Source organism: Rutidosis leptorrhynchoides, chromosome 2 (genome assembly GCF_046630445.1).
Source record: "Rutidosis leptorrhynchoides isolate AG116_Rl617_1_P2 chromosome 2, CSIRO_AGI_Rlap_v1, whole genome shotgun sequence".
NCBI lineage: Eukaryota > Viridiplantae > Streptophyta > Magnoliopsida > Asterales > Asteraceae > Rutidosis > Rutidosis leptorrhynchoides.
This window is the reverse complement of record NC_092334.1, coordinates 558,279,376-558,351,464: the sequence shown is the minus strand read 5'-3', so window position 1 is coordinate 558,351,464 and position 72,089 is coordinate 558,279,376. Positions and strand designations below refer to the sequence as shown.

Genomic DNA, 72,089 nt, shown 5'->3' with positions numbered 1-72,089 from the left:
GGAGGTATTATAAACTTAGCGGGTGTGGATTTTGAGATTGATTTGATACCCATTAAGTTGGGGAGTTTTGATGTGATAGTCGGTATGGACTGGCTGTCCAAAGTGAGAGCAGAAGTTATTTGTGGAGAGAAGATTCTTCGTATTCCTCGCGAAGATCGTGAACCGCTAATTGTTTACGGAGATAGATGTAGCCTGAAGCTGAACCTTATTAGTTGCTTGAAGGCACAAAAGGTTATGAAAAAGGGGCGTTTTGCTGTTTTGGCGCACGTGAAGAAGTTAGAAACTGAGGAGAAAAGTGTGGACGATGTACGAATTATGAACGAATTTCACGACGTCTTTCCAGAGGAATTGCTGAGATTACCGCCGCCGAGATCAGTGGAGTTTCAGATCGATCTAGTGCTAGGAGTTGCACCTGTAGCTCGCGCACCTTATCGACTTACACCTTCCGAACAGCAAGATTTGTAGAGTCAACTGCAGGAACTGCTAGACCGTGGATTTATCCGACCGGGTTCATCACCTTGGGGCGCACCTATTTTGTTCGTGAAGAAGAAGGACGGATCTTTCCGCATGTGTATCGATTATCGTGAACTGAACAAGTTGACGATCAAGAATCGGTATCCCCTTCCCAGGATTGACGATCTTTTCGATCAGCTGCAAGGATCCAGCGTTTAATCCAAGATTGATTTACGATCAGGTTATCACCAGTTGAGGGTGAAAGAGAGCGATGTGCTGAAGACTGCGTTCCGAACTCGTTATGGTCACTATGAGTTTTTGGTGATGCCATTCGGTTTAACCAACGCACCTGCCGTGTTTATGGATCTCATGAATCGCGTATGCAAGCCGTACCTGGACAAATTCGTTATCGTCTTCATAGATGATATCCTAATCAATTCCAAAAGCGAAGAAGAACATGAGTAACATCTTCGACTCATGCTTGAACTCTTGAGACAAGAGCAACTCTATGCCAAATTATCCAAGTGTGAATTTTGGTTGAAGGAAGTCCAATTTCTTGGTCATATTGTGAGCGATCAGGGTATCAAAGTCGATCCCGCAAAGATCGAACCCATCAGCAAGTGGGAAACTCCCACTACTCCTACTCATATCCGTCAATTTTTAGGCCTCACCGGTTATTACCGTAGATTCATCGAAGGTTTCTCTTTGATTACGCGTTCTTTGACCGCATTAACTCATAAAGGGAAGAAGTTTGTTTGGGCAACCGAGCAAGAGTCGGCATTCCAAATCCTGAAGCAGAAGTTGACCACTGCTCCTATTTTGTCCCTTCCCGAAGGCAGTGATAATTTCGTTGTGTATTGCGATGCCTCCCGACAAGGTTTTGGGTGTGTATTGATGCAACGGAAGAAGGTTATTGCTTACGCCTCCCGAAAAGTGAAGATTCACGAGCGAAACTACACTAATCACGATCTTGAGCTTGGAGTCGTTGTCTTTGCACTCAAACTGTGGAGACACTATCTGTATAGAACCAAGAGTACTATCTTCACCGACCACAAAAGCTTCCAACGCATATTCGATCAGAAGCAACTGAATATGAGACAGCGTCGATGGATCAAGACGTTGAACGACTATGATTGTGAACTTCGCTACCACCCTGGCAAGGCAAATGTTGTAGCTGATGCCTTGAACCGAAAGGAAAGAATGGTACCTCTTCATGTTCGAGCCTTGAACATCACCATTCACATAAATCTTAATAGCCAAATCCGTGTAGCCCAAGAGGAAGCTCTCAAGGAGGAGAATATTGCTCAAGAGCACTTGAACATTCTCGTTTCTCGATTCGAGGTCAAAGAGACTGGACTCCGATACTTTGCCGGAAGAATCTGGGTGCCTAGTTATGGGGATTTACGAAGCCTTATTCTAGATGAAGCCCATAAGTCAAGGTATTCGATTCATCCAGGAACTGGTAAGATGTACCACGACCTCAAGGTTCAATATTGGTGGCCGAACCTCAAGAAGGATGTTGCGACTTACGTCGAAAAGTGTTTAACTTTTTCTAAGATCAAATCCGAACATCAGAGGCCATCCGGATTACTTCAGCAACCAGAAATCCCGTAATGGAAGTGGGAAGGAATAACAATGGACTTCATCACGAAGCTACCTAAGACGGTAGGCGGTTATGACACCATCTGGGTTATCGTTGACCGTCTTACCAAATCTGCACACTTTCTAGCCATGAAGGAAACTGATACGATGGAGAGACTGACGTAACTATACATAAAGGAAGTTGTATCTCGACACGGTGTACCCTTATCGATTATTTCAGACCGAGACGCCCATTTCGCTTCTAGATTTTGGCATTCTTTGCAAGAAGCTTTGGGAACACGTTTAGATATGAGTATTGCGTATCACCCGCAAACCGACGGACAGAGCGAACGCCCGATTCAAACCCTGGAGGACATGTTGCGCGCTTGTGTAATTGATTTCGGAAAGGCTTGGGAGAAGCATTTACCGCTAGCCGAATTCTCTTACAACAATAGTTATCACGCGAGCATTAAGGCCGCAACTTTCGAAGCTTTGTATGGCCGCAGATGTCGTTCCCCTATTTGTTGGGCCGAAGTAGGTGAAAAGTAACTCACCGGACCCAAACTCGTCCATGAAACAACCGAGAAGATTGTCCAAATTCAAGCGAGGCTCAAGACGGCCCGTGATCATCAAAAGAGCTATGTCGATATTAAGCGTAAAGATCGCGAATTCCAAGTAGGTGACTGAGTGATGTTGAAAGTCGCACCTTGGAAAGGTGTAATCCGTTTCGGAAAGCGTGGGAAGCTAAATCCGCGATATATTGGTCCTTTCAAAATCTTGGAGCGTATTGGACCCGTCGCTTACCGTTTGGATCTTCCGACTCAGTTGAGTGCTATTCATCCCACTTTTCACGTGTCAAATCTGAAGAAACGTCTTGCTGAAATAGAACTTGTCATACCACTTGATGAGCTTACGATGGATGACAAACTCCACTTCGTAGAAGAACCTGTTGAAAGTATGGACCGAGAGGTCAAGACCTTGAAACGTAACAAGATTCCAATCGTTCGAGTTCGTTGGAATGCTAAATGAGGACCCGAGTTTACTTGGGAACGAGAGGATCAGATGATGCAGAAGTATCCTCACCTCTTCACAACTCTACCGTCTACCTCAGCTTAAAATTTTAGGACGAAATTTTCATTAACAGGTGGGTAATGTAACGACCCGACTTTTTTGACTTACTTTTGCGCTTGTTACTTTCTACGAAACTGCGTATTTGTGCGTACTGTGTTGGTTTATAATCTGGAATCTTATTTCATGATTAATTACCTTCGTTAATACCATACTACGTTCCATTAAGTACTTAGTTACTTAACTTGATCCCCGAATGCTTTTACGACCGTTAGTGTCACTTGACGTTGAGAACGAGCTATATGTTTTGGTACACGTTTAACTTTTCTCGTAATTGGAATATTACGACTACGAAATACTAATTTTTATTTTCTAATAACAATTACTTGGGCTTTTGGTTGCTTAATTACGCTTAGTAATTTACTTATGCTCACTAGTTAGTCTTGTTGGACTTTCTACCTTGTTGGACTTTATCCCACCCTACTCTAGTTAATTGACTATTTAATTAGCCCAATTTTAATAAGTTTATGACCCATATAAATGTAAGACAAATACCCATTTGTTAGAGGGAACATACTAGCATTTTTGTTAACCATAATCACAATTGTTGCATGGGATCCCAACATAAGCACCAACTTTAGATCACCATTAACCAAAAAGCAAAAGTTGTCCCCTCTTGTCTCCCCCCAAACCTACGGCCTCCCCACCTCACCACCACCCCATCTCTCTATAAATACCAAGCAAATCTCACCCATTTCACACTTAATCTCATTCACATTTTACACACACTTACTCTCTAATTCTCTCTGTAGTCTTTCTCACTCTAAAAAGTGTAAGTTTTAAATTTCCTCTTCTTCTTCTTCTCTTCTCATTGTCGACATCATCATCATCATGCAAGGATCTAGCTTTTTAGCTTTTTGATTTTGTTATATCTTGTAGATTCAAACTTTGGTTTGAATCCTTCAAGAACATGAAAGATTCAAGCTTTCTAGCTTTGTATCTCCATTACTTTGTTGGATCTAGGTTTTCTAGCTTACAATTCTTTTATTTTGTTAAAAAGATCAAAACTTGTGTTTATGATCTTCATGTAGCTTGAAGATCTAGCCTTTTGCTTTAAGGATCTTCAAGAACATTAAAGATTCAAGCTTTTTAGCTTAGGGTTTCATTATTTTGTTAAGGATCTTAGCTTTTTAGCTTATGATCTCATTACTTTCATTAGATCTTAGCTCTTTAGCTTATGGTCTCATTAATCTTGTAAAGATCCAAGCTTTCTAGCTTAGGGTTTTCTTAATACTTGAGATCTAAGTTATCATTGTAGATCTCACTTACTTGGAACTTTTTTGTGATTGTTGTGATGATAAAGATCAAGTCTTCATCATCTCATATGATGAAGATGCATAAAACTTGTGTAAAAAGGACAAAGGTTGAAGCTTTATTGTATCTATGCGATAAAGAGGCAACCTTGATGTTCAAAACTTGTAGAATGATAGCTTTTACTCTTAGTTGTATGTTGATGGTTGAAACTTGGTCAAAGTAATGCTAAAACATCAAAGAGTTGTACACTTGAAGCTTACACGCATCAAGGATGAGAACCGTGATGAGCATCAAGCACCAAGAAACCCACTGGAGCAATTGTTTGCTGTTTTTCGGGATCTGATCAGGTTCCTAGGACTTATGAAAAATTGATTTTCAGATATTTCGTTTCGATTATATGACTTTTCGTTTAGGCCTCGCCTAAATCCGATATACGGTTTAGGATTTATATCCTTCCGAAAGTCACTACGCCATTATAACGACGTGCTGAAAATTCTGACCTACTCGCACTTGAACTGTCGCCACGGTCAAACGACATCGAGTTAGGATCTGAAAATTGGATATCAGTTAGAGGACTCACATACGGAGCCTTGGCCACTGACCATGCGTCTTTTCGTTTTGTAAAGAGGTCGTAGCATCTGTCTGAAGTCAACCTTTTATTTCGATCTCTATTCTTGTTGAAAACTTACTTTATCTTTTACGTATGATGATAATGATGATGATGATGATGACGACGACGATACTTAAGACTTAATTTATTCACTCTTAAACTTTTGGGGATAATATACTGACTTAGTGACCTTTGACTTAGGTTGACGACCTTTCGGACCGACTTACTACTTGCATACTTTTTATATCGACTTTGCCGCACATTCACTGTGAGTTATAGCTTCCCTTTTTACTTTACTATTTTTGGGACTGAGAATACATGCGCTTTTTACTTAAACCCTAAATCTAAACCCAAAATCCTACACCCTAGAATCTAAACCTTAAACCATAACCTAAACACTAAATCTAAACCCAAAACCCCAAAACCCTAAACCTAAACTCTAAACCCTAAAATCTAAGCCCAAAATCCTAAATCTAAACCTAAACCCAAACCTAAACCTTAACCTAAACTCTAAAATCTAAACCATATACCTTAAACCTAAACTTTAAACCCTAAATCTAAACCCTAACTCTAAACCCTAAGTGTAAACCCTAAACCCTAACCTAAACCCTAAACCCTAAATGTAAACTCAAAACCCTAAACCTAAACTCTAAACCCTAAAATCTAAACCTTAAACCTTAAACCTAAACTCTAAACTCTAAACTATAAATCTAAACACTAGGCCTAAATAAAACGATAATCAATTATATCTTAAATAAATATATCTTAGATTTTAAATTACACCATAAACAATTATATCATAAATACATTATAAACACTAAAAAAAAATCATAAACACTTAATAGCATAAATACATCATAATATATAATACTGATACATATTTTAAATAAAAACATAAATAATTATATCATAACTACATCATACATCATAATATAGTATAAACAAAAAAGGTAACCTGCGACCAAAAAAAAAATGGATATCACATTATGCTCAAGAACTGGAAAAATAAGCACCTTGGATGTGTTGGAAATCAAAAAAGGTTTGGTTAGGTTGGCTTGGTCCAACCACAAAAGACTTCTTTTGTTGCGATTTTAAAATTTTAGAATCATTAATGTTCAAATTATCACTTTAAAACTATACCTTTAACATAATAGAAGAAACTAACTTTAAACTAAAACCCTAAACCCTAACTCTAAACCATATACACTAAATCCTAAACTCTAAACCTTAAACCTTATATGTAAACCTTAAATCCTAAATCAACCATAAACCTTAAAACCCTAAACCCTAAGCCTTAAACTCTATACCATAAATTCTAAAAACTAAACTCGAAACTCTAAAGCTTAAACCCTTAACCCTAAACACTAAATCCTAAACCCTAAAACATAAATTCTAAAATTTTAACCCTAAGCTCTAAACCCTAAACTGTAAACCATAATGTGATTTACAAGTTGTTATCCGTGGAGTAATTTATTACCACATAAATATGTACTTATTTATTTATATATAACTTGTAAATCTATATATTTTAATTTTTATTATATATATATACTCAAATGCTTATACTGTATTAGGTGATAGTAAAAATCATTTAGAAACGAAACGGGTAGAGAAAGTTTGACGGGTATTTCCACCTAACTCATTTGGACACCCACATGGATAATACCCGTAACCGCCCCACACACGTTCCGCCACATATTTTGTAAGGTGATGTTTGTTTTTTAAGATGTTTTTGTCTGAAGATCTGCGAACCACGAGAAGATGTGGTCTGAAGATCTGTAAGCTAAAAATAGAACACTGTTTGTTTTTTTATCTGCAAAATCTTATTCTGAATTAATGTTATTTTGATGTTTAATCAATAGTTATCTACTAACTATTCAAAATTTCAAAATTAACTATAATCACCTCCATGTAATATACAGTATAAATTTAGGTGATCCACATTATTTATTTTTACTATACATAAATAAAGAGAAAAGCAAAGCAAAGCAACTTTTATATGGTTATTAATGTGACACGTATTACATTCACTTCTATGTCTATTGTGTTTGTATTTCATCGGAGTACTCCATATCAAGTTCTCATCTACCATTTTTGCATCTATCTCGTTATGTATCATCTCAATCTCAATCCTTCATTATGTATCAATATTTCTTCGTATTCTTCATATCTAAAATCATAATCACAAATTCTTTAATTTCTATGAAACACTTTATTCAGTAGTTTCATGCCATGTATCACATAAAATAAATCAGAAAGGAACTGCGCAAAAGAAATATATCAAATTTAGTGCGTCCGGAGGTCATGCCGTCGGAGGTGGTGCCGCCGTCGGAGGTGGTGCCGCCGTCGGAGGTGGTGACACCGCTGGAGGTGGCTGGGTTTGGAAGAGATAAGAATAAGGTTGGAAGAGTACTGGTTACAAAAGAATAATGGAACATGATAAATATGTCTTAACTTAAAAAGTTAGAAGCTGTGTATTAAAGCTTCAAAATTGAAGATGTTTGAAGACTTTATTTTGTGTTATGTCTTCAAGATACCACACCGTCTTCAACAGAAACATCTGCCCGTCCGCAGACATAATAAGGTCTTCAATGTGAAAAACAAACAACACCTTTAGTCAAGTGTAATGGAATACCCGTGGTGGCCTTCTATAACTTTGAACATTTTCGCATCAAAAGTTGAGACAAAATATCATACCTTGCCTTGCATCGATCTCACAGTCGATGATGAAAAGTATTCTCTTTCGATACTACCACACTCTATTGTTGTGCATCTGGTATAGTCGATGTTCACAGTTGAATTTAAGTGACTATCAGCAGCTGTTTTCATATATATAGCAATACATATATAGATTTTCTAATTTTGACCAACTTTGTTAATTTAAACACAAACGGAATCTGCTAGGACTTCAATTATATACTAAAGATCATGAAAATTAATAGTAAGATTGAGAACTTACACTTAAAGTGTCTCTCAATAGGGACAGTTTGTGGGCATCAGGTATTAATAGAATAAGATATTAAGACGATCTAAACAAATCCAATAACTTCAATCAATAGATTCGCACTCGTTCCCCCCATAATCAACAATATTTGTGTCTCAATTTTCAGTGAAAAATAGGCATTACCAATCAAGATGGTATTAATGTACTGCTTAAATGATTGAAAACCAAATTTCAGACGAATCGAACATATAACTTGTAGGATACCTAATTAAACCCTTAATTAAAAACTATAAGAAAACTTACACCAATATAATCGATTAGCAAGAACATAACACATATAGATTCTATAGGCTTCAGAGGTCTCAACGTTTTATTTTCGAGCCCCACCTGAGAGGGTTTTACATTTATGGACGGAGTTCGATAGTATAGAGATTTTTTGAAGCTCGTGCGTTGCACGGCTACTCAAATACAGTTTTAAAGTATTCACATATAGATATAGATTCTATATTTTATAAAGAGTTGCATTTTAGTGAAAGAGTAAAAAAAAAGTATTACAAAAGAAACAAATCTAGGGGTGTGCACCATTTGGTTTTTAACCCGAATAAATCGAATATCGAATCCAAACAAAAAAAAAAACAGAATTATTTAAACGGTTTTCGGATCGATCAAAACCGAAACCGAATTTTTAAATCGGTTTTTGGGTTTTGAAAATTTTAAATTTGGTTAACCGAAAACCGAATTAAAAATCGAATTCAAATTAAGAAAATATTAAAACATATTTATATTTATAATATTTATATTTTTATATTATATTTGATGTATTATTACATTTTTATTAAACAATACACATGTTATATACCCTGTATATTTATTTAAATTAATTTCACAACCATTATTCCTAATTTATATGTAAGTTTATGCTCGTTAGAATTTTTATTTAGACAAAATCGCTGAAATGGTCCCTGTGATTTGTATCAAAATGCTGGTTTCATCCCTGTGCTTTTTTTTGACTGATTTGATCCCGGTGATTTGTCAATGTTGCTGATTTAGTCCCTATTTCTGACGGACGTTAAATATCTACGTTAAAACTGATCATGTGCAATGCATGTGAGGGCATATCTGTCATTTTCTGACCCTTTCTTCTTTAACCAGTTCTTCGTCATTTTCTTCAATTTTCTTCTTCAATTTTTTATTCTTCCTTCATGAACCAAAGCCATTTCTTAATTTCTTCACCCCCAAATTCCTTCATCAAACAGCTAAATTATTTTCATTCTATTAATTCCCACAATTTTCCAAACACCACTAAAAAAACCCTTAAGAACTGAACTTACAAACCACAACGTTAACAAATTATCATATCTGCAAAACCCAAAACAAAAATTCATCAAGCAAGCAAAAAAAAAAAAAATCCAGATCTAAAAATATCCAAAACTTGATTGATTTAGCCACGGCGTAACAATCATCCCCGTCACGTCCTCCGGCACAACGCCTCCGTCTGCATCAAAACCTTCGCCACCATGTACAACCTCCGTCGGCATCGTCAACCTTCCCCACCATGAAGTTTGAACCAAGTTTTTGGGGTATACTGTTCGAGCTTCGATTGACTCCTGATTCATGTACAGGTGTTTATCCAACCAAAATGGGAAATTAATCTTGCTCATCGTCAAATGCAATTAGATCTAGCTTATAAGTAGGTGCCTTTTGTTTATATATTATGGAGTAGGTTAATAATTTAATAGGTTCAATTTTTTTTTATTATCGTCAAATGAAATTAATCTTGTATCTAAGTAGGTTCAATTTTTATTGGTTAAATATTTATGAACGATGGATGTATGTAACCTATTTTTATTTCTCGTTTCAAATCTAGGTTTATTATTTTGTGATTATAATTTAATTATGATATTGAAATTGATGGTTAAATTTATAGTTTTTGGTGGTAATAAAGATAGTGAGTTTGATTTGAGTTTAATTTAGGTTTGATTTCTGGAAATATAGAGGATTTGGGGAACAAGATTTTGATTTTGATTTAGATGTATTTGTTTGTATGAACTAAAGGGACCATTTCAGCAATTTTTGTACAAATCACAGGGACCATTTTAATAATTTTGTCAATAATGGAAACAAATAGACTAAAGTACCCTCACATGCATTGCACATGATGAGATTTAACGGAGATATTTAACGTTCGTCAGAAATAGAGACTAAATCAGCAACATTGACAAACCACCGGGATCAATCAGTCAAAAAAAAGCACAGGGATGAAACCAGCATTTTGGTACAAACCACAGAGACCATTTCAACAATTTTATCTTTTATTTATAATGATTTTCGATTTTAACCGAAACCAAACCGAAATCAAATTCGGTTTTTGGTTCGGTTTTTGGTTATGATTTTGATATTTAAATTTGGTTTTTGTTTGGTTTTCGTTTTGATTTTATAAGTTTCAAAACCGAAAAAATCGAACCGAAAAAACCGAAAAACCGAACCGATGACACCCCTACATCAATCGCATCATATATTATATTTGTTGGGAGTGCCTGTACATGAATCTACATATGCAAAAGACTTTCACTTGATCAAATTCAAATATAGCTTCATCAAATACACAGTGTTATTTTCACTTGATCAAATTCAAATATAGCTTCATCAAATACACGGTGTTATTTTAAACATCTCATAATAACACATCTGAGTTACATCTCTCGCATATGTCAGCAAAAATTCTCGAATAACAACGATATGAGTGATGATCAGGTAACCCGAGTTGTTCCATTTATTTTACTTTGTTACCAAGTTCACGTAATACTTTAGCAGCAAGTAGATGTGACAATAATATAAGTTATAAGGTTGTTCCTTGTCCGAGTTACCAGCGAGGGTGAGTACTATTCATTTGGGACAACCTAACATAAAGAACCATATATAGCAGAAAAGACGATTTACCAGAACATTTTCCTGTCTTGTTGATTCCAAAGCCAATCTGTAGCCACTATAAAGGGGTTCTTTCATAAGCTTGGTAAGTAAGATGATCTCTACAACCATGTCAAAGTCAAACGGACATGAAATTATAAATGTTAACTGATAAAGCTAAGGAATATCGAATCCCATGAGACACAAAATATTATTGGTAAAACATTCCAGACTATAATAGGCAAACTTTGAATCATATGTGTCAATGAATTGTAATAACAAACAAAATTTTACTTAAAAGCAACAACTAAAGACGAACCAAATGATCATTTCTGAAGCAAAACATGAACTAATACATTCAAGTAAAGATCAGAGGTACCGTGATCATTGTAGTGAGTATCAACTCGTGTGTATATGGTCCCATTAGGAACGACTTTAACTTGCTGCCTTGTTAATTCAGCACGTCACTACTTTCGACTCCTCTATTCCTTGCAAATTTAATAAAACATCCTCAATTCCAAAAGAGGTTTTAGGGAAAACCTATAAACCATTACAATTTATTAATATTACAATTAGAGTTGGTAATTTATATACAAATATACAAAATAGACCAGTTTAGTGGTGTTTTAATTCTAATAACCTCAGATTGTTGAAACTTTATTTCTTAAGTCGAAATAATTTTTGAGAGTTGGCCAGTATGTAGTAAGTAGGTAGCCATTGTTACCCAACCATCCATTTTGCCACTTCTTACATAATAAAATAATAATTATTATTATTTGTTAAAATAGGGACATATGATGGTTTGGGTCGCCCCAACCCAAAATCAATATATCATCAAGACCATCTGGCTTCTTTTTGAATCAAAAGATGTTCAAAGCCTAAAAACCCCAATTGCTAATAATATATAGTTATTGTTATAAAATATAGGACAATAGACTGTTTGAGTTGACTCAACCCGGTCCATGTCCATCCTACACGAAAGAATACCCATTTCAACCTATTTTTCAACGCTATATGAGCCACCCGGTTGTCTATTTATTAAATCTCATCCAATAATATTGATAAAGTTCAGGGCATGGGTAGTGTTTCAGGTGTTACATATTTGTAGTTCACAGTAGGCTTATAGTCACTTGCTATTAAAATTGGATAATTTTGTGATCATATTAGAAAATTACATTATATAATAAGTTTTAGAGAAACTGGCAAGTGATTATAGGTCAACCCAACGTAGCTTGACCACATTCAAGCTACACAAAAGTTTTAATCAAACAGATTTTCACCCGTTTTCTAACCCACTATGCTTCGACCTATAGATGTCAAAAACATACCTTACTTGAGGAATGAGCATGAAATCACTTTAAAGAGAGTTTATTTTTATATTTATGGTTTATTTCTATATTTACACATATAATTTTTAAAATTTAATATTTAGATGTATAAAGTACAATCCGATTAATCCTCAATTAATCCCCGAATTACCGATTAATCTTTTTAAAGTCCCGACCGATTAATCCCCGAATAGCGAATTTTGCAACCTTGCTTGTTGCTACTAAAGGCAATTGAGGGACTTCTTGGCCAAATATACAAAAGAATTGACACCAATTGAGCTGTAAATATAATTTAATGAAGTACTCAAGCACCTACTTATGTTTCTTGATTATAGATGAAGTAAAATCTTAATAAATTCTTTTAAACCCGATGGCTTCTATCCCGATCTGAAAACAAAAAATTCAAACATAAGTACCATAAAAATGACATTAGTTATTGTTGAATTGTTAATTCCAACTCATCATGATTTCAATGACAATAAGAATACATGTATAATAGGAATAATCTATAACCTATATGACAATATTATAAGAAACACACATTATATCGGTTCGTAAAATTATTAAGAAACAACAAATGAAACAAAACAAAACGACACGACACGATTCCAAGTTTCTAATGGTAGAGGGAAGGACACCTTCAATTTCGAGGGGAAAAAAGGCAAAAAAGCCAATCTAGATTCTAGATGCCTAGTAAAATATGAACATGAAAGATAACAAAACAAAAAATCGACATCAAGCAGTTATGATCGAAGTCAGACTAATTCATACACTAACAAAGCATGATGGGAAGAAAGGTTCAACGTGAGTCAAACTACAGAAAGCAAAGCAAAAGAAGTAGTAAAGATGAAAGATACCCTTATTTCAGAATATAATTATCTTGATATACCTAAAAATGCTACAACCCGTAAAAAGAGCTACTAACATAATAAAAACTCTCAAGGATATTGCTAAGAACAGAAGATGCATACCTGTTCCAGTAATGTCCAGAGGTCACACAGGCTATTTCAAAAGGAGAGGAACTTTAGTTATAAAATTACAATTTCAATTTCAATTCCGTGGTGTATAGATTATCGAAGACGATAAAATATAATCACTACACAACATTGTAATATGCAACAGGCAAAAGGTCATTATTATGTAAGCATAGTCAAAAGTCTTAATACAACAGTTTAGTATGCAGCAGCTAAACAAAATGCATATGCAACATGACTGCATTTAGAAGTGTACAATATAGAACCTGGACAAAACACTTATGAATGCCTAAATTAAATAAAGTTGTATACCTTCAGGTTGAAGTCAAGCAGGAAGGTCAATGCCTAGAAAAATTCGTCCGCTGAAGAGCCAAGAATATCATCCTATGTTACAAATATTAGCATATGCATTAGCAAACAATAATAAAATGTAAACGAAGGAGAGTTTTATTTAGTTCAGTTAGATGTGGAGCAGTTTTTTTCGTCTCGAATGGGTGTAGCAACCTAAGTAAAATCTATAGTAAACCACAAAATAGAAATCATTATTAGCCCAAGCAACAATGAATTACAACACAATAAGTCATAGTAAAATAAGGAGCAACTGCAACTCTGATAATAAAAAAAAACTTTGATAAGCTCATATAACAAATCAATACCGATACGATATTCATGAGTTGATATTATGCCAAACTAACCCATATTGTCACCTCCAATTGTGATCACAAATTTGACTAATTGTTGCTTAGAATCTGTTGATTCTACACATAAGATACATAACAGATGGCATATCTTTTATGGGTCAAAGTATAAAATATTACTCCCTCTGTCCCATATTAATATTCCAATATTCCAATTTGGGATATCCCAATTTAATAGTCAACTAACATAAATAGAAAAGAATAAGAAGCTTAAGTTCTATTATGCCCTTAATGTATGTGGACTATTAATATGGGACGGAGAGAGTATACTAAAATAGGTACCAGGCAAATGGATCAAAAAGGTCAAAGTCATATGGGTTGAAAGTTTGCCTTTGTTTTTGCCTGATATTTAGTACCCATTATTCCATATGACAACAACAGTTTAACTTTGACCCATTTGATCCATATGACTCCAACAGTCTGTGAATCCAGCAAAATGGGTACCTTTACCCTTATTTTTACCTAAGATTTAGAACTCATTATTCCACCGCCTCACTTCATATATTCTTCATATTTGTCGTTGAAGTTCGCCTAAAACACCATAAAAATATACATAAATATACAAACTAACCATTGGGTATTCGCCTCTTTATGGCTTCTATCGTGGCCTTCAAACTAATAACTTCATCAACTATTTGATTGTTGTTTATACTCTCGCTTTCGAAACCATATACTTAAGGCTATCCAAACTTGTATTCGTGGCTAATAATTTACTATTAGTCAGACATAGTTTCATCCTCTATCACTTTCTTGAATAATAACATCAATACCAACAACTCCATTTCCCATTAATCCGGTGCAGTTTTCTTAAAAAACGGTTTCGGTGAAAAAGGCATTCGAGTAAAATCAACATGACTTTCAAGAATAGAGCTTTCGGAAATCGGATTTGTTAAACTAAAAAGTAACAGAAACAATAGGCGGGCATATCTTCCATCTAAACTTTTTTTTTTTTTTAGTAAAATATTACTAAACCCTCTTTTCTAATACAAATATTACTTAATCACATCAATATTCAATATACAACTAAAAAGGAGTGAACAAAAGATAAAGAAATATTAGAATCCTTAATTTTACCTCTTAAGAAAGGATGAAACATTAGATCTTCTGAAATGGCACACACTGTAGAGACAAAAAAAAACAACAATTAAGAACATGATTTTCTTAAATTGCAGCCTCTACTCAACACTAAATAGTAACTATGACAAAATTCACTTTTTAAACGGTTATATACAAATCAAATAAGGAATTGAATCAAATAAGCAACACATTGAATCTTACATTTGATAAGGAATTGACTGCAATTAGCGTGCTATTCCCCAATTTCTAGGGTTCAATCCGAATGTGACCTTTGATTCCTCAGTTACCCGATTGTACGATCTGCCCATTACTTTTAAAACTAACATTCATCACCATGATCGACAATCACTAACTGATATAAAATCTTTATATTGATTACTTCGAAATCCAATTTGTCGATGCGATCACTAATTTAGCCAAACCCTAGAATTACACATTAATTGCTCGATTCCATTCACGTTGCAATCGACTGCAGGTGGATTAGAGCAATTGAATGAATCGAGATGTTGTTATACTGGTAACCTATTAGTCTAATAGAGATCATAGATATCTAGCACCGGGAGTCAGGATCCCTAATTTTGAAGCTACCGTGTTTTTTTTATTAGAAGGTGCTTTAGGCATGGAGTGTAAAATTGATTTATTAGCGTTGATGATTAACGACCGTTGGATCGAGTATTATTATAATATAATTTTTTAATCTAATAATAATTAAGGGGTTTTTTGAAAACATTTATTAGCTAATCGAGACTCTCTTTTAATGTATATATATAGTGGTAGGATCAAGAAGGAAGTAACCAATCGGGGGAAGTGGTGGGAAGCAAAAACTTTTTTTTTCGTTTTTTGAAAAAACTTTGTTCACGAACATTATAGATGGGATGCAAATATGAACATTTAGTAGAGACACTTTGTGATAAATGTTTTTATTTTGGCGGAAAAACGCTCGAAGAAGTAATATATAACAATTATCGTGTTTTTCGAGCGTATGTTGAGGTTTTAGCTATTGATGTTTAGATATTAGGGTTTACATGGTTTAGATATTAGGGTTTAGAAATTTAGGGTTTAGGGTTTAGATTTAGGGTTTAGATTTAGAATTTAGATTGAGTTTTTAACACGAACGGTTTAGGGTTTAGGGTTTAGGGTTTGGTGTTTTGGGTTTATGGAATAAACCCAAAACACCAAACCCTAAACCCTAAACTCTAAATCGGGCTATATTTTACTTCACAAAATATGAAGAAGAAAAAACGTTCATATTCTTCACGAACAATATTATCTTGAATGTTATTTTTGTCGATCGTTTTCCCGCCTAAATAATAACATTCATCACGAAGTGTCTCTTCTAAATGTTCATATTTTCGTGTGATCTTGATGCCGGGAAAAAAAAAATCCAAAAAAGCGGAAAAAAAAAATTGCTTCCCCTCGCTTCCCCCGATTGGTTATGTAACATCCGTGTTACATCCGTCCCACATCGGTTGGAGAGGGGAACGAAGCATGCCTTATAAGGGTGTGGAGACCTTTCCTAGCATGACGCATTTTGGGACCACAAGCGCAGCAGATCCCATGAGAACTCTGCAGTTAAGCGTGCTCAGGCGAGAGCACTACCAGGATGGGTGACCTCCTGGGAAAGTGCTCGTCGTGTTTGGTCGCCAAGAAAAATCCGTGAGCAACCTACGGGGGAGACAAGGGTACGTCCCTATCTCTGCAAAGCGGACAATATCATGCTACGGGGAACATTTTACCTGGGGTGTTACAAACGCCGGGGGTAATTGTGACCAATCATATCATAACACAGTTGTATAAGCGAGAACGACTCTAAATGAGACGTTTTATTTATTAAATAAACAGCGGAAGCATTATTCAAAGTTTTACATCATAAGAGTACAGTAAATGAAAAATGTCTTAAAAAAATGATAAATATGAATGATGGACTCCATGCAAGCAGCAAAGCATACATCAATCATCTAGTAGCAAGTAGCAGGTAGCTCAATCATCACCTGAGACAAAACACGCTTAAAGTGTCAACCAAAAAGGTTGAGTGAAATTCATAGGTTTATAAATAATATCCAAAGTTTTAGACCGCAAGATTTAGTTTAAAGTTGATCAATATAGATATATCAATCTAAAAGTGTTGCTGCAGTTTGTAATATCGCTACTAAACAATTTACCCTATGACACCTTGTACTGTCAGTGTCGTGGAATCATTATTATGTAACCAAAGACCAACGGTCGAATGGTTAGAGACGTTACTCTCAATAGGCCTACTCACAATAATTAAGTTTGCATTTAAACGTAGCAATTGACGATATTACGGTGGGGATTTAGCATGAATCAAAGCATGACAGCATAGTTAACAATTTAGTACTTGTGTCTAAGCGTAAAACAGTTATAAAGCAAGCATGTGTCTCACCCCAAAAGTTATAAAACAGTTATGAAACAGTAAAAAGTGGGGCTATGAAGTTCACCTTAGTAGCTCAAAAGAGTATTCCACGAAAGAATTGAACGGAAGGACGTGACCGAGATCTCAACCTAGAGATAGAACGTATGATCAGACATTGCCTAACATACAATAGTATATAGTACTATATTGATAGTAATGGTTCACTAAAGAATTTCCATTCTCGGAAGGTTACTATTTATGGAAAGTTTCCACTTATAGTAATTTTCCAATTTTAGAAAGTTCGGGTTAATCTTTAGCAAGACGTTGTACAACTTTACTCAAACTTCGTTGCTATAAAATAAGTCAGGAATGACCAGATGTAACCGGGGGCACAGGACTCTTGACCAGAATCTAAGTCATGGCATTCGAGATCCACAAGCTTACCCATAAATGGCAACCTAGACATCATTCACTTACGACCGTGAGTAGCGATGAAGTTTACATGAATTATACATTATCTTTGATTAACCTTCACTTTAGGTGTATACACACAACGAATTATTAATGTACTTAATAATTATATATGTGATAATATAACCTAAGTATTATTTAATATTTAGTTATTATACCTTAGTATGTCTTATATATATTAAATATAATTACCTTTAAATAAATACCTAAATTACTTCAAAAATAATATTGTTTTATTAATCGAACATTATTCAAAAATGTCTAAATAATAAATTAAATATCTAAAAATTACATACATAATTTTTATAGTCTTAGTTAATCATATAGATTAGTAGAAAAATTTAAGAAAACGTTTTTATTATATTTTTGTATTTATTTTTGTTTTTACCCTTAATGTATTCACAAAAAAAATTTAATTCTACATAATTACTAAATAAACCCAAATAATTATTTTTATAATTTTTATAAGTTTCTATCAGTCTAATAACCTGTAGAAAAATATTTAAAAAAATATTTTTTATTATTTTATATTTATTCTTAATTTACCTTTGAATTACATAATAATAGAGTTTAATTATATAATAAATACCAATTCGACCCAAGTAATTATTTTTATAATTTTTTCAGATCTATATAAGTTTTAAAAACTCAGAAAAAATTATATATATTTTATTTTTGGTTAAAAGTATTTATTACGAATTTTACATTCTTTTTACGTTTAAACACTACATAATTCGTATTTAATTATAAATAATATTCCATAAATTATCAAAATTATTTTTATGCATCATAACACTTATAATACTAATTATAACATATAAACATAATTAATTTCGAATTTTACAAAGAATATACAATAAATATAAATATAAATGACAATATTGAAAAAATTTAATAAAAATAGAAAGTACCTCAAATTTTCTTCAAGATTTTGAGAGAATAACTTAAGTTTTTGTGTTTGGCAAGAAAAAATGAATGAGGAGCCATGTATTTATAGGTAAAAAATGGTTGGTGAAAATAAAAAAAATAATAAAATAAAGGTGCCAATTTTGACAAAATAATAAAAACATGTTAAAAATGTTTTTAATAAGTTTTTGTTTTTGAAATATTTAGTCAAAATTCATGGGCTCATTATTTAATTTATAAAAAAAAATCTTATTTCTTTTTATTTTTATTTTTTTATAAGCTAAAAATATATATAATGATTAAAATAACTTATCATTTAATTAATAATTATGTTACATATAGTTTTAAATATAATACGCATTAATATTAACTAAAGTTATTTTATATAATTAGTGTAAACTTTAGTTAACAGAACGTGTCGACTAAAAATAAATATTTGATCAACGTCGAATTTAATTATATATTACGTATGGATAACAACCCTATAGGCAAATTAGTCAATTCAAGTATGAAAATGTGAGGGTTGTTATAGTACCTCCCCGTTAAAGAAAACTTCGTCCCGAAGTTTCAAGTAGACTTCTCGGATGCATCGGCGGTTGAGAAGAGGTGGGGATATTTCCGTTTCATTTGGTCTTCACGTTCCCAGGTATACTCGGGGCCACGTCGTGAATTCCAACGGATCTTAACAATGGGAATGTTGCTTTGTCTCAAGCGTTTAATCTCACGATCCATAACTTCAATAGGTTCTTCGATGAAGTGCATTTTATCATCAATGCGGAGATCATCCAAAGGAATAACAAGTGGGTCATCAGCAAGACACTTTTTCAGGTTCGAGATGTGAAATACGTCGTGTACTCTACTAAGCTCAGCAGGTAGTTCTAATCGATACGTCACGGGACCAATTCTCTCAGTAATCTTGAAAGGTCCAACAAAACGCGGACTTAGTTTACTTCGTTTACCAAAACGAATGACGCCTTTCCAAGGGGATACTTTCAACATGACTTTATCACCAACTTGGAATTCCAAATCCTTTCGACGTTTATCAGCATAGCTCTTCTGTCGACTGCGGGAAGTTTCCAATCGTTTCTTAATCTGTACGATCTTTTCGGTAGTTTCATGTATGATTTCAGGACCAGTCAATTGTCTGTCCTCTAGTTCATCCCAACATAGGGGTGATCTACATTTTCGTCCGTATAAGGCTTCAAAAGGTGCAACCTTAATACTTGAGTGGTAACTGTTGTTGTAAGAAAATTCAGCCAAGGGCAGATGTCTGTCCCAACCTTTGTCGAAGTCGATAACACAAGCACGAAGCATATCTTCAAATGTTTGAATGGTTCGTTCAGTTTAGCCATCAGTTTGCGGATGATAAGCGGTACTCATGTCGAGTTTAGTTCCAAGAGCAGATTGTAAAGTTTTCCAGAATCTAGAAGTGAATCGACTATCGTGATCAGAAATGATAGAAATAGGGACTCCATGTCGTGAGACAATCTCTTTGATGTAAAGTTGTGACAATTTCTCCATCTTATCAGTTTCCTTGATCGGTAAAAAGTGTGCAGATTTAGTAAGGCGATCCACTATGACCCAAATAGTATCATTGCCTCTAGAAGTCTTGGGCAATTTAGTAATAAAGTCCATAGTGATACATTCCCACTTCCACTGCGGAATATCTGGCTGTTGAAGTAAACCTGACGGCTTTTGATGCTCGGCCTTAACTTTCAAACACCCCCAAAATGGACCAGGGGTAATTGTGACCAATCATATCATAACACAGTTGTATAAGCGAGAACGACTCTAAATGAGACGTTTTATTTATTAAATAAACAGCGGAAGCATTATTCAAAGTTTTACATCATAAGAGTACAGTAAATGGAAAATGTCGTTACAACGATATTCGTTACATATATGTCTCGTTTCAAAATCATTAAGTTAGTAGTCTTGTTTTTACATATGTAGTTCATTGTTAATATACTTAATGATATGTTTACTTATCATAATATCATGTTAACTATATATATATATATATATATATATATATATATATATATATATATATATATATATATATATATATATATATATATCCATATATATGTCATCATATAGTTTTCACAAGTTTTAACGTTCGTGAATCACCGGTCAACTTGGGTGGTCAATTGTCTATATGAAACCTATTTCAATTAATCAAGTCCTAACAAGTTTGATTGCTTAACATGTTGGAAACACTTAATCATGTAAAATAACAATCTCAATTAATATATATAAACATGGAAAAGTTCCATTTTTAAATAATTATATATATATTAATAATGATAATAATAATAATAATAATACTAACAATAATAATAATAATAATTGGATAATAATAATAATACTAATTATAACTTTAACGATAATAACGATAGTAATAATAAAAAAAATAACAATTTTTAATGATAAATCCCTTTTATTGATAAAGATAATAATAATCATAATAATAAGATAAAACTAGAACGACGATAAAAACGACGATAATAATAATCATTTTTAATAAAAATATCGAAAATTCAATTGATTATAACTTCTAATCCGTTCATCGAAACCATTCGATATCTAAAAGAAAAGTTCTTAATTTTTCGCTAGCTTTCCAAGTACATGCATATCTTATACCTTATCTCAACCGCAAGTGTAACTAATTCAATATTCAACCTAACCTGTCTAAGGGCAATATCAAAAGTACAAGCATGCATAATCCTAAATACTCGAGCACTAGTCAGGGATACACTATTAGTATGTAAAAGTTAAATTATGAGTACTCACGTATCAATATTGAGATTCAATATTGCAGGAAAGGTACGTAGACGCAACGGAAATGATAAACACTATATTGACCTCACGAGCATACCCATGAACCATACTCAATCACCTCCATAGCTATAACCCATAATTTCCTTAATCCTATCCTACTCGAAAAACAATTTCGAAACCACTCGGACAGCACTCCGTCGTAATATTTTATGTATACTAATAATATCTTGAAATAATACGGAGTAAATATATATATGTAAATCGATTGAGAGAGTTTAGAGAAAAATATTTTCAAGTTTCTATGAAATAATGAAACCTATTGAATTTTATTTATAATAGATTTTTGAATTATTAAAGTGAATTATTAAAGTATGAATTATTAAAGTGAATTATTAAAGTATGAATTATTAAAGTAAATTATTAAAGTATGAATTATTAAAGTGAATTATTAAAGTATGAATTATTAAAGTGAATTATTAAAGTTAAAGTAAAGTAAAAATAAAGTAAAGGTAAAGTTTAAGTATAGTAAAAGTATAAAACTATGTACGTATAATACGCGTATAAATATTTATAATACTAATTTAAATCGTTATATATATTTAATAAAATAAAATATAAATATCGTTATCTTTATCATACTATTTAAGTAATGAGTTGTCAAAAGTGGTTCTAGATATTTATAAAAGTTATATACGTTTTAATAATAAAGTTCTTTTTAAACTGAAAACGTTTTTGTACGTTTGAAACTAAATAGATCAATCGAGTCTTTATGAGATTCAATCTTCTACTATCCTTTGTCTAGTTCTCAATGATTGATAATTTGTTCTTATTTATAAATCACTTTACCATTTTCCGAATATTGTTAAAATGGAAAGATTTCTCAAATCAACGTGGGCCTTTCAACAGAGACTTGTAATCATAATTCAATATATCTGATAATTCAATCATTTGATCTTATCTTCTAATTCCATTGATAAACATTTTGAAGCAGATACAATCATATAAAGTATTTAATCTAATATTTTGTTTACGTTTCAAGTTATAATATATATACACATATACATATATAATCATATTCGTTTAATGGTTCGTGAATTTTTGGAACTTGGTCGAGGTTGAATGAATGTATGAACATAGTTTAAAATTCTTGAAATTTAACTTAACAAATATTACTTATCGTGTCGAAAACATATAAAGATTAAAGTTTAAATTTGGTTGGAAATTTCCGGGTTGTCACAGTACCTACCCGTTAAAGAAATTTCGTCCCGAAATTTGAGTGAAAAGGTCGTGAATGATAATAAGTATGTTTTCATGATGCATACGGGCTGAAAATTAGAGTTTTATCATCGGCGAATAATTTGGATAAACAATCCATTTATATGAAGAGTACGAATGAAGCTAACATAGAAGAGTGAAATGAGTAAGTGTAGATTCATCTTATCATTTGACGTAGATATGATTGATTCCCAGATTTCAAGGGATTTGAAGAAAATCTTCTTAATAAGATTTGACTCTCCGGTAATCAAGGGAATTAGGATCCGCTTTAAATGCGATCGTCCATTTTAATTGTTCTGTCGGAGATTTTCTTATAAATTCACCTCCTTCGTTTCCTTACAACTCACACCTTCTGTTGATGCATTTTATGCAAGTCCCTAGACATCTACCCACGTCCATTGCAGGTACATCAATTTACAGGCCACCATGATTGCTCGTTATTATCCTATCCGTGTTTGTATGTGGTTACAGGAACTGCAGAAACGAGATTTAGATGTTTGACTATGTTAGACTTAGTCAGACGTACGAGTGAAGCCTCACTAGTACGGCTGACAGGATCATACGCACGGTTGATGCTGAGCTAAGTCACAATTACAACCTAAATGAAAAGACACGAGTGAGTGATCACCCGTACGGCTGATGAAGCCAACTCATACTTGTGATGAATGAATTGTATGGGTGAGTCAACAGTAGGGGTATATAAAGTCTTATGTTCTTCATTTTAGGTTAAGCCTCTCATTTGTTACACACACTCAGATCTAGTGAGCTCCTCCGATTCTCTCAGTCCAAATCACCCAAGTGGTGAATAATAGCTCTAAGTGTTGATCTAATCACACTTGATTTAGTTGTGGTTTGACTAAATTAATAAATAAAAAACTTAATCTATTCACTAGAGGGTTTGATTCACTTATTCCGCCATTGTGTGAGTTAAATCTGTTGATTTCTAAGTTCCTAGTCATGTTTCATCACCTTCTATTCTTTCCCCCTCAACTCATATTTTAAAGTATTCATCAATATGCTCCATCCAGTTCTGATTCTTGATATACTTCTAACTTTCATATCGGTCATTCTTCGTTTTCATCTACCGCCTGAAGAATCTATTTACTTCTACTATACTCTTTTGGTTTATAGTGTTTCTAGTTCTCCCGCGTCTTTATATTGCTATATGCATCGATATATATGGTTTATAATTTCTGGTTTGTCGTTGGGCTTTATATGTTCCCTTATATTTCAAAGTCTCTGCTTCTGTCTTCTATAATCATTATCATTCACAGTTAATGCTCTCTTTTATTTGCTGCAATTTATACCCCAATTTCTATTTCGGAGTTTTGTCCTTTTGTTTCTTCTTCTTGCGATTAAGCACCGCTTGTAATGGTCCAGAATTCACAGATATGAATTTCGGAATGAACATTGTTAATGTTCTAGGAAGAAAATTGTGATGGCACGATCTTAACTTGTCAAATTACTAGAATACCTTGGAAAAGGCCAAATCATCAAGAAATATTTTCTTGATATTTTAGAGGTTAAATAGAATACAAGAGTCGTATAACATGGCACATGATGATGTTATGATCTGTGAATCATTATGTTCCATTTAGAAACTCAGCATGACTTACTGTATTATTTAAACTTGTATATATATATATATATATATATATATATATATATATATATATATATATATATATATATATGATTTGAAACAATAATAAATCTTTTCATACTAAGCTATTACGTGTGAGTCTTAACTAGTAGTTACTACTTGGTTAATTCATATCACTAATATGCTATGATGTATATCTTTCGTTAATGACTTAACAATCGTTAATCACTGCTTCAGCACAATAAAATTTCATAATAAATCAAGTGTATTATTCAAATACATATTTGATTTTACACTTCCATTTTCGATGTATTCGAAACTTTCTAGAAAACATTATTCGTGTCTTGTGAATTTCACAAGGATTCCACGAGCATCAACATCATATACCGAGGTATATCAATAACAATAAACGATGAAGTATTGATTCATAACTTCATTAGCGAAATATATCGCAACAATTATGAAATCTCTAAGGTTTCGGAGATTATTTATTCTCGTTTCAACCATAAATCAAATGAGCTTAATATTATATAAACTCATTAAATCCATGATTACATCTGAAGAATAAATATATGAACGTATATCTTCATAAAGATGGTAATAAAAAATCCTTTTGTACAAACAGTTAATTGTGAAAATATTTTAACGGGTAGGTAATACCCGAGAAATATTTATATCTCACATTAATATGTTACATTGTACATTCTTCAATTCTAATTCAATAAGTTAGTAACTATACTACTTACATTCACAAGAGATATATATCCGTTCACTAAAGAACAACCATTTGGATACAAATTCAATTACATATTCTGATTTTGACACATCGGAATTCAAGTAAAGCTTTAGCAGATGTTATCTTCCTAAAGATTACTTCATTCATGAATTATATTCATTCGTATTCTATGATGAATTATCACATCAAATCACCGAAATTATCATTCATTACTTTTGAAATCAACAACGCCTATTCGTTAACCATTAGATCCATTGACGATTACAATCAGTATTTAATCATCTAAAAATAAAATTTCTTGAAACCATCTAGAATTGATAATCAATGATTCAGATTCGTTAACCTTGAGAATGCTGACGAAGCAGCAAAAGCTATAGATGGTCTTAATGGCCAAAAGTTTGATGATAAAGAATGACGCATTGAAAAAGCTCAGATTTGAAACTGGAAAACGGATTGAGCAAACCATGAAGGAAGCTGTGGACAAATCACAAGCACTAAACCTGTAATTAAAGAATCTAGATGATTCGATTTCTGATGAAAACCACAGGAGATCTTTTTACGCATTCTAAATCTTTACGGAAGAATTTTCCTCATTATCTTCGATCTTAGAAATTCTAAGATATCATCGTATCCTTCGTTATAAATATACTCTATATTTATGAAGATATCTTCATAACGATTCTTGGCCGCAATTAATTATCTCTTTGCGATATCTTTATCACATCATAAAGGAAATTGTTTTAGTTTCTATATTACGTAAAATTCAAGTTTAAATTATAAATGTTTTGAAAAAGTGTTGGGAATTGAAGCATGAGTTAGTATAATATAATGACGTCAGGCCAACGTGATTATATTACAGTAAGTCATGCTAAATTTTAATGGAAGATGATGATTCATAGACTTTATAATCATCATTTGCCATGTTACACGACTCTTACATTCTACATAACCTCTGAACATATCAAGAAAATATATTCTTGATAGTTCTATCCTCGGTAATTCTGGTAATTTACCAAATCAAATCATGATATTACATTCCTTTCTGCTTAGAACATTAGGTATTCGAAGCTTCATACCTATGAATTCTGGACCATTATTCGCTTGACTTGAAGTCGGGAAGAAGAAACAAAAGCATGGAACTCCGAAATAGAAGAAAATATATATATATATATATATATATATATATATATATATATATATATATATATATATATATATATATATATATATATATATATATATATATATATATATATATAAAACCCAATAACAACACAGAAATTACAAACCATGTATATCTATGCGAATAGCAAGATAAAGACACGGGAGAACTAAAAACACTATAAAACCAAGAGTATAGTAGAAATGAATAGATTCCTCTTGGCGGCAGATGAAAAAGAAGAATGACAGATATGAAAGTTAAGAGTATATCCAGAATCAGAACTGGATGGAGCATATTGACGAGTGCTTTAAAGTATAAATTAAGGAAGAAAGTATTGGAGTGATGAAAATAATGAAACGGAAAAGGTTAATTTATAGTGGAAATATCAGACATAGTAATCGATGCAGATTACGAATTTAATCAAAGAAAATCACAAATTCCTTAATTACCGGAGAATCAAATCTTATAGATTACGAAAATTTCCTTTAAATTCCTTAAATTCCGGAAATCAATCGTGACTACGTCAAAAGTTAAGGTGAACATTTAATTTTCTCATTTCACTCTTTTGTGATAGCTTCGTTTATACTCTTCCTATAATCGAATCGTTTTATCCATATTACCCAATGTTGATAAAACTCTATTTTCAACTCATATTCATCATTCTTGTTGTAAAGAATGACAATCTCTATCAAATTTCACGACTATGATTTTCATGAACTCCTCTCTATTTTGTCTACCCTAGCTTGGTGGCATAAACGTTCAAGGTTTAAATGAGCTCAATATTATTCATAACACATTTTATGTATCCAATTTACTTAAATGACTTGTATAACATCATCATTTTGAATTATCTCCGCATTAATAATAAAATGCACTTCGTAGAAGAACTGGTAGAAATTATGGTTTGTATGATTTTAATTCTTGAAACGGAACAATATTCTATCTGTTGGAATTCACGCAAGGCCCCGAGCATACCTGGGAACGTGAAAACCAAATAAAACGTAAATATCCTCGTCTATGTACGAACAACGGCGATTGATGGCAACAACTAAATTTCGGGATGAAATTTCTTTTAACGGGTAGGTACTATAACAACCCTCATATTTCCATACTTGAATTGACTAATTTGCCTATAGGGTTGTTATCCATACGTAATATATAATTAAATTCGACGTTGATCAAATATTTATTTTTAGTCGACACTTTTTGTTAACTAAAGTTTACACTAATTATATAAAATAACTTTAGTTAATATTAACATTAATACGTATTATATTTAAAACTATATGTAACATAATTATTAATTAAATGATAAGTTATTTTAATCATTATTTACATTTTTAGCTTATAAAAAAAAAAGAAATAAGATTTTTTTTATAAATTAAATAATGAGCCCATGAATTTTGACTAAATATTTTCAAAAACAAAAACTTATTAAAAATATTTTTAACATATTTTTATTATTTTGTCAAAATTGGCACCTTTATTTTATTTTTATTTTTTTCTTTTCACCAATCATTTTTTTTCTCTATAAATACTCACTTCCATTTTATAAAAACTTGTATCAAATCTTTGGAAAAACTCTCTCACAAACTTGAGAAACTACTTGAGGTTGAGATCTCCGTTACTTACTTCCGTCATTTTCTTTTCTTTGTGGATTATCTTCAACTGCTATTTAAGGTGAGTTTTCATAGCTCCCTTTTTATAATATTTTTGGGCTGAGAATACATGCACTATTTTTATAACTGTTTTACGTTTAGACACAAGTACTCAAACTTTTATGCTATATACATGCTTTGTCATGCTAAATCCCTACCGTAATATCGTTAATTGCTGAGGTATAAGATGCAAGCTTAGTTATTGTGAGTAGCGCTACTGAGAGTGACGTCTCTAGTCAGTTGACCGTTGGTCTTTGACTACATAATAATGATTTAACGACACGAATAACAAGTGTCACGGGGTAACTGTTGTTTAGTCACGATATTACAAACTCAGCATTACTTTTAGATTGGTATTTCTATATCAATCAACACTTTATATTGATATTTCTATATCAACTTTATTAAATCTTGTGGTCTAACACTATTATTGAAATCATTATTTATGATAAACCTATGAACTCACCAACCTTTTGGTTGACACTATTTAGCATGTTTATTCTCAGGTATTACATAATGCTTCCGCTGTGTATTTGCTAATTGAAAGCAACATTTCAACGAGTCATTCATGGATAATTTGAAAGGCTTGCATTTGCTAATTTGATGATGATTGCTTGCTATGCTTGGAGTCTTCATTACATATCATATCAATTAAAGACATTTAATGTTCTAAATACAATGTAATTTATTTATCTTCCGCTGCAAAACTCAATAAAACGTCTCATATAGAGTCGTTCTCGTTTATACAACTGTGATTTGATATAATTAGTCACAAATACCCCAGGTCCTATTTGGGGGTGTGACAGGTTACTTACTCATTGATCCTGCCCCTATATATACAAAACAAATGCTACCGAACTACAAACTAAAAGCTAAAGTAATTTCATTTTTCTTGTTTTGCTTTATACGTGTTTGAGTTTTGTTTCTAAATCGTTCTTAGACCTTAACAAGCGTAGTATAGTATTTTTTGCCTTATCACACATAGGTTGATCGTACCAACCTATGAAACTCCTCCTGCACAATTGTAAATATAAAGACGAAGTCAATTATTCAAATTATCGGGCCACTAAACAGAAGTATTAAGCAAGAAGATTCTACTTTACCATTACTGGGCAAAATTATAATCTTCAACTAGGATTAAGATCGGTCCAGGACGTTAGAACAACTCCACGTTGACCACATGATTAACAGCTCATCATGATGATCGAATCACAGTGTTGTAAAAGAATTAGTAAGAAATTTTACTTGCTGAATTTAACAGATGTATGAAATAAAGTGAAGTGTGATTGAGACGAAGTAAATAGATGAAATTGGCGCTAATAATTCCCTTTAAAAAGTTCTGTAAAAAATTATCTCCAAAAACTCACTCTAAAAATTCTCGCTTATATTGTCGGTGAAATTTGATAGTGTATTATAATTGAGAAATAAAATGACAATGGAATGTGATGGTGCATTGACTTATTAAATTTCTTAAACCTTAATCTTCAAAATTCAAATTATTTTAACAATTTTATTAACATGAAATAACTTAACGATAACTACAAACAAACTTAATAACATATATATATATATATATATATATATATCAAAGATTGAAATATTAAAATTGGTCACTATAGTGACCATTTGTTTGGTCACTAATATCATATAGTGACCAAAATTTAATGAAACCTTTTTTAATGGTAACTAAATAGCGGTATTAGTGATCAAATAATAAGTCGTTAGTAAATGGTAGTCACAAATGGCTATTTTTCTTGTAGTGTCAGTTCACCCGGAGAAACGCCTTTTTGGAGAGGCGGACCTACTTTCTTAGCACCGATAGCACGTGCTATCAATAAAATAAGTCATGGTAAAGGGAGGGGGGTTTTACTTGGCCGTGCCCTTGGATCGGTTTCAAGGTTTCCTCCCGGGCAGCGATGGGGGCGGGGTTATTATCGGTGCATCGGCATAGTCGAAACGGGAGATGGTCGCAATGGGTGGTTTAGTCCCCATCGGGTGATCCCAATCGCTGTTCAAAAAAAAAAAAGTTATAACTAATAACATTGGTGGATAATGTATATTTTATGAGTGACACCATTAAAATATGCTATTGGTAGAAATTTTTTTGAACTTTTAACAAGCTGAGTGATATTAGTGACTACCATTCATTGATCTGCCACTGCCTTTTTGTGAATCGAGACTCGTTGAGAGCTGTGAAACCACCACATACATCACCGCCGCTATAGGTGATTACATGTTACATGCGTGATATTGTATTTTCACTAAATCGGACCACTACAACACATTTGAACATGTGACAAATCACATGGACTATTCGTGCAATTAAGTCTTACCTTTATTTATAATTTTTTTTTTAATGACAAATTTTATTAGGCTTCTAGCAAGAAATTAGAAACAACAAACAAAACACATATACAAATTTTTTTTAACGGCGATATCAACATCAAATGCTCTCATTTGTCACCCACACACGGGTTAGAAGTAACCCAATTCGCGACGATGTTGGCAGTACCATCGAAGGTCGAGAAATCCCCAGAGATATTAAAACGGATATTATATTTACATCTACTGGAAAACCTCAAGCCTAGTGTTCCACGAGATATTGTCTTTTACATATACTAGTCAACCATGAAAATGAAAACATTTTAATATAATCAAAGATATCCTCCTTTTTACCCTTTTATCCGAAAATGTCACATCGTTTCCAAATCGCCATGAGACCCAAACCACTGATGCCATAACCACTTGGACCCTATTCTTCACTTGGGCACTGATTTAGCTAGGATAACCAAGCAGCCCAATTGTCAAAATTAGGGAAATCAACTCCAATTCATAACTTCATTTTTCTCCACACTTCCTTTGTAATAGAGCAAGAAAATGATACGTGATTGATATCCTCCATACCACAATTGTCAAAATTACAATACGTGATTTTTCTCCACATTTTCTCTAATTGTCAAAAATTACATAAAGGACATGTGAAACTTTCAACCTGTACATCTCGAAGCCACGAATTCATTATCGTTGGAAGTCTATCAATAGCCAAACTCTAAATAAAAATATTTACTTTCTTTGGAATTGATTTACACAAATACGACAAGGATGTAAAGATGGGAGTAAGACATTATCAATACTCCTTCGAGTACCAGCTACTGAAAAATCACCATTAACACACGTTGCCCAGAGATGAGAATCGTTTTCCAGTTACTTGATTGACTGCAACATTCAGATCAGTAACCAATGCTTCGTTTCTACTGCTCAAATTGATACGGATCCATTGCCACCTCCAGTCAAAATTACCTCTTCTATCAGAAAAAACTACAGCTAGGATTCAAATCCAAATGAAACGACATGTTGAATCTCTCACATAGTAGAACGAATCGATCCATGTATCTGTCCAAAACCCGATACTATCACCACGTTTATTCTTAATCTCGAAGAGAAATAAAAAAATATATAAAAAATATTAGTTATGGATTCCTCATTCCAACCTGCAACAAGAATGCATCATTTGCATAGAATAAATGAGAAGTTTTATAAATTGAATCACTGATGCACGCACCTTTAATAAAACTATTATCTTTCGTCGTTTACTTTTATTTAATATTTAACTTAAAGTTCTTTTAAAAATTTCCCTTTTCAATTCGTATTAAAGTTTATAGCATATTTAAGGCTTACGTTAATGAAGAATTTAGCCATCATCACGCCACCATAGCACTACAACGTGGCGTGATGGAAACCAAAATTGTAGGTGTAAGTGAAGCCGCCCCATGAAGAGGAAGTGGTGTGAGAGATGAGTTCAACCAATCAAGAAACTCCAACACACATTACCAGTTTGATTTTGAGTTAATTTTTTATAAGTGTGATTTTGACCCTAAATCGATGGTGTTGTTTCACGATGAAGAAGAAGTAGATGAAATAAATGAACTTACAGTTTAAGTCCCTAACTTTTATAAGTGTTTATAAAATAGATTAAATAAAATATTAAAATATAGGAATCCTAAAAACATAAATAAAATTAAAATTATATATAAACTATAATAATTTTAATTTTATTTATGTTTTTAGGATATATAAACTATAATAATCAACTCATATAGTAAAATATAATGAGAGAAAGAGTGGGTGAGAGAGAGAGAATTTCGAGAGCAGCGAATAACGGCAACAAGAGGAGCACGGCGGCGGCGAGAGGCGACTACAACGGCGACGGCTACTTCAGACGGAATCATAGATCAGGCGGCAGACAGATAACATCTTTTTTGTTTTACAATTATCCACCCTCATGGGATGTCCCAGAATTATGGCGATTCTTCAAACAACATGGGAAAATCAATGACATTTACATGGCCAAACGAACACTACCCAGTGGCCAGAAGTTTGGATTCGTACGATATGAAGACGTCAGCAATCCAGAAAAATTCGCTGAAAGATTAAGATCTTTTAAACTGAAAGATTTATATCTTAAAGTCTATAAATCAAGAAATGAAACAGAAGCAAAGCACAGAGAAGACAAAAAGTCACGTGGTGACTATGCCAATACCACCATGAATACTTCACCCAATCTGCAACCGAACCGCTACCTTCAAGACTTTCCTCCACTAAACACCCCTCACAACCCTCCTCACCATAACCAACCTCTACCACCATGGCACCCCAATCCCATTCCCAAAACACCTCACAACCTCTCTCGGCGCCGGGCACCACCACCACCTTCCTACACTAACACACGTCATCCTCCTCCACCTCACCACACAAACCAACGAACCCACAACCACCTTCACCCACAACAATACACCTATCGACCAAAACATACCTCCAATAATCACAACCACACCCACAAACCCTACATCTCCACTACCACACCCCAATCCAAACCAAACAAGGAGAGACTTGTCCTACTTGATGATGAGAACATAACCAATTTCGATTCAAAAACCCTAATTGGTGAGGTTCCCAACATAGACATATTAGAACACATCCAGGATCTATGTCATGAAGAAGGTTTAACTGATTTCACCCTCAAGTACCTAGGCGGACTTGAGGTCATGATCATGCTTGAGAATCATGAAACAGCACAAAACATCCTTTCTAATGATATACATGGGATAAAAAGATGGATACCAAACCTTTGTACATGGAAACCTAATCGACCATGCCCTGGTAGACTAACGTGGTTAAGCATATTTGGAGTTCCACCCACCCACTGGAATGAATCCACATTCAAAAAAATTGCAGCATGGTGGGGTAGAATTTTAAAGTTAGAAAATTGTTCAATCAATGATAAAAATCAAAATCTAACTTCAGGCAGAGTTTTGGTAAATGTGCGTGGACACGTCCCAATTCAGGAAACGGCTATGGTCAAAACAAACAGTGGTATTTTTTATGTGAACATCACGGAACTAATTCGAGATATATCTGAACTAGATATTAATGGCGAAGAATTCTCCGAAGATTGGCAATCCGACAATAACTCGCGTGTAGATATTAGTTCTGATGATGAGGATGCCGATTCTATACCGGAGACAGAGTTTCCGGTGAAGATTGATCGGAATATGGAAGAAGACAAATCATCAAAGTGCATGGGGACTGCTGCAAACTTCAGTGTCCACAATAATGATGATGAGATCCCCAAGAAGGATGTTGCCCTAGAAAAAGATGAAAGCAAATCTGCAACATCTTTACCGAAGTCGAAAGGCTGCATCGGGCCACACACCTACACATCCCCAGGTAACGATTCATTTCACGCTGATCCTCTTAACCCTAGTAACCCAACCCACGTTTCACCTACCCAAAAGCCCAATACAGGAGAACCTTCAAGTCCATTAAACCCAACTCAACCCAGCCCAATCTTTAATGAAAATGCACAACCCAATTCAAGAATGCATTCAAGCCCAATTCACCCAATCAACCCAATCAATTCAACACTTCTTAGTCCAATTTTAAACTCTGATGTCCCCAAAGACGATAACCGTACCACCCCAACTAGACAAACCTTAACCGCCAATCGAAAACAAACCCCAAAACAAAAGACATCGCAACCAAAACGAAAAACGACACAACCAAAAAACGCCACACCAAAATCCCCAAACCCTACTAACAAGTGTCATAAACCAAATATTCCAACCAACACCTCAAAATCCCGTCTCATAAACCCAAAATCTAATCCAAACCCTAAGACGATACCCCCCACCACATCACCCCTACTCAATAGCCCAACCATTGGTAAACCTGATAACCCCATGGATAACTTGATCAGTCCAATTAGAACATTAAATTTGCAAGAAAAATTTTCTCATATTCCCATTACACAAACTCAAGTGCCATCAACCCAGGCTCCCATGACTGATCCCACTACCAACCAAAACCGATTAAAGCCCAATAGGCCCAATCATGAGGATGTATTCAATTGCTCCAAGCCCATCAAACCTCCCAAACCAACCTGTGTTCGTGATCCCATTACCCCCATTCCCCCACTTACGCACAACTCCACTTCCAGTCAACATCTACCTACTCCCAAAAAATGTTCAACCTCAAAACCCAAACCACGTATCGATCCTTTGTGTTCTAAATTCATTCAATTTAGAAACCGCACAAAAATCACCCCTAAATCCCTTTCCAAGCAAACTTCCAAATCTAACCAATCCAACCAAACCTCCAAACCTTCAAAAAGTTCTAAACACCAGATAAGCATCTCACATGAATCTTCGGCCAGTGTGGGTCTCAATGAATTTGGTAACAAATTGGGACTGAGATGGGAGGAAAGTACCCATTGATGACTTCAGGTCACTTCTCGCTTCCTTATGTTGTTTAATGAAGATCATGACTCTTAACATTCGAGGCTTCGGGAAAGATAAATCGGGTAAAAGTAAGGTAGACTGGTTTAGAAAGTTGAGACTCAAGGAGAACCCTGACATAGTTGCAATCCAGGAAAGTAAACGTAATCTTGTTGATGATAGTTGGATCGAAAAGATTTGGGGTTCATCAAATTTCCAGTACATCCAAAAACCAAAAATAGGAAAGGCAGGGGGTATGCTGCTAATCTGGGACCCTCTTATCTTTGAAGTCAACGAAGCAGTGGAGAAACAATTCTTCTTGGCAATTAAGGGTAGATGGAAAGGAAAGTCTATGGACTCGATTATTGTAAATGTTTATGGTCCGCACAAAGACGATGACAAGAAGAAATTCTGGGATAGTCTTGAGGATCTACTTTCCTTTTCGAATGCCGAGTGGGTTATCGGTGGTGACTTCAATGAGGTACGATCGGAGGACGAGAGACTTAACTGTGATTTCAACGCTCGGAGAGCAAGTTTTTTCAACAACTTCATAAGCAACAACAACTTGATCGATGTCCCAATAGTAGGCAAACGTTTTACTAGAATTAGCGACGATGGAACTAAATTTAGCAAGATTGATCGATTTCTTGTATCGGAATGTTTTATGAATAATTGGGGAGACGTTTCCACGCTATGCCTAGATAGACACAAATCAGATCACTGCCCCTTAATTCTTCGCGACAAATACATTGATTTCGGACCCAAGCCATTTAAAATCTTCAACGCATGGCTGGAAACGAAAGATGTCGAACCAATCATTACTGATGCGTGGAACAAAAATGTCACCTCGTCAAGACCAGATTGTAGATTTCGAGACAAGTTGAAAAACGTTAAGATTGAATTAAGAAAATGGAGCAACTACCGATACGGTGGCCTTGACATGGAGATTGAGAAATGGAAGAAAATGGCTACTGAGTTCGAGATAAAAGCAGATACAGGTTCCATAACTGATGAAGAAAGAACTTGTTGGTTGAATGCGAGGTCTACCTGGTTCCAAAAAGAAAGCGAAAAGGCAGAGATGTTGAAACAAAAGGCCCGATTAAAATGGGCCGTTGAGGGGGACGAAAACACTGCCTTTTTTCACTCCTCCATTCGAAGACGAAATAACAGCTCCAATATCAGAGGACTTTTCATCAACGGTATGTGGCAGGAGGACCCTAATATCATCAAATCGACTATTTTTGATTACTACAGGAAACTGTTTGAAAGAAACCCGAATTGCCAACCTGATTTCAACAGTCTAGTTGGTATCCCCTTAAGTCGAATCAATGATGAGGACAATGCTTTACTGGAAAAACCGTTCACTGAAGAAGAATTATGGGAGGCAATAAAAAGCTGTGATTCTTCAAAGGCACCGGGGCCGGACGGATTTAACATGTTTTTTTACAAGAAGTTTTTTTGGTTGGTAAAAGACGACCTCATAAGGGCAGTCGAATGGTTTTGGCTTAATGGAACCATATCCAATGGATGTAACGCTTCCTTCTTTACGCTTATACCCAAGAAAAGAGATCCTCTAAATCTTGGAGACTATAGGCCGATAAGTCTAATCGGAAGCTACTACAAGATCATATCGAAGATGCTCACACTTAGATTGCAACGTGTCGTCCATAAATTAATTGGTGTGGAGCAAAGCGCGTTTTTAAAAGGTCGATATATACTTGATGGTATTCTCATAGCCAATGAAACTATTTGGAATCTGAAATCACAAAAGAATAAGGGTCTCTTATTCAAAGCCGACTTCGAGAAAGCTTTTGATAGTCTTAATTGGGAATTCCTATCCATGATAATGAAGCTGATGGGTTTTGGTAATAAGTGGTGTTCATGGATCGAAGCATGTTTAAGCTCGGCATCGATTTCTATACTCGTCAACGGATCTCCTACCAAAGAATTTGCTCTTCATAGAGGCGTACGCCAAGGCGACCCGTTATCTCCCTACTTGTTCATCATTGCGGTTGAGGCACTGAATGCACTAACTAAGAAAGCAATCTCACTAAACATGTTCAATGGCTTGAAAATCGGTTCGGATTCCATTATCTTGTCTCACCTCCAATATGCCGACGATACCGTTTTTTTCGGAGAATGGAATAAAAGAAACATTGGTAATCTATTCAAGATACTAAAGTGCTTCGAAATCTTTGCAGGCTTGAAAGTCAATTTCTCAAAAAGCTTTCTTTATGGTATTGGAGTACAACCACGTCAAGTTGAATATATGGCTGAGTACATCGGATGCCAAGTCGGGTCACTACCATTCACATACCTTGGCCTCCCAATTGGTAACAAAATGACCAAAGCGAGTGAATGGGCTGCTATAATCGAAAGGATGCAAAATAAACTTGCGGATTGGAAATCGAAATTGATGTCTTTCGGTGGTCGTCTCACTTTGATTAAGTCGGTTTTAAGTAGCCTCCCGTTGTATGCATTCTCCCTCTTCCGTGCACCATCTAATGTCCTCAATTCGCTTGAAGGTATGAGACGCAATTTTTTCTGGGGCGGGACGAGTGATAAGTCTAAAATACCCTGGGTTAAATGGGAAAAGACCCTATTAACCTACGAAAAGGGCGGGTTAAATATAGGGTCCCTCAAAGCAAAAAATCTATCACTACTCGGGAAGTGGTGGTGGCGTTTCAAGAAAGAACCCAATTCATATTGGGTTAAAATTATCAAAAGTCTGTATGGGCGGGAAGGGGGGTTAAGCTCTCACGATTTACTTAATTTTCGAAGCAGGCATACTACCTGGGATGGCATACGAAAAGCTGGAATCACCATAGAAGGCCTGGGAATCAACTTTTTAAATTCTTTCAGCAGAGTTATTCATAACGGAGACAACACTAGATTTTGGGATGACGTATGGATTAACAACGCCCCGCTAGCGGTTCAGTTTCGTAGATTATATCGGTTAGATACGAAGCAAACATGTTCGATCAGTGAGCGGGTAACCAAAAATCCAAACGGCTGGGAATTCGTTTGGAGTTGGAGTAGAACACCAACTAGGAGAACAAGCTGTGAACTCGATGATCTTGTCCAATTACTCCAACAGTTCCCGTTTCCAATTGAAGATGGTGAACAAGAAGATGGCTGGATGTGGAATTTAAATAGCAAAGGAGTTTTCTGTACTTCGGATCTTACAAAATTAATCAATGAGAAGGTGCTATCGGGAGGAGCAAACGCAAGTGCTACAATGACAAACAATCTCGTGCCAAAGAAAATAGAAGTGTTTATCTGGAGGGCTGTACAACGACGATTACCGACTTTAATCGAGCTAGATAAACGGGGTATAGACCTACATACGGTCCTATGTCCAATTTGTAGCAATACAATAGAAACGATCGACCATATTTTATTCAACTGCTCATTCGCGGAGGACATTTGGAACAGATTGTTCCGTTGGTGCAATGTCGTGACTCCAACCACTCTAAATTTCGACACCATGCTGAAGGGCAACACGCGCATCTCCAATACAAACACCGAATCAAAAATCTGGCAAGGAATCGAATGGATAGCGGCTTTTACAATTTGGAGAAACCGTAACCTCACAGTTTTTAAAAAGGAAAAAGGAAACGGAGCTGTAACACTAAACGAAATCCAAGTCAAATCGTTCGAATGGTTGTCCAAACGCTCGAGAGGAAAGTCTATAATATGGTCGCAATGGCTCATCAACCCGAACGTGTTCTTTTAGGAACTATGGATCCTAATTGTGCTAGTTTTTTGTGATTTTGTGTTTGTTTTCTAATGTAGCTGATATTAGAGGCACTCTCTCATGCCTCCCTTGTAATGTATAATTTTTCTTATCAATAAAATTTTTCTTCTGCCTTTCAAAAAAAAAAAAAAAATAAACTATAATAATCTTTTACTATTTTTTATAAAATATTTAAATTAATTAATTAATAGAAACAAAATAATATAATTATAATGACTTAATAAATTAAATGAAAAATAATATAAAAATAGTGGAACATACTATCTATCAAACTCTATCACCTCATCACTATTACAAACTCTATCACGCTACCACATCATCACAATTGTCGCATCAGCATTATACCTCACAAAAAACCCTTCACAACATATCTCGCCATCACCATTAATAATGGTCTTGTAGTTGTTGACTTTAAGTTGGACTCCTTTAATTGGACTCATAAAAAGTCCACTAAATAAAATGATATACTTGTTCTCGAAGGAAAATTTGTACGTTAATTAATTCCATACAAAATTTTTTTTTTTTTAGTAAGCGAGAAAACCCTAATAAACAAGCACATTGGCTCCTACATAGAAGGTAAAACTTCGGGTAATCAAGCCCCTCGAACGCGAAACCTGGTACTAGGTGAATTGCGCATTATGCGCGCTCTCTAGTCACATTGCCTTTTTAAACAATCTATACAAATTTAATAGATGGACGACTATCAAAATTTCACCTCACCATACCTGGCTTGCTTGGCTGATGAAGGATTTTGTATTGTTGTTTGTTGTTGTATTATATTCGTGTAACTAAATGTTGTAAACAAAATCATATTATATATATATTATATTAATATTAAATGTTTCATTTCTATCACAATCAATCAGATAAAATGTTGGAAAAAATACTCCTTAATAAAAGATATGCATACATTAACTTGACAAAAACGATTTATTGAAATCTTTTACGGAGTATTAGAATTGAAAAGAATTACTTAATGGAGAAATTTACTGAACCAAACCGTATGCAAGACAAAATAATGTAGATAAATTTTTTTACATTTTAACTAAATCATGTAGATATAAAAGTTGCATCAATAAGATTAATCAAGCTCTAAGGTATTGCATCTTTAAGGTTATCATCATCATCAGTAGTATAATAAGAAAATAGTTCTAGTTAGCACAATCCAAAACATCAATTTTCCCAGAACTGGTGGTGGCAAAATCGGCCATAAATATCTAAACTGAAACCACTTGGCAATGAAGAAATTCATAAGCTTGATTAGAGTTGTGATGCAACCATCGTGTAAGTACCTTGACGCTAAAGTTAGTATTTGAACGACGTGTTCATAACTGAAATAGACATATTTATATCTGAAAAAGACAACTAGAACAACGGCGAATAACAAGTAACGAACCATCATGAACCAAATGCTTTTGTGGACAAGGTACTTAATTAAACTTATGATCAGAATAATAGTTTTTTGCTTTGATAAAGAATGTTCAATTACGTGTATTTATAAGGGTTATAAGGTTTATGATTGTGACTCACGGTTAGAAAAAGTTAAACGAATTGGTCCTGACCAAATTCCACGGTCAGATTTATTATTTCTTTGATTTGAAATAATCGTGTATTTTGCAATTTCCATCTGATTACTTATGTAGGCCCATGCATAGCACAAATATACATAACTTGTTATGACTAAAAATTATTCGGATTTAGTTTTGGGGATAACCTATTACAGTAATATATCAATTCCTGTGAATCTATCTATCTATCTATCTATCTATCTATCTATCTATAGTTTCTATTATATTGCTAAAATGATATGCCATTATTAGGCTAATTCTTTTATTAAGAAAAAATCAAAAAGAAAAAGAAAAAAATCTAAGCATGGTGGATAATGTCATTAATCTAAATAATTTTTAATTAAAATTTAATCTTATTAATTAATTATTATTATTAAATCTTATTAATAATTTGTTTAATTATTAAAATTAAATTATTTTAAATTAATTTAATTAATTATTTATAAAAGTTAGGCAGAAGGAAACTAATTATATATTTATATTTTAATTTACACTCTTAAAATAATATGACACCCAATATTATCTCTTATGATTGGATGTGGATTGTTAAATATGCATTTTAGGTGTTTGATGAAATGTTCAGCTGACGAGTTTTTTAGTCGAACTATGTGGTTCTACGGGTCATTAAACTAAATAACTTTAGCATTTACGTTCACTTAATATCTATCATTAAACTGTTTCGTTTACGTTCACTTAATATCTATCATTAAACTGTTTCGTTTAAACAAACCCGTAATTTCACGGGTGATTTCACTAGTTTGTAGTAATAATGCAATACGGAGTACTTTATTTATATATAAAAAAAATTGCAGTTCGTACATTGAAATGAAATGAACATGTAAGTACAACCGTCTCTTCTTGTTGAAAGTCATGTTTATTTTTTCAATCTCATTTGTAACTTGTTTTAGTTTGTGCAGATTTGTAGATGAAAGTGTAGAATTATTGATATTGGACTTAAAGCTTTGGGCTTCTGTTTTGGATTAAAGCTTATTGGATTGAAGGCCTTTTGGGCTTAAAGCTATGGTTTATCAAGGGAAAAGCCCAAGATTGGTGCCCAAGTAATTCAAGAAGTATAAAAGCCCTTATTAAGAGCAGATGAATTAATTCAGTCATTCTTTATACATTCAAAACACACACACATACATCTGCTGTTCGTGATCTTATAATTAGGGTTTTCATATTATCTTTGTATTGTGAAGATTCAATCATCTTGAATCTATTCTGCTATCAAGCTATTCATTCTTGTGTGTAATCTCAACAATTGTTCAACATAATTTGAACAATTGATTATTGTGTATTCGACTGATTCATAGTTTTAATATAATTTGTTGAAGTGTTTGTTCTTAGATCTGGTGATCAGATTGCTATTTTGTACATGGTATCAGAGCGGAATCAAATCTACAGCTTGTTCTTCTCAATCGATTGGCGATTTTGTTGAAATCTGAAATTAGGGTTTCGACAAATTGGGGTTTCTACTTTTCTGTAATCGTCTCATTGAGTGGGTGGTATTCTTGTGGAATCGAAGGTGTTTCTGGATAGAATAGATTGCTAAATCTATTCTTGGTGTTCTTTGAAACCCTAATTGACAATTAGGGTTTGAATTCACTGCTGCTTCTTCTTTTCTTTTCTTGTGCACTTTCTTCAGGATTCTTCGGTTACTTCTTTCCCTTCTTTATCTATTGAATTGAACTAACTTGTTTTCTATGTAGAAGAGACATAAACTGTGCCCAACTCTTGATCCCAGTTCTTGAAACTGGTGAATACCTGATCAAGCACAGTTGTGTATTAGAATTCTCTTTATCTTTTCATATAATTTCTGTTTGTTTGATTATTCAATGGGTGATTCAGGGGGTACATCAGATAATCCTATTTCAAAATTGGATTTCAATGATCCATTATTTTTACATCCTAGTGATATAACTAGTACACCTATTATTACTTTCAAATTACTTGGAACTGAAAATTTTAGAGTCTGGAAATGTGCTATGACTCTTGCTTTAAAAACTAAAAATAAGTTTAGTTTTGTTGATGGTTCTGTTAAAAAGGATGAATCAAATGAAGTTTTGATTAAACAATGGGAAAGGTGTAATTCTGTTGTACTCTCATGGATTCTTGGTTCAATCTCAGAAGAACTTTATTTGGGTCAAATACTTTCAACAGTTGCTTCTGAGATTTGGCTTGAGTTAAAAGAGACTTATGATAGGGTTGATGGGGCTACAGTTTTTAATCTTCATCAGAAAATTAACTCATTAACACAAAATGGGAGTTCTCTGTCTGAATATTATCATACACTTAATTCACTCTGGAAATAATTTGATGCAATGGTTGAAATACCTGATAATTCAGATGAATTAAAAGCACATCATCAAATGATTAAACTTATGCAGTTTTTAATGGGCTTGGATGATTCCTATCATTCATTAAGAAGTAACATTTTAACCACTGAACCATTACCATCTGTTAAAACAGCGTATTCTCTTATCTCTAGAGAAGAATCTCACAGAATTACATCTCAAAACACCTCCAAGAAGCCTCATGCTTCTTCTTTCAATTCTAAAATGGTGACAAATCAATCTAATGTTTCAAATACTCCTATTAAAGGCAGGGGTCCAAATCCAAACCTAAAATGTTCTAAATGTCAAAAGATTGGACACACAATTGATAGGTGTTATGAAGTGGTTGGTTATCCACCTAATTACAGAGGAAAAATGGTTAATAATAAAATTAATCATAACTACACACCATCTTGGAATAATAATAATATTAACAATAATAAAAATTTTGCTAGTAATTCTGCAGCTGCAGATACCTCTTCTCAAGGCAATATGCCTTTCTCTAATGAATAACTTTCTGTTCTTATGTCTCTCCTCAATTCAAGGAGTTCTTCAAATGATCCTAAAGCCAATATGGCAGGTATAAGATCTTGTTATTCTTGTTTTTCTAATTTTTTCTAAATCTAATATGGCCAATCTCAGTTAAGGTTTTCCTAAACCTAGCTGGATTATTGACTCTGGAGCTAATGAACATTACACAACTAGTGAACATGGTCTTAAAAATGTTATTGATATTTCTGATTTAAATCTTGCTGTTGAACATCCAAATGGATCTTTGGCAAAAATTTTAAAAATTGGAGACTATTCTGTGTCTTCAGATATTACTTTGTTTAATGTGTTGGTTGTTCCAGACTATCTTGTCAACCTAATGTCTGTTTACAAATTAGCTAAAGACAGTAAGAAGTTTATTTATTTTGATGAATTCAATTGCTACATTCAGGACTTACCCCACAAGGGTGTAATGGGAAAAACATTGGGGACTGGTAGTGTTCATGGCGGTATATATGTGTTTGACAACTTGTCTGTGTTAGGTAAATCTGCTAATTCCACTATTAATACATGTTTTTTAACTAAACACACATGGCATAATAGATTAGGTCATCCTACAGAACCTATTATGCAGGTTCTAAAGGATACTCTAGAGTTTGATAATGATGTTATCTCTCCTTGTGATGTATGCCATAAGGCAAAACAAACAAGGGATCCTTTTCCTTTAAGTGATCATATTTCAACAGAAATAGGTGAACTTGTTCATCTTGATGTATAGGGACCATACAAAGTCACTACTAGAGAAGGATTTAGATATTTCTTGACTGTTGTTGATGACTTTTCTAGAGCAGTTTGGGTGTTTCTTTTATCAAATAAGAGTGATACTTCTGAAAACATTATAAATTTTGTTCACATGTTCAAAAATCAATTTAATAAGTCAATTAAAGTCTTTAGGAGTGATAATGGTACTGAATTTCTTAATCATACTCTCTCTAATTTTTTTAAAACAAAATGGTATTATACATCAAACTTCATGTGTTTACACACCATAACAAAATGGAATTGTAGAAAGAAAACATAGACATCTTCTTAATATTGCAAGATCTCTACTGTTTCAAGGGGGAGTACCCTTGAATATGTGGGGTGATTGTGTTCTTACTGCCACCTATTTGATAAATAGGACTCCTTCATCTGTTCTTAAAGGAATGTCACCATATGAACTCATCTACAATAAACCACCTTCACTTAATCATTTAAGGGTTCTTGGTTGTCTTTGTTTTGCTACAAATCTAAATAATCATGATAAGTTTGGTTCTAAATCTGAAAAGTGTGTCTTTATTGGGTATTCAAATACTCAGAAGGGATACAAATTGTTTGCTCTTAATACAAAATCAATTTTGATATCAAGAGATGTTAAATTCTATGAAAATATTTTTCCTTTTAAAATGAAAACTACTTCTGGAAAAATGGATTTCATTGAATCTGATTATGTTAAGTTTTTTGATACAGAGTTTGAAATCAATCAAGGTGCTCCTTCTCAAGATCCCTATGATGATAATCATTCTGATCATGGTGAAGGTTGTGACACATCTATATTGAGAGGTCAAGAATCTGTGCATATCAGTTCTTGTGAATCCTCTGGTACTGATCACACCATTGATGATTATCAAGATCAAACTGGTCCAGATCATGGTACTCATATAGATGATGACACAGCAACACCAATGATGGACCCTCATGACAACAATCCCAGTACTTCTACTCAGAGTACTAATAATGAACATACTGAGGGAAATGATGTTTAAGTTCCACTTGACACTAACTTGAGAAGGTCCACTAGAGAATCTCTTTTACCAAAACACTTGGGTGATTATCATTTAACTGGCAAAGTTAAATATGGCATTGAAAGGTATCTTAATTGTGGAAAATTAAGTAATAAAAATCTTGCTTTTACTGTTTCATTAAATAAAAACATTGAACCTAAATCCTATCATGAAGCTTGTGTCAATCAAGTCTGGAATGATGCAGTGAATGCTGAAATGGAAGCTTTGCATATAAATCAAACATGGATTTTAACTGATCTTCCTCCTAATAGAAAGCCTATAGGCTGCAAATGGATTTATAGAATAAAATACAAATCTAATGGAGAGATAGAGAGATATAAAGCTAGATTAGTAGCTAAAGGATTTAGTCAAACTGAAGGTGTTGACTATGATGAGACTTTCTCACCTGTTGTGAAGATGGTCACTGTTAGATGTGTTCTTACACTTGCTGTTAACAATGGGTGGTTATTACATCAATTAGATATTAATAATGCCTTTCTTTATGGTGACCTTGATGAAGAGGTTTATATGTATTTACCTCTGGGTATTTTGACAAAAATGATAAAAGGGTTTGCAAATTAACTAAGTCTTTATATGGGTTAAAACAGGCCCCCAGAAAATGGAATGAAAAGCTTTCAAATTGTTTAAGTGAAAATGGTTTTGTTCAGTCTAAGTCTGATACATCTATGTATATTAAAACTAAAGATGACATCTTTGTTGTGTTGTTAGTATATGTAGATGATATTGTGTTAACTGGTAACAATATAAAAGAAATCAAATCTGTTAAAGCTTTTCTAAGCTCCAAATTTATGATTAAAGACTTAGGCTTACTGAAATATTTTCTTGGAATTGAAGTCACTAATACAGATGAAGGTTTGAATCTATCTCAAAGAAAATATTGTCTTGAGTTAATTAATGAGTTTGGTTTATTGGCTGCAAAACCTGTTAACACTCCTATTGATGTTAATGTGTCATCTTATAAAGGGGAAAATGAAGATATCATTAAAAACATGTCTGTATATCAAAAATTAGTTGGTAAATTAATTTATATGACTGTGACAAGGCCTGATATTAGTTATGTTGTCCATGTGTTGAGTCAATTTATGCATGCTCCTGCTGTTTCACATTTAAAAATAGCTTTTAGAGTATTGAAGTACTTGAAGGGCTGCCCAGGTAAGGGTATTTCTATCAACAAAGGTATGAAAAATTTTGATATTACTGCATTTGTTGACTCTGATTGGGGCAAAAACTTATTGGCTAGAAAATCAATTATTGGCTTTTGCATTTTTTTAGGAGATTCTTTAATCTCTTGGAAAATCAAAAGACAACCAATTGTTTCAAGGTCCTCTGCAGAAGCAGAGTATAGAGCAATGGGTGCAGCCACTTGTGAATTAATCTGGATTTTAAAACTTCTAACTGAACTGAAACTTAAAAATTTAATTCCAATAAAAATGTTTTGAGATAATTCTCCAATCCTGTTTTACATGAGAAGACAAAACATTTTGATATTGATTGGCATTATGTTAGAGAAAAGGCTTCAAGCGGTGTTATTAAAATTGGAAAAATTAACTCTAATCTAAATACTGCAGACTTGTTTACGAAGGGGTTAACTTCAGCTCAACATAATCTTTTTTGTAATAATCTTAATTTGAAAGATGTATTTACAAATTAGATTGAGGGGGAGTGTTGAAAGTCATGTTTATTTTTTCAATCTCATTTGTAACTTGTTTTAGTTTGTGCAGATTTGTAGATGAAAGTGTAGAATTATTGATATTGGACTTAAAGCTTTGGGCTTCCGTTTTAGATTAAAGCTTATTGGAATTAAGGCCTTTTGGGCTTAAAGCTATGGTTTATCAAGGGAAAAGTCCAAGATTGGTGCCCAAGTAATTCAAGAAGTATAAAAGCCCTTATCAAGAGCAGATGACTTAATTCAGTCATTCTTTATACATTCAAAACACACACACATGCATCTGCTGTTCGTGATCTTACAATTAGGGTTTTCATATTATCTTTGTATTGTGAAGATTCAATCATCTTGAATCTATTCTGCAATCAAGCTATTCATTTTTGTGTGTAATCTCAACAATTGTTCAACATAATTTGAACAATTGGTTATTGTGTATTTGACAGATTCATAGTTTTAATATAATTTGTTGAAGTGTTTGTTCTTAGATCTGGTGATCAGATTGCTATTTTGTACACTTCTTTCAATGTGGCTCCGCCCCTCAATTGGTTTAAAAAAGTTAAGAGCTATTGTCATGAGATTGCAACTAACACTGTATTCTCTAGTTATTTTTAGTACAAACAGGATATGAAAAGAAACAAAACTAATGTGTACTAAATTAAATCTATATCTATATCTATACTAAAAAGAGTGGGAACTCACGTCGTTTTTGGCTCCACCAGTTTCTCAAACGACAATATCCAACAAACTTACAAAAACACCCCCAAACAATATTAAACATGTCAACTTCTCAGGGGTACAAAATGTAAAGTTAATATTTTACTTAAAAAACTTGAAAAAATTACGCCGTTGGTCACTCATGTTTGTCATATATTTCACATTAGCCACTAATGTTAACTTTGGACGCGGTTGGTCACCCAACTATGCACATGTTTTGTGGTTAGTTACTCGTTTTGACCAACGTTAAACTAATCCGTTAAAGTTGATCATGTGCCTTGCACGTGAGGGTATTTGTCATTTTATCCAATCCATCCCTTCATTTCATCATCTTCATTAACATCTTCAAGAACACCCCCTTAAAAACACCTTTATCACTAATAATTTCAAAAACACCTTCATCACTACAAAATCAAACACCTAAATTAATAAACACCTAAATAAACAAGCGCGTTTGCTGCTAATCACATGTTACCCCCACTATCATCAAATTTTTTTATTCCTCAACTCAAAGTAACATACACATCTAACCCAACCTTTCATCATTTGCATTTCATCTTCACTTCATTTTCATCACCATCAAAATCAAGCAGCAGAAACAAAAATCCATACATATAGATCCAAACAAAATTCATATTCATACCTTCAATGGACAAAATTCATACATCAAAATCAAGCAGCGTCTCAACAATATTCACACCTTCAAATTTTTTATTCACAAAATACAAGTAATACATATAGATCCAAACACATATACAAACTCATGATTTCAATCATCTATGTAAAGAAATTAACAAAGCTAAAGATAAAACTGAAATGTCCCATTCATATTGATTATAAACGTTCCATATTAATTGATTTCGTTGCGAGGTTTTGACTTCTATATGAGACGTTTTTCAAATACTGCATTCGTTTTTAAAACACATCATAACCTTTATTTTATCAACAAGGTTAAAAGGACACCACTTAGATTATCCAGAAATGATAATCTAAAAATATCACACTTACACACTACCAATACATATTGGTTTACAATATTAATATGTTACAACAAAGTAAATCTCGAATGCAGTTTTAAACCATATTATACAAGCATGCTGACACCAAATCTTGTCCATATTTTAGCATGCAACAGCTGAAGCTCTTAATAATCACCTGAGAATAAACATGCTTTAAACGTCAACAAAAAATGTTGGTGAGTTATAGGTTTAACCTATATATTTATCAAATCGTAATAATAGACCACAAGATTTCATATTTCACTATACATCCCATACATAGAGATAAAAATCATTCATATGATGAACACCTGATAATCGACATTAACAAGATGCATATAAGAATATCCCCTATCATTTCGGGAAATTCTTCGGACATGATAAAAACGAATTCGAAGTACTAAAGCATCCGGTACTTTGGATGGGGTTCGTTAGGCCCAATAGATCTATCTTTAGGATTCGCGTCAATTAGTACATCGGTTTACTAATTCTTAGGCTACCAAGCAAAAGGGGCATATTCGGCTTCGATCATTCACCCATATAATGTACTTTCATTTACGTGTGTCTATTTCGTAAAACATTTATAAAACTGCATGTATTCTCATCCCAAAATATTAGATTTTAAAAGTGAGACTATAACTCACTTTCACAGATTTTTACTTCGTCGGGAAGTAAGACTTGGCCACAGGTCGATTCACGAACCTATAACAAATATGTACATATATATCAAAGTATGTTCAAAATATATATTTACAACATTTTTATTACGTTTTAATGATTTGAGTTTATTAAGTCAGCTGTCCTCGTTAGTAACCTACAACTAGTTGTCCACGGTTAGATGTACAGAAATAAATTGATATATATTATCTTGAATCAATCCATGACCCAGTGTATACACGTCTCAGGCTAGATCACAACTCAAAGTATATATATTTTTGGAATCAACCTCAACCCTGTATAGCTAACTCAAACATTACTGCATATAGAGTGTCTATGGTTGTTCCAAATAATATATATACATGGGTCGATATGATATGTCAAAACATTTGTATACGTGTCTATGGTATCCCAAGATTACATAATATATTAGAATATATGTATTATATAATATAAGTTAGCTAGGATATGAGTAATATAGATTTGTTACCAATTTTCACGTAGCTACAACAAGTAAAATTATCCAATCTTGCTTTACCCATAACTTCTTCGTTTTAAATCCGTTTTGAGTGATTCAAGTTGCTATGGTTTCATATTGAACTTAAGTTTATGAATCTAAACAGAAAAACTATAAGTTTATAGTCATATGTATAGATTACAAGTCATTTTTGTAAAGGTAGTCATTTTAGTCGAAATAGCGACGTCTAGATGACCATTTTGGAAAACATACTTCCACTTTGAGTTTAACCATGATTTTTGGATATAGTTTCATGTTCATAAGAAAAATAATTTTCTCAAAAGAACAACTTTTAAATCAAAGTTTATCATAGTTTTTAATTAACTAACCCAAAAAACAGCCCGCGGTGTTACTACGACGGCGTATATCCGGTTTTACGATGTTTTTGGTGTTTTCAGGTTTTAAATCATTAAGTTAGCATATCATATAGATATAGAACATGTGTTTAGTTGATTTTAAAAGTCAAGTTAGAAGGATTAACTTTTGTTTGCGAACAAGTTTAGAATTAACTAAACTATGTTCTAGTGATTACAAGTTTAAACCTTCGAATAAGGTAGTTTTATATATATGAATCGAATGATGTTATGAACATTATTACCACTTCAGGTTTTGTGGATAAACCTACTGGAAATGAAAAAAATAGATCTAGCTTCAAAGGATCCTTGGATGGCTTGAAAGTTCTTGAAGTAGAATCATGACACGAAAACAAGTTCAAGTAAGATTTCCACTCGCAATAAGATTGTTAAAGTTATAGAAATTGAATCAAAGTTTGAATATGAGTATTACCTTGTATTAGAAAGATATCTTACTGTAAATAAGAAATATTTCTTGAGGTTGGATGATCACTCAAAGTGGATTTGCAAGATTGGAAGTAAGCTAGCAAACTTGGAAGTGTTGTTGGTGTGTTCTTGAGTAGTTATTTTATAACTTGGTTTATGTATGGATTTATGAACTAGATTGAGCTAGATTTTGATGAAGATGATGAAGAACACTTAGAATAATGGAAGAACACTTGAGAGAGAGTAGTTTGATGCATGTAAGTTGCAAATGAAAGTGTGTATGTGTGTGTTCATTCACGTGAATTATGGTGTCACCATATAGGCTCCATTAGTTTGTTATTTTGTGAGATATTTCATGCTGGATGTTAAATGATGGTTCCCATATGGTTAGGTGACTTACATGGGCTGCTAAGAGCTGATCATTGGAGTGTATATACTAATAGTAAATACATTTAGAAGCTGTGTATTGTACGAGTACAAATACGAGTGCATACGAGTAGAATTGTTGATGAAAATGAATGAGGATGTAATTGTAAGTATTTTTGTTAAGTAGAAGTACTTTGATAAGTGTCTTGAATTCTTTCAAAAGTGTATGAATACATATTAAAACACTACATGTGTATACATTTTAACTGAGTCGTTAAGTCATCGTTAGTCGTTGTTGGAGCTAATCGGTTTGTGTATCCCACATCGGATATGGAAAGAACTAAATGTGCATATATAAGTCTATGAGAACCTCCCTCTATCACCAATTGGTTTTAGAGTAATGTGGAACTCATGAGCTTATATGTTGTACATGGTAGTGGACCTGAAATCGATCCTACAAATGGTATCAGAGCAGGTGGCAGGGGTGTAATCATTGTGGCAGCGGCGGTTCATATTGGGGTGACTGTGGACGTGACCAGGGGAAGAGGTCGGGTGTCCGGGAAAAGTCGGGATGTAAATGAACGGGTTCGAGGTAGAAAGCTACGTTATATGATACGAGTGCATGAACAAACAGATTAAAGGGGTGATTGTTGGAGCTAATCGGTTTGTGTATCCCACATCGGATATGGAAAGAACTAAATGTGCATATATAAGTCCATGAGAACCTTCCTCTATCACCAATTGGTTTTAAAGTAATGTGGAACTCACGAGCTTATATGTTGTACATGGTGGTGGACCTAAAATCGATCCTACAGTCGTTACATGTAAGTGTTGTTTTGAAACCTTTAGGTTAACGATCTTGTTAAATGTTGTTAACCCATTATTTATTATATATAAAGAGATGTTAAATTATTACATTATCATGATATTATTATATATTAATATATCATAGTATGATATATATATAGTTAAATGTTGTTACAACGATAATCGTTACATATATGTCTCGTTTCGAAATCATTAAGTTAGTAGTCTTGTTTTTACATATGTAGTTCATTGTTTAATACACTTAATGACATGTTTACTTATCATTTATCATGATTAAACATAGTGTATCAATATCTTAATATGATTCATATGTATTTAGTAAGACGTTGTTATAACGATAATCGTTATATATATCGTTTTCGAGTTTCTTAATTCAATAGTCTCATTTTTATGTATATAACTCATTGTTAAAATACCTAATGAGATATATACTTATCATAATATCATGTTAACTATATATATATATATCCATATATATGTCATCATAAAGTTTTTACAAGTTTTAACGTTCGTGAATCACCGGTCAACTTGGGTGGTCAATTGTCTATATGAAACCTATTTCATTTAAACAAGTTTTAACAAGTTTGATTGCTTAACATGTTGGAAATACTTAATCATGTAAATAACAATTTCATTTAATATATATATACATGGAAAAGTTCGGGTCACTACAGTACCTACCCGTTAAATAAATTTCGTCCCGAAATTTTAAGCAGTTGAAGGTGTTGATGTATTATAAATTTCGTTCTTGTATTATCTCCGGACCCGTAATCTGTCTATCCCCCACTTCACTCCAACAAATCGGAGACCTGCACTTTCTACCATAAAGTGATTCAAACGGCGCCATCTCAATGCTTGAATGGTAGCTGTTATTGTAGGAAAATTCTGCTAACAGAAGGTGTCGATCCCAACTGTTTCCGAAATCAATAACACATGCTCGTAGCACGTCTTCAAGCGTTTGTATCGTCCTTTCGCTCTGCCCATCAGTTTGTGGATGATAGGCAGTACTCATGTCTAGAAGAGTTCCTAATGCTTGCTGTAATGTCTACCAGAATCTTGAAATAAATCTGCCATCCCTATCAGAGATAATAGAGATTGGTATTCCATGTCTGGAGACGACTTCCTTCAAATACAGTCGTGCTAACTTCTCCATCTTGTCATCTTCTCTTATTGGTAGAAAGTGTGCTGATTTGGTAAGATGATCAACTATTACCCAAATAGTATCAAAACCACTTGCAGTCTTTGGTAATTTAGTGATGAAATCCATGGTAATGTTTTTCCATTTCCATTCTGGGATTTCGGGTTGTTGAAGTAGACCTGATGGTTTCTGATGCTCAGCTTTGACCTTAGAACACGTCAAACATTCTCCTACGTATTTAGCAACATCGGCTTTCTTACTCGGCCACCAAAAATGTTTCTTGAGATCCTTGTACATCTTTCCCGTTCCAGGATGTATTGAGTATCTGGTTTTATGAGCTTCTCTAAGTACCATTTCTCTCATATCTCCAAATTTTGGTACCCAAATTCTTTCAGCCCTATACCGGGTTCCGTCTTCCCGAATATTAAGATGCTTCTTCGATCCTTTGGGTATTTCATCCTTTAAGTTTCCCTCTTTTAAAACTCCTTGTTGCGCCTCCTTTATTTGAGTAGTAAGGTTAGTGTGAATTATTATATTCATAGCTTTTACACGAATGGGTTCTCTGTCCTTTCTGCTCAAGGCGTCGGCTACCACATTTGCCTTCCTCGGGTGGTAACGAATCTCAAAGTCGTAATCATTCAACAATTCAATCCACCTGCGCTGCCTCATGTTCAGTTGTTTCTAATTAAATATGTGTTGAAGACTTTTGTGGTCGGTATATATAATACTTTTGACCCCATATTAGTAGTGCCTCCAAGTCTTTAATGTAAAAACAACCGTGCCTAATTTCAAATCATGCGTCGTATAATTCTGCTCGTGAATCTTCAATTGTCTAGACGCATAAGCAATTACTTTCGTTCGTTGCATTAATACTCAACTGAGACCTTGCTTTGAGGCGTCACAATATATCACAAAATCATCATTCCCTTCAGGTAATGACAATATAGGTGCCATAGTAAACTTTTTCTTTAACAATTGAAACGCTTTCTCTTGTTCATCCTTCCATTCAAATTTCTTCCCTTTATGCGTTAATGCAGTCAAGGGTTTTGCTATTTTGGAAAAATCTTGGATGAATCTCCTGTAATAACTAGCTAGCCCTAAAAATTGGCGTATGTGTTTCGGAGTTTTCGGGGTTTCTCACTTTTCAAAGGTTTCAATCTTTGCTGGATCCACCTGAATACCTTCTGTGTTCACTATATGACCGAGGAATTGAACTTCTTCCAACCAAAATGCACACTTTGAAAACTTAGCGTACAGTTTTTCTTTCCTTAACAACTCTAGCACTTTTCTCAAATGTTCTTCGTGCTCTTGGTCATTCTTTGAGTAAATAAGTATGTCATCGATGAAAACAATGACAAACTTGTCAAGGTATGGTCCACACACTCGGTTCATGAGGTTCATGAACACAGCTGGTGCGTTAGTCAACCCAAACGGCATAACCATAAACTCGTAATGACCGTAACGCGTCCTAAAAGCAGTCTTTGGAATATCATCCTCCTTCACCCGCATTTGATGATACCCAGAACGTAAATCAATCTTCGAATAAACTGACGAGCCTTGTAGTTGATCAAATAAGTCGTCGTTTCTCGGTAGTGGGTAGCGGTTCTTGATGGTAAGTTTGTTCAACTCTCGGTAGTCGATACACAACCTAAATGTACCATCCTTCTTCTTGACAAACAAAACAGGAGCTCCCCACGGTGATGTGCTTGGTCAAATGAAACCACGTTCTAAAAGTTCCTGTAACTGACTTTGTAATTCTTTCATTTCACTGGGTGCGAGTCTGTATGGAGCACGAGCTATTGGTGTAGCTCCTGGTACAAGGTCTATTTGAAATTCAATGGATCGATGTAGGGGTAATCCTGGTAATTCTTTCAGAAATACATCGGGAAATTCTTTTGCGACGGGAACATCACTGATGTTCTTTTCTTCAGGCTTAACTTCCTCGATGTGTGCTAGAATGACGTAACAACCTTTTCTTATTAGTTTTTGCGCCTTTAAACTACTAATAAGATTTAATTTCGCGTTGTTCTTTTCTCCGTACACCATTAAAGGTTTTCCTTTTTCACGCATAATGCGAATAGCATTTTTGTAACAAACGACCTCTGCTCTCACCTTTTTCAACCAGTCCATGCCAATTATTACATCAAAACTCCCTAACTCGACTGGTATTAAATCAATCTTAAACGTTTCATCACCCAGTTTAATTTCTCTATCCCGACATATATTATCTGCTGAAATTAATTTATCATTTGCTGATTCGAGTAAAAATTTACTATCCAAAGGCCTCAATGGGCAACTTAATTTAGCACAAAAATCTCTACTCATATAGCTTCTATCCGCACCCGAATTAAATAAAACATAAGCAGATTTATCGTCAATAAAAAATGTACCCGTAACAAGCTTCGGGTCTTCCTGTGCTTCTGCCACATTAATATTGAAAACTCTTCCGCAGCCCTGCCCATTAGTATTCCCTTGTTTTGGGCAATTTCTAATAATGTGGCCTGGTTTTCCACATTTATAACAAACAGCGTTGGTATTACTTGCTCCGACACTATTCGTTCCAGCATTACTTGTTTCGACACTATTTGTTCCTTTAATTCTGTAAAACCTTGGTACGTAAAACTCACACTTTGTCGCGCTATGACCATTTCTTTTACACCTGTTGCAAAATGTCGTGCAAAACCCCGGGTGATTTTCTTCACACCTATGACATGACTGATTTTGGTTTTTGTTGCCGTTGTTGTTATTGAAGTTGTTGCTGGGATTGTTATTGTTATTGAAACGGTTGTTGTAGTTGTTGTTGTTGTTGGGACGTTTGTTGTAATTATTGTTAGGATTGCGGTTATTGTTGCGATTGTTGTTGCGGTTGTTTGGATAGTTGTTGCGATTGTGGTTGTAATTTTTATTGTTGTTGTACTGGTGACTCTTGTCACCGTTTTCCTCCCACTTCCTCTTGAGTTGTTTTGTGTTGGCTTCTTCGGCCGCCTGCTCTTTAATTCTTCCCTCAATCTGATTTATGAGTTTATGAGCCATTCGACTTGCCTTTTGTATGGAAGCGGGCTCGTGTGAACTCACATCTTCTTGAATCCTTACTGGTAACCCTTTTATAAACACGTCGATCTTCTCTTCTTCATCTTCGAACGTTCCCGGACATAATAGGCACAACTCTGTGAATCGTCGTTCATATGTGGTAATGTCAAACCCTTGTGTTTGTAACTCTCTAAGTTCTAACTTGAGCTTATTGACTTCGTTCCTAGGACGGTACTGCTCGTTCATCAATTGCTTGAATGCCAACCACGGTAATGCGTAAGCAGCATTTTGTCCTACCTGTTCAAGATAGGTGTTCCACCACGTTAACGCAGTACCTGTAAAGGTATGCGTACCGTACTTAACTTTGTCCTCTTCAGTACACTTACTTATGGCAAACACCGATTCGACCTTCTCGGTCCACCATTTCAATCCAATTGGTCCTTCGGTTCCATCAAATTCCAAAGGTTTGCAGGCAGTGAATTCTTTGTAGGAGCATCCTACACGATTTCTTGTAGAATTTGTTCCACTGCTAGATCCAGAGTTATTGTTTTTTTGCATCGCATCCTGTACTGCGGCTATGTTTGCAGCAAGGAAAACACGGAAGTCTTCCTCACTCATGTTCAAATTCTGACGAGTCGTCGGTGCCATTTCCTTCAAAAATAGCCCAAAATAATTAAGTTAATCATATAGAATTTTAAGAGTAGTCAATAGTATTTCGTAGCATAGTATGAACTCATTTATAAAAGTTTTTTCTTCATATTAGCGTTTTATAGTTTTAATTCGGATAGTACCTACCCGTTAAGTTCATACTTAGTAGCTAATATACAATTCAACTACTACAATTCTATATGAAAAAACTGATTATACTAATATTTCGCATTCAAACTTTTATACAAAGATTTACAAACTTACAATACCGCTATTATACATATAGCATGAAATATAGCACACAATCACTATTATACAAAATAGTTGTGACAACAATCCTAGTTAATACGCAAGTTGTTCAGCAAAGGCAATAAAAACACGTAATTCATAAGTCCAGAAACAAGTCATGCATTCTGGTTTTACTAAGACGACTTCCCATCCTTGGTCTTGTGGAAAGTAACCGTTATGACCATTGGCTAGGCAACATGTTGTAATGTCGTCAAAAGAACGAGGGTTTCGTAATGTCCAACAACCCATAATAATCTAAAAACCTTGTTTCTCACCCTAACTACTGGATCCGTCACTTGTGGGAAGGTTTTATTTAAAAGTTGTAATCCGATGTTTTTTTTCTCACTTTGGTAAGAAGCGAACATCACTAACCCGTAAGCATAACATGCTTCTTTATGTTGCATGTTAGTAGCTCTTTCTAACTCACGAAATCCTATGTTGGGATATGTTGAGTCAAAATAGGTTCTTAACTCGTAGCGTAAAATTGCATTTGGGTTCCCCGCATTTAACGCTTTAAAAAAAACACGGTGTAACTTACAGTCTCCCCAATGTGATATACCCCACCTATCAAAGGAAAGCCTTTTATAAACTAAGGCATTTCTGGAAAGTCTTTCAAATGTTTGACAAGTTAATTTTGCCATAACTAATTGTGCTGATGAATTCTGACCGACTCTAGAAAGATTTCCTCAATCATATCCTCTGGTAGGTCTTCTAAAATATTCAGTTGTCTACTCTTAACGTCCATTTTGTTTTTATACTGTAAAATAGACAAGGATTAGATTCGTAAAAGATAATTAACAAACAATGCAAGCAATTTTTACATAGAACATAAAAGTACAAGCACACTATAATACGTATAATACATAACATGATTACAACCCTCTAATCTGAATCACTGATTTCTTCTTCTTCGGACTTGGTTCGTTTTCCTAATTTTCTAGGGATATATGGTGTTCCTCTAATACGAGCCGTCGTTTTCCACAAAGGTTTAGAAAAACTTGGTGGTTTAGAGGTTCCCGGGTTATTGTTACATTTTAGGAAATACGGATGTTGCCGATACATATAAAGTTCATCGGGGTTGGAATCAGGTTTCTCTATTTTTATACCTTTTCCCTTATTATTTTCTTTTGTTTTATTAAATTGGGTCGAGGTAATTTCTATAACATCATCGGAATCCTCATCGGGATCCGATTCATCGGAAAATTGGTAATCTTCCCAATATTTTGCTTCCTCGGCGGAAACACCATTGACCATTTTTAACTTTGGTCCGTTGGTTGAGGATTTTCTTTTATTTAATTGATTTACTGTAGGTATCAATATTTCTTCCTTCGGAACCTCTTCTTCTTCCGGTTCCTCCTCTTCCGGTTCCTCCTCTTCCGGTTCCTCTTCGGGAATTTGTGAATCTTCCCAAAATATATTCGACTCTTCATTATTATTAGGTGAGTCGATGGGATTTGTACTAGAGGTAGACATCTATCACACAATATCAAACACGTTAAGAGATTAATATATCACATAATATTTACATGTTACAATTTGTAGCTTCCAACAAAAAATATTAAGCAATCATTTTTAAAGAAACATGGTCGATGTCTAGACTCACTAATGCATTAGACACACTAATGCAAATTTTCTAGTTCTCTAAGACCAACGCTCGCATACCAACTGAAATGTCCCGTTCATATTAATTATAAATGTTCCATATTTATTGATTTCGTTGCGAGGTTTTGACCTCTATATGAGATGTTTTTCAAAGACTGCATTCGTTTTTAAAACACACCATAACCTTTATTTTATCGACAAGGTTAAAAGGACACCACTTAGATTATCCAGAAATGATAATCTAAAAATATCACACTTACACACTACCAATACATATTGGTTTACAATATTAATTTGTTACAACAAAGTAAATCTCGAATGCAGTTTTAAACAATATTATACAAGCATGCTGACACCAAATATTGTCCATATTTTAGCATGCAACAGTAGAAGCTCTTAATAATCACCTGAGAATAAACATGCTTTAAACGTCAACAAAAAATGTTGGTGAGTTATAGGTTTAACCTATATATTTATCAAATCGTAATAATAGACCACAAGATTTCATATTTCACTATACATCCCATACATAGAGATAAAAATCATTCATATGGTGAACACCTGATAATCGACATTAACAAGATGCATATAAGAATATCCCCTATCATTCCGGGAAATTCTTCGGACATGATAAAAACGAATTCGAAGTACTAAAGCATCCGGTACTTTGGATGGGGTTCGTTAGGCCCAATAGATCTATCTTTAGGATTGGCGTCAATTAGTAGATCGGTTTACTAATTCTTAGGCTACCAAGCAAAAGGGGCATATTCGGCTTCGATCATTCACCCATATAATGTAGTTTCATTTACGTGTGTCTATTTCGTATAACATTTATAAAACTGCATGTATTCTCATCCCAAAATATTAGATTTTAAAAGTGAGACTATAACTCACTTTCACAGATTTTTACTTCGTCGGGAAGTAAGACTTGGCCACTGGTCGATTCACTAACATATAACAAATATGTACATATATATCAAAGTATGTTCAAAATATATATTTACAACATTTTTATTACATTTTAATGATTTGAGTTTATTAAGTCAGCTGTCCTCGTTAGTAACCTACAACTAGTTTTCCACGGTTAGATGTACAGAAATAAATTGATATATATTATCTTGAATCAATCCACGACCCAGTGTATACATGTCTCAGGCTAGATCACAACTCAAAGTATATATATTTTTGGAATCAACCTCAACCCTGTATAGCTAACTCAAACATTACTGCATATAGAGTGTCTATGGTTGTTCCAAATAATATATATACATGGGTCGATATGATATGTCAAAACATTTGTATACGTGTGTATGGTATCCCAAAATTACATAATATATTAGAATATATGTATTATATAATATAAGTTAGCTAGGATATGATTAATATAGATTTGTTACCAATTTTCACGTAGCTACAACAAGTAAAATTATCCAATCTTGCTTTACCCATAACTTCTTCGTTTTAAATCCGTTTTGAGTGATTCAAGTTGCTATGGTTTCATATTGAACTTAAGTTTATGAATCTAAATAGAAAAAGTATAAGTTTATAGTCGGATATATAGATTACAAGTCGTTTTTGTAAAGGTAGTCATTTCAGTCGAAATAACGACGTCTAGATGACCATTTTGGAAAACATACTTCCACTTTGAGTTTAACCATGATTTTTGGATATAGTTTCATGTTCATAAGAAAAATCATTTTCCCAGAAGAACAACTTTTAAATCAAAGTTTATCATATTTTTAATTAACTAACCCAAAAACAGTCCGCGGTGTTACTACGACGGCGTATATCCGGTTTTACGGTGTTTTTCGTGTTTTTAGGTTTTAAATCATTAAGTTAGCATATCATATAGATATAGAACATGTGTTTAGTTGATTTTAAATGTCAAGTTAGAAGGATTAACTTTTCTTTGCGAATAAGTTTAGAATTAACTAAACTATGTTTAAGTGATTACAAGTTTAAACCTTCGAATAAGGTAGTTTTATATATATGAATCGAATGATGTTATGAACATTATTACTACCTCAGGTTCTGTGGATAAACCTACTGGAAATGAGAAAAATAGATCTAGCTTTATAGGGTCCTTGGATGGCTTGAAAGTTCGTGAAGTAGAATCATGACACGAAAACAAGTTCAAGTAAGATTTCCACTCGCAATAAGATTGTTAAAGTTATAGAAATTGAATCAAAGTTTGAATATGAGTATTACTTTGTATTAGAAAGATATCTTATTGTAAATAAGAAAGATTTCTTGAGGTTGGATGATCACTCAAAGTGGATTTGCAAGATTGGAAGTAAGCTAGCAAACTTGGAAGTGTTGTTGGTGTGTTCTTGAGTAGTTGTTTTATAACTTGGTTTATGTATGGATTTATGAACTAGATTGAGCTAGATTTTGATGAAGATGATGAAGAACACTTAGAACAATGGAAGAACACTTGAGAGAGAGTAGTTTGATGCATGTAAGCTGCAAAATGAAAGTGTGTATGTGTGTGTTCATTCACGTGAATTATGGTGTCACCATATAGGCTCCATTAGTTTATTATTTTGTGAGATATTTCATGCTAGATGTTAAATGATGGTTCCCACATGGTTAGGTGACTCACATGGGCTGCTAAGAGCTGATCATTGGAGTGTATATACCAATAGTAAATACATTTAGAAGCTGTGTATTGTACGAGTACAAATATGAGTGCATACAAGTAGAATTGTTGATGAAAATGAATGAAGATGTAATTGTAAGCATTTTTGTTAAGTAGAAGTACTTTGATAAGTGTCTTGAAGTCTTTCAAAAGTGTATGAATACATATTAAAACACTACATGTATATACATTTTAACTGAGTCGTTAAGTCATCGTTAGTCGTTACATGTAAGTGTTGTTTTGAAACCTTTAGGTTAACGATCTTGTTAAATGTTATTAACCCATTATTTATTATATCTAAAGAGATGTTAAATTATTACATTATCATGATATTATGATATATTAATATATCATAGTATGATATATATATAGTTAAATGTTGTTACAACGATAATCGTTACATATATGTCTCGTTTCGAAATCATTAAGTTAGTAGTCTTGTTTTTACATATGTAGTTCATCGTTTAATACACTTAATGACATGTTTACTTATCATTTATCATGATTAAATATAGTGTATCAATATCTTAATATGATTCATATGTATTTAGTAAGACGTTGTTATAACGATAATTGTTATATATATCGTTTTCGAGTTTCTTAATTCAATAGTCTCATTTTTATGTATATAACTCATTGTTAAAATACCTAATGAGATACATACTTATCATAATATCATGTTAACTATATATATATCCATATATATGTCATCATAAAGTTTTTACAAGTTTTAACGTTCGTGAATCACTTGTCAACTTGGGTGGTCAATTGTCTATATGAAACCTATTTCATTTAAACAAGTTTTAACAAGTTTGATTACTTAACATGTTGGAAACACTTAATCATGTAAATAACAATTTCATTTAATATATATATACATGGAAAAGTTTGGGTCACTACAAAAACCTAATTGCAAACCACCACCGCCGTCGCCGTTGTATCCCACACCATTTTCTTTTTCGTTAACAAAAAGCAAACCCTTTATGTGCGAAACCGTTCGTCAATCCAAACAGAAACGCTATCCGTTTGTTAAACCCGTTCATTTTCTTTACCAGATCTAAGAAACCCGTTTGTCAATCCACATGTTTCCGGCGAGATCGGAGGTGTTTGCAGATTCATGCGATTTGACCGTGGGTTTAAATAGCGAGTCCCTCTTTAAACAAAAAATGACGTTAATTACGAGATCTGAGTTTGTTGAAGAATTGATTAGGCATTTTTTTTTTCTTTTAGATCTGGATTTGGTGAAGAACCAAATTAACAACCTTATACACAGATAAAATTTGTAAAGAATAAAGTGAGAAGAAGATTAGTTAAAATGAAAAAGAATACTGAAATGACCATAATACCCTCACGTGCAAGGCACATGATTAACTTTAACGGAATAGTTTAACATCTGTCAGACCGAGTGACCCAACCACGAAACATGTGTATAGTTTGGTGACCAACTGCGTTCAAAATAAACGTTAGTGGCTAATGTGAAATATATGACAAACATGAGTGACCAACAGCGTAATTTTTTCAAAAAACTTAAATAAACTCCACCCAAGTTTTTAACGGACCGTATCTTCCCTCCCGCCGCGAGTTAATTTTTTCCGAAGTCACCGTTCGGCTCGAAATAAGTTTAAGAACACAACGTAACTAACTATACGCTAAACTGACGTTTCTTAAAAAAAACGATAAATATTTCGGGTTATCTTTCATACATACATATACACGTATAATAAACAACTCAAAGTAACTACATCATATCGATGGTTCCGTCCCCCTTTTTAACGCGATATTATTGGCGTTAAAAACGCGCAGGCCATTACGTATACTAGGTACCACCCACATGTATCCAAACACACCAATAGCAACGCGTTTTTAACTCTGTAAACACGCAACGCTACGTTAAATATGAATATGCAACTGAAAGGTCCCGCCGCATTGTAGTGACCCGAACTTTTCCAAACCTTTCTATGATTATATGTTTAATGAAAACTATATTTACATGATTAAATGTTTCCAACATGTTAAGCAATCAAACTTGTTAAGACTTGGTTAATTGAAACAGAAATTTTGTAAACGTCTGATTACCCAGTTTGACCAATGATTCGCGAATGCTATAAGTTGTATATGACATGATGATACATAAATGAATAAATATATATGTTTAACATGATATAATGATCATCAAGTATCTCATTAAAAATAGTAACAATAAGTTATATACTTAAAAAGGAGACTATTGACGTATGAAACTCGAAACGATACATATAACGATTATCGTTATAACCACGTCTTACTAAATATATATGAAGCATATTAATACATTGTTATATTATATATAACATGATAATATGATAATTAAATATATCATTAAGTGTATTAACAATGAACTACATAAGTAAAAACAAGACTACTAACTTAAGGATTTCGAAACGAGACATATATGTAACGATTATCGTTGTAACGACATTTAAATGTATATATCATATTAAGATATATTAATATATCATAATATCATGATAATATAATAATTTAAAATCTTATTTGATATTATAAACTTTGGGTTAACAACATTTAACAAGATCGTTAACCTAAAGGTCTCAAAACAACACTTACATGTAACGACTAACGATGACTTAACGACTCAGTTAAAATGTATATACATGTAGTGTTTTAATATGTATTCATACACTTTTGAAAGACTTCAAGACACTTATCAAAATACTTCTACTTAATAAAAATGCATACAATTACATCCTCGTTCAGTTTCATCAACAATTCTACTCGTATGCACCCGTATTCGTACTAGTACAATACACAGCTTTTAGATGTATGTACTATTGGTATATACACTCCAATTATCAGCTCTTAGCAGCCCATGTGAGTCACCTAACACATGTGAGAACCATAATTTGGAAACTAGCATGAAATATCTCATAAAATTACAAAAATATGAGTAATCATTCATGACTTCTTTACATGAAAACAAAATTACATATCCTTTATATCTAATCCATACATTTTTACCAAAAACACCTACAAACACTTTCATTCTTCAATTTTCTTCATCTAATTGATCTCTCTCAAGTTCTATCTTCAAGTTCTAAGTGTTCTTCATAAATTCCAAAAGTTCTAGTTTCATAAAATCAAGAATACTTCCAAGATTGCAAGTTTACTTCCAAGTTTTCTAAATCCATTCCAAGTAATCATCCAAGATCAAGAAACCTTTGTTACTTATAGTAGGTTATATTTATAATACAAGGTAATAATCATATTCAAACTTTAATTCAATTTCTATAACTATAACAATCTTATTTTGAGTGGAAATCTTACTTGAAATTGTTTTCGTGTCATGATTCTGCTTCAAGAACTTTCAAGCCATCCAAGGATCCTTTGAAGCTAGATCTATTTTTCTCATTTCCAGTAGGTTTATACAAGGAACTTGAGGTAGTAATGATGTTCATAACATCATTCGATTCATACATATAAAGCTATCTTATTCGAAGGTTTAAACTTGTAATCACTAGAACATAGTTTAGTTAATTCTAAACTTGTTCGCAAATAAAAGTTAATCCTTCTTACTTGACATTTAAAATCAACTAAACACATGTTCTATATCTATATGATATGCTAACTTAATGATTTAAAACCCGAAAACACGAAAAACACCGTAAAATCGGATTTACACCGTCGTAGTAACACCGCGGGCTGTTTTGGGTTAGTTAATTAAAAACTATGATAAACTTTGATTTAAAAGTTGTTATTCTGAGAAAATGATTTTTATTATGAACATGAAACTATATCCAAAAATTATGGTTAAACTCAAAGTGGAAGTATGTTTTCTAAAATGGTCATCTAGACGTCGTTCTTTCGACTGAAATGACTACCTTTACAAAAACGACTTGTAACTTATTTTTTCGACTATAAACCTATACTTTTTCTGTTTAGATTCATAAAATAGAGTTCAATATGAAACCATAGCAATTTGATTCACTCAAAACGGATTTAAAATGAAGAAGTTATGGGTAAAACAAGATTGGATAATTTTTCTCATTTTAGCTACGTGAAAATTGGTAACAAATCTATTCCAACCATAACTTAATCAACTTGTATTGTATATTATGTAATCTTGAGATACCATAGACACGTATACAATGTTTCGACCTATCATATCGACACATCTATATATATTTCGGAACAACCATAGACACTCTATATGTGAATGTTGGAGTTAGCTATACAGGGTTGAGGTTGATTCCAAAATATATATAGTTTGAGTTATGATCAATACTGAGATACGTATACACTGGGTCGTGGATTGATTCAAGATAATATTTATCGATTTATTTCTGTACATCTAACTGTGGACAACTAGTTGTAGGTTACTAACGAGGACAACTGACTTAATAAACTTAAAACATCAAAATATATTAAAAGTGTTGTAAATATATTTTGAACATACTTTGATATATATGTATATATTGTTATAGGTTCGTGAATCAACCAGTGGCCAAGTCTTACTTCCCGACAAAATAAAAATCTGTGAAAGTGAGTTATAGTCCCACTTTTAAAATCTAATATTTTTGGGATGAGAATACATGCAGGTTTTATAAATGATTTACAAAATAGACACAAGTACGTGAAACTACATTCTATGGTTGAATTATCGAAATCGAATATGCCCCTTTTTATTAAGTCTGGTAATCTAAGAATTAGGGAACTGACACCCTAATTGACGCGAATCCTAAAGATAGATCTATTGGGCCTAACAAACCCCATCCAAAGTACCGGATGCTTTAGTACTTCGAAATTTATATCATATCCGAAGGGTGTCCCGGAATGATGGGGATATTCTTATATATGCATCTTGTTAATGTCGGTTACCAGGTGTTCACCATATGAATGATTTTTATCTCTATGTATGGGATGTGTATTGAAATATGAAATCTTGTGGTCTATTGTTACGATTTGATATATATAGGTTAAACCTATAACTCACCAACATTTTTGTTGACGTTTAAAGCATGTTTATTCTCAGGTGAATACTAAGAGCTTCCATACTAAAATAAGGACAAGATTTGGAGTCCATGTTTGTATGATATTGTGTAAAAACTGCATTCAAGAAACTGATTTCGATGTAACATATTTGTATTGTAAACCATTATGTAATGGTCGTGTGTAAACAGGATATTTTAGATTATCATTATTTGATAATCTACGTAAAGCTTTTTAAACCTTTATTTATGAAATAAATGTTATGGTTTGTTTTAAAAATGAATGCAGTCTTTGAAAAACGTCTCATATAGAGGTCAAAACCTCACAACGAAATCAATTAATATGGAATGTTTTTAATCAATAAGAACGGGACATTTCACGCATCGCGCCGGCCGATCCGAATCTAGTTTTTACTAAATGTATTACTTGTATGTAAGTAATTTAAAACTTTTTATTCTTAGTTTCTTTATGAGAAATGCTTCCTTCACTAAAAGTTTACAAAAAGATATACACAAAATGACTTGGATCACTAGTATAAGGAGAGAGAAACATGAAGATAAACAAAATTAAATTCTGATTGGTCCATTTTAATAACTATTAAACTTTGTGAACTTTGTTTTGTGAAATGTTAGACCACTCGTATCGGTTCCGTGATTCACAGCCATTGCCACCCGCCCAGCTGCCCTAGAATCACGCCGATACTATCACTGCAGTGATGGTCCGACCTTCGAGCACCCGCCTTCCATTTTGCTATGGGATCGGATGACTTTTTCGATCACGGTTTTCACATTCAAACGGCTATTTTTTTGTTTTGTTTTATCCCGAAACGGCTATATTGATGTTTTGTATTTTTTTTTCTTCCACTTCTAACTCTATATATATACATACTCCACATCCATATTTTACACACTTCATATTAATAAACATACTCCAAACTATTTTACACTTCACAAAATAGATAATATTGATTACGATTTCGAAGAGGTCTTACAAGTAACAAACGCGTACTATCCTTAAAAATAACTAAAACTTCTTAATTTTTTAGATACCGAAGAAGAGGATGAAAATCAAGAACCTATTTCGAGAGCTCCAAGAAGATTTTTTATAGAGATCGGGCTGGTAGGGCTGCACTAATGTGGAATAATTACTTTTCTGACACACCAACATTTCCGGAAGATAAATTCCGAAGACGATTTCGTATAAGCCGTTGACTTTTTAACCGTATATCCGCAGGTATGCTAAGTTTTTCTCAAGAACCTTTACCCTCATACTTTGAATATTTTCATCAAAGACGGGATGCAACCGATTTACTCGGGTTTAATGTTTATCAAAAAATTACATCTGCTATACGACAATTAGCATACGGTGTTACTCCTGATCTTTTTAACGAGTATTTGCATATCGGTGAAACCACATCATATAAGTGTTTAGAAAATTTTTGCAAAAGTGTAATACATTTATTTTCGGCTGACTATTTAAGAAAATCGAATACTCATGATGTTCAACGTTTAATTACAAAACATGAGCAAATACATGGTTTTTCGGGCATGCTCGGTAGTCTAGATTGTATGCATTGGGCTTGGAAGAATTGTCCAGTCTCTTGGAAAGGTCAATACACACGAGGCGATCATCGTCACCCAACAATAATGTTGGAAGCGGTCGCCTCGTATAATTTGTGGATTTGGCACACTTACTTTGGACCAGCTGGTTCTAATAATGATATCATTGTGTTAAACCAATCCGACTTATTCAAAGAGTTACTTGAAGATAGAGCTCCACCATGTAACTATACGGTGAATGATAAACATTTCACAAAAGGCTATTATTTAGCGGATGACATTTATCCGAATTGGGTGACACTTGTGAAATCGTTCAAAAGTACGGTTGAACCTAAAACATCAAAATTCAAAAGGTATCAAGAGGCAGCAAGAAAGGATGTTGAACGAGCATTCGGTGTACTTCAGGGTTGTTTTGCAATCATTAAACATCCTGCAAGGCAATTCTATATCGAGAAAATCCAAAGCATTATCTATACATGCGTGATTTTACACAACATGATAACTGAAGATAATGGTCGACCTTTTTGTGGGTTAAAGGAGGATTATCAGCCCGTTCATCGGGCATTAACAATACGAGAAAGGGTTGAGATGCATTTGCGAATGGACAAAGAACTACGCGATTCTACCATTCATCGTTTCCTTCGAGACATGCTTATCGAACACATTTGGAATTTACCACCTAATGCACGTATTAGACATATCCCACAAGCTGGACCTTCGGCAATTCCCGACCATGTCAATGACAATGACGAAGCAGGACCTTCGGGAACTAATAACCAAGATGAAGAGGAGGACCAAGATGAAGAGGAGGACGAAGACGAAGACGAGTACGAGGATGAAGACGACCAGTAGTTTTATTTTTATTAAATGTAATTTTATATTTCGAATTTTTGTTTGTATTTGTATTATTTATTTGTTTAATAATGTAATGTTTAATTAATAAAAAATAATTTTTAAAAAAATAATTATTTAGTGATGGTACGTCATGGATGTTAGTATTTAGTGGTTGGTTAGTGATGGGAAGAAGGTGCTGATGTGGCGATGATATGACGGTCAGTGATCTCATGACAGTATGTCATGGATAAGAGTAGTCTTAGTGGTTGTAGCTTACTCTTTCTTACTTCTTTCAATTGGGAGGGAGTGCACTAATAAGCTAGTTGTCCCAACTATGACAGGAGTTAGCCTCTTAATTTAAAGGATATCGATTTTCTCTTGAGAAACAAGGAAGATTGTACTGGAAAGCTATCAACTAAACTGCATGAAGACTCTTGCCGTCCAACTAAAAAAATCAAAATAACCAATTAGTTATATATGTTTTATACCCTTTTCTTCATAAGATAAGTAAGAAAGCGTTGATGGAATGATGATGACTATAAATACATGACAAAATTAATTATATTCCTTTTCTTTCTAATAATTCTCTTACAACTCATTAATACATGTATATACTATCCATTGTTACAATTTTTTCCACTCTTTTGTTACTCGTTTGTTTTCCATCTCAGTTTTTACTACTGAAAAAAAAAATTATAATAAAGAAACAAAAAAAAAAAACTCGAGAATACAGTCTAAAAGTCAAAGAATCATCAAACTAACAGTATTTCTATTACCATTTCATTAGCAGTGGTATTTATATTACCATTTCATAGCAGTGCTAAATTCTTGTATTTGGGGTAAACGAAAGATAAATATATTATTGATGTGTACTTATATTGAAAATGGCATTAGCTAGAAAATTAATTAGTCCAATAAAGTGCTAGCAAAGTCTTAAGAGTCAATACTCATGCCGTGCAAAGACCCCTTCAACATTATATTACACTCGTATTAGGTTACAGGTTGAATAATTCATTGAGCGTGTTATAAATATCGTGGATGAGTTGACTCATGTGGTCAACGACCTCTACATCCATTTAGTTTTTTGGTAGACTAAAAAGTCAGCATAATATTTTTCTTCCATCCAATTAAATAAATTTTCTCATCAAAATTTTAGCCCATAGATTTTGGCCCAATATTTGGCCCTTCTAGATGAAGGTCCGTTGTGAAATATCTCAAAATGGTTGAAGTCCACACCATTATTGATTGGCCCAAATGATGTTGACTTACACACCAGTAAATAATAAAATATTATATCATTATTATATTGGTTATTATTATATTATTACTATTTTTACTCTATTGTTATTATTGTATAATAATTGTTAGTATTATCATTTATACTAATCGTCGATGTGATTTAGATTAATTATTATTATACTTATATTATTATTATTCTATTCTATTATTATCATTATATAATTTTTCGTATTAGCATTTGTACTAATCGAGTAATCGTCGACGTGATATAGAGGGAAATTATATACCATAGTCTCTATTAAAATACATTTTTTTCTCGCGTTTTTAAATGATTTTAATGAAGGGTTTGTACCAATTATCTATTTGCGTGTTGTAACCATTTCTCGCAACAACATGCGAACCTTTTATCCTCGTTTATTCCTAAATATTGTAAGTAACTTTCCCCGACCTTTCAACCCTCCACAACCCTCCTAAATATCATTTGTGTTTCTTTTATATAAAATTATTTAGTAAATGATTTTCGATTTGCAATTACTTTTTACTTGGGTGGCAATGGGCGAAAAAAAACCATTGACCCGTGGGTACCCGTGCCGGTGACGAGTAGGTATTTATAAAGAAAATTTACCCGCGGGCGTGGTTCGAACAAAATTTTGTACACGGTCGTGGTTGCTGGCGGATCGCAGGTATCTCATACCTATCGCGGGTAAAACCTGATCCGTCAATCCGTAATGCCCGTTTGAGCTACCCATGAGTATACATGTTGACCTGCATACATATACTTACTTATATAATATATAATTTATTTATTTTAATGTATTTCATAATTATTCTCGGGTTTACCCGTGGGTAATCCGTTATTAAAAATTTAGTTAAAGTGCACATATTGTAAAGTTGTAAACCCGCGCATCACGGGTACGTGCAGAAAAATTTACCCGATGCCGAGTAAACGGGTAACCGCGGATAATGAAAAAATCTTGGCGGGTGAGTCGCGGATATTATGGATCCGTACCCGTCGCCCGCAGGTGCCATCCCTTCTTCTTATTCCTCTTGATTTGAAATATTGTTATCCGATCAGCCTGCTTTTTCTGGAAGTTGCATTACCTAAAATAATAATGAAAAAGGAGCAAAATGAGCAACAAAATAGGATTTTATGATAGGGGTTCTTCCAATAGGCCTTTTAAAAATTTCGTGTTAAGAACCAGTTGTTGCGTTTGATTATAGCTGAACAAACATTGTTGGCCCAACAAGGACTTGGTCAGTTTCCAGCACATCATAATCTAGTCCCCCCATTATTTTTTTGGTCGTGTGTCTAATACTCGATTGCAGCCTATTGGGCTGGACTTTTCTGGCCCATTTCAGGTGGTCCACCTACTGGGCCTCATCAGAATCTTTGTGGGCCACAACCTGTTGAACCTGGGCAGTTTTTGTTCATCTTTCCTATGGTACTGGACATTACCAGACCTTTATTGATTAACTTAATCCACTTGGGCCCTATTTTCATGCATATATTCATGGTCATTTAACTTTCTTTCCGCATACATTTAATACTGTGACTTTACTTGTTAATGTTGGATGGAATATGAATATACATGCTTATAGCATCTTTAGCATTACATTTATATGTTGGTTTGTAGAATCCTTTTAATGTCATCAACACCTATGGTAATACTTTTTTGACCCCTTCATAGACCTCTTTATATGCATAATTGGAACGACCACATACCAAAACTTGAAAACAGACAATTTTTTTTATCTCGGTCACGTGCACAAAGAGCACATCTCAATGTGCGTTGCGCGCACCACAATCCTTCACGTTTTCTGTTTCAGCTAAAAGAATCACTGCGCTGCGCACACTTGCATATGCACGGATTGCACACTTGCAGTTCCAATTTTTTTTCTTCAGATTTTTGACATTTTGACAATTTTACTGTTAGACCCATCATTAATAACAACAATCAACACCACTTGTTTATCAATTTAAGAACAACTGATAACGCACAAATCATACATATATACTTTTGCGTTATTGGTTCTTATTTTTATTATTTTTAATGCCTTTTGAAGAGTTTTGAGTTCATATGAGATTAAAATGAAGATATATGGTTCAAGGAAGTGTTGATAGCATTTGGTCGAAAAGATTTGGTTTTGAAGCTAAAAAGATAATTGTTGAAGGAGGCTCAGAATCTGGTTCGCGCGCCTGCACGAAAACGGCCACCTCTCACTCATCGTAACTCAGATTAAGGTGAATCAAAAGCCCAGACATCCGAAACTCATAGCTCTACAACTTGTCGAAACTCATAGCTCTACAACTTGTTGCTAAACGTGTCGCGTTTTGGAAAGGTATGTCACGACTTGGTGTTGTCAAGGAACGTGACAGGTATGGACAAAACGCGATATTTCCAGTTCCGAAGTGTTTTCAAGTTCTGATCAAAGTGTCGCGTTTTGGCAGCCTTTGTCACATTTCAGAGTGTCGCGAAACGCGACCAGATGTCGTGAAACGCAACCGGGGCAGTTTCTTACTACGAATTTTTACTATAAATACTTTGTTTAAACCCCAAATTATGGTATTGTGCCTCTGTTACGAATTCTGAGTTTATGGTTATGTTTTTATTAGTTTTCTATGCATGTTTTTGAGCTCTTAACATATTGGATTCAATTTTGATCTCGTGTAAATATTGGTATACTCTTTGATTATCATTATGATTATGATTCATTTATCTTTGTGTTTGATTGTTCCTACCATGTCTAGCTAAATTTCCTGTATTCACTTAGATGATTGAAGCTAGGTGAAGGATTGCTAATCTTTATGTTTATATAATTAATTGTTCTTGATCCATGATTCTTATTACTCCCATTGATTGATCCACTTAGTTTTAAGTCTATTTATTGAAGTAACGAAGGTTATTAAATTGATAAAC

At 33.7% G+C, this 72,089-nt stretch overlaps 2 protein-coding genes and 1 long non-coding RNA gene across 6 annotated transcripts; 2 read left to right on the top strand and 1 right to left on the bottom strand.

Moving 5' to 3' along the window:
• Window positions 1–10,851: 10,851 nt before the first annotated feature.
• LOC139893104 (uncharacterized) lies at window positions 10,852–15,514 on the bottom strand. 4 transcript variants are annotated; one of them, XR_011774343.1, is made up of 6 exons: window positions 15,156–15,514; window positions 14,952–14,996; window positions 14,340–14,408; window positions 13,492–13,563; window positions 12,522–12,592; window positions 10,852–11,417 (listed from the first exon to the last, which is right to left on the bottom strand). It is a non-coding gene; the product is annotated as an uncharacterized lncRNA (long non-coding RNA). The 4 variants fall into 4 exon arrangements; XR_011774340.1 differs by having other exon boundaries at window positions 13,492–14,408; XR_011774342.1 differs by having other exon boundaries at window positions 10,852–11,365; window positions 13,492–14,408.
• A 29,225-nt stretch (window positions 15,515–44,739) lies between these two features.
• On the top strand, window positions 44,740–46,126 carry LOC139889718 (uncharacterized mitochondrial protein AtMg00810-like). Its single transcript, XM_071872654.1, has 3 exons — window positions 44,740–44,752; window positions 44,872–45,188; window positions 45,275–46,126. The coding sequence occupies exons 1-3, from the start codon at window positions 44,740–44,742 to the stop codon at window positions 46,124–46,126; spliced, it is 1,182 nt and encodes a 393-aa protein (XP_071728755.1).
• A 4,669-nt stretch (window positions 46,127–50,795) lies between these two features.
• On the top strand, window positions 50,796–67,950 carry LOC139889717 (protein ALP1-like). The gene is made up of 2 exons (XM_071872653.1): window positions 50,796–50,976; window positions 66,773–67,950. The coding sequence occupies exons 1-2, from the start codon at window positions 50,796–50,798 to the stop codon at window positions 67,948–67,950; spliced, it is 1,359 nt and encodes a 452-aa protein (XP_071728754.1).
• The last annotated feature ends 4,139 nt before the right edge of the window (window positions 67,951–72,089 follow it).

Excerpts from the sequence above, each read along its gene's own strand:
- LOC139889718 (XM_071872654.1), top strand. Across the intron at positions 45,189-45,274 it reads ATGGTGACCTTGATGAAGAG|GCCCCCAGAAAATGGAATGA; the intron begins GTTTATATGTAT and ends GGGTTAAAACAG.
- LOC139889717 (XM_071872653.1), top strand. The coding sequence starts at position 50,796 with ATGAGCTTATATGTTGTACATGGTAGTGGACCTGAAATCGATCCTACA. Across the intron at positions 50,977-66,772 it reads TGTAAATGAACGGGTTCGAG|GTATGCTAAGTTTTTCTCAA; the intron begins GTAGAAAGCTAC and ends GTATATCCGCAG.